Source organism: Camelina sativa, chromosome 9 (genome assembly GCF_030686135.1).
Source record: "Camelina sativa cultivar CO46 ecotype springtype chromosome 9, ASM3068613v1".
Lineage (NCBI taxonomy): Eukaryota > Viridiplantae > Streptophyta > Magnoliopsida > Brassicales > Brassicaceae > Camelina > Camelina sativa.
In genome coordinates this window covers 24,886,934-24,956,413 of record NC_141888.1, presented here as the reverse complement: position 1 = coordinate 24,956,413, position 69,480 = coordinate 24,886,934, and the positions used below count along the sequence as shown (strand labels likewise).

Here is a 69,480-nt window from a genome sequence, read left to right as displayed (position 1 = left end):
AGGCTTCACGGGTTGCAGCTGAGGCTTTACGGGTTGCATCTGAGCAACAAGCAGAGATCTCACGCTTGGTTAGCTTCCTCAAGACTAACCCAAACAATGTCGCCTACCTCGAGTCTCAAACCAATGACCCAAACCTTTTTGATGTTCAAAGTTAGGTTCCTTCACTATCCCTCCTTCCTTTATGATTATGAAAACTTTTGTAATATTTGTGACTTGTACTCTTGTTATGTTTGGATGTTTTCTACAACTACGATGTTGGATATAAAATTAAACTTATGTGTTTGTTTAATTTCATGTTTGTTATGTTTTAGTTATAGTTTTCATAATCAGTTTTGGTATTACAAAATCAAATAATTCGTTTTTACCAGAATTTTTTTAAAAACATGATAATTAAACAGTCGTAAAACAGTCACCGAAACATACACAAAACAGTAACCAAAACAGTCACAAATGAGTAACCATATCAGTCGCTAAAGCGTTGCAAATTCAGTCGCAACTTTAGCGACTGTTTGGCGAGGGAAGAACGACCACAATTATCAGTCGCCAATTAGTAACTCCATGTCGACTGTTTGACGACTGATTATTTTAACGACGCACTATTTAGCGACTACGTATTTCAGTCGCCAATCAGTCGTAACTAAGTAGTTTGCGACTGTTTAGTGACTGTTTTTGTAGTCGGCAAATCCATGTTTTCTTGTAGTGTGAGATTTTGAAGCTGTTTGGTGAGATTTCTTGGTGTTCTTGGGAGATCTGAAGCTAAGGAAGTGTTAGAAGCTTGCTGGGAGTGAGGGATTCGTCATTATTGGTCAGAAACTTCCTGCAAAGAGGTGAGTGTATGACCATGGCTTATCTAAGCCTGAGAATCCTTTGTTTGCTTGATTTGTTGTGTTTTGTGGTGTTGTTCTTGCTTGTGGCGGTTTTGTTATGGTTATAATAGGTTCCTGAAGCTTTTGGGTGAGTTTGGAACGGATTGGAGATGATTGGAAATGGAGATTTGACGATCGGCTTTGAGCAGAGGGGTCGGTGTCGATCGACACCAAGTGGGTGTCGGTCGACACCAACTTGTGTGTGCGATGTTTTCCGGGTTTGTTGTGTTTATTTGCTGTTTGTTAAACATTGGAATCTCAGTTGCTTGTGTGTATAGCCTAGTAGATGGGAGGATTGCCTCACTAAGTATTTATGATAATACTTACGCATCTCAATTGTTGTTTGTGGTGTGCAGGTATGAGACGTGGAATCGTGGCGATGAGGAGGAGGATGATCTAGGGTATCGTTTGTGTGTTGTGGTTTATATTGTTTATGTTGGAACCATGGATAGAGTTATGTTAGGTTGCTGGATAGAATAGTTAGGAATGTTATTGTATGGAGGTTATATATTTGAGATGACTAATGTTATATGTTTCCGATGTGCTTGTTATTGGATGTTAGTTTGTATTGTAGTTGGTTGGTAATGTGTAGGTTGTTGGTTTAATTAGGTAGGATGGGATGCTTAATTATATGTTATTATTATTATAATAAATAAAGGGTCGAGTCGTTTCACCACGCAACCAAACAATTTCCTTCAAAGCATCCGCCATGGAGCGATATTCAGCCTCCGCCGAAGACCGAGAAACTGCCTTTTGTTTCTGAGTTTTCCAAGAGATAGGACAGCCACCAAGAAACATGAAATAGACACTGAGAGAACGACGAGTTAAGGGACATGTTCCCCAATCAGAATCACAATATGCCGTGAGAATCAGCTCCGTATTAGAACGGAGTAAAATGCCATGGCCAACTGACCCTTTGAGATAACGAACCACTTGCAAGGCAGCATCCCAATGAGCTTCTCGTGGAGTCTTCATAAATTGAGACAAGATGTGAATAGGGTAGGTGAGCTCAGGTCGCGTTACCTTCAAGTAAATAAGGCGACCAACAAGACGCCGATAGCGAGCAGGGTCCGGAAGCAACAGACTCGCATCTAGGCTGAGCTGATGATCCTGAACCATAGGAATTTTAGACGGTTTCGTTCCCAAGAGCCCGGCTTTAGCAACAAGATCCTGCACATACTTCCGTTGAGATAAAAATATGCCTTCCGGACAACGAGCAACCTCAAAACCAAGAAAATATTTAAGCTTCTCAAGATCCTTTATGGAAAAACACTGACCTAAGTAATCTTTAAACTCTGTCAAAGAAGGTAAGTTGTTACCACAAACGATGAGATCATCAACATAAACCAGGACACGCAACTCGACAGCACCGCGTGTCTAGGTAAATAAGGAATAATCCGCGTAGGACTCTTTAAAACCATATTCAAGCAACACCATTCTTAGCCTTGCAAAGCAGCACCTAGAAGCCTGTTTTAAACCATATAAAGATTTATGTAAACGACAAACCTTATTGGGATGCTTATGATGAAAACCCATGGGCAACCGCATATAAACTTCTTCTTCAAGATCACTGTGAAGGAACACATTATTGAAGTCCATCTGATGAACCTCCCATCCTTTGGACGAGATAATTTGCATTAAACCACGAACAGTAGACATTTTTGCTACATGAGCAAATGTTTCCTCAAAATCTTTGCCGGCAACCTGTCTATTAATCTTGTACCTCTCAATAGACCCATCAGCGTTATACTTAATCTTGTACACCCATTTATTTCCAAGAGCTGTCTTCCCGGATGGTAAATCAACAATACTCCAAGTCTTAGCTTCTTCTTGTGCATCTACCTCATGAGTCATAGCACCGTTCCATCTATCATCTTTCACAACATCTTTAAAACAAGTCGGTTCTATGCCTGTAGTCACAGCTGCTAGAAATGCACGATGTGTAGGAGAAAATAAATCATCAGCGATGTAATGCGTGAGAGGATATTTCTCGTTACCTGGACCAGTGGACGAGGACTCGAAAGTGATTGGAGCGATGTTAGCGTGATGGGGGTCTTCAGCAACACAAGCACTATAAGTGACATAACCAGTCAATTGAGTATTAGGGAAATTTTGTCGTTTGCCTTTTCCTAATTCACCCTCCTCATCAAAAGAGAGAGTCTCACTAGTAGAACCAACAGCATCAACATCATCCAAAGAAACAGCAGGAACAACCATGTCCTGACCTGGAGAGAGCACGACCGTGTGATCGGGAACGGTAACCACCGTGGTATCTTGTGGGACATAGATTTCGGAAGATACAACGTCATGCGAAAGCGTAGGAGAAACCATACTAGCTTTGTGTAATGGTGGAAAACAATCATCACTAATTTCTTGTGTTCCGGAGCATAAACTGCCTGTTCCGATGTAGGTGAAGACTGGTCGGTATTGAGTAAAAAAGGAAAATCCATCTCGTCGAAAACAACGTCACGAGAGACCAAGAACTCATGAGTCATAAGGTCATACACACGCCACCCTTTCTTACCGAAGGGATAACCAACAAATACACAATGTCGACTTCGCGGCCCGAATTTATCCTTGTCGCGAGCTCGTAAGTGCACATAGCAAGAGGAACCGAACACCCGCATCTGATTGTAATCTGGTTTAGAACCGGTCAAAACTTCATAAGGAGACTGACCCTTATGTAACTTAGAGGGTGTGCGGCTGATAACATAAGCATAAGTGAGAATAGATTCCCCCCAAAACGAGACCGGCGAACCAGCTTGAAATAACAAGGAACGAGCCACATTAAGAATGTGACTGTGCTTACGTTCAACCCGACCATTTTGTTGAGGTGTGCTAACGCAAGAGGTTTGATGAAGGATCCCCTTACTCGCAAAGAACTTCGTCAAATACATAAACTCAATGCCATTATCACTACGCACTGTTTTGACTTGCTTATTGAATTGTCGCTTGGAGTAGGCACAAAATTTTTCCATAACACGTCTAACTTCAAACTTTTCCAACAAGAGATGCGTCCAAACGGATCAAGAAAAATCATCAACAATTGTCAAAAAATAAACAGCACCACAAGAAGATGAAACACGATATGGACCCCAAACATCAACGTGAATTAACTCAAAGCATCCCTTTGAAATATTTGAACTTTCATAAAAAAACATCTCTAGTTTGCTTAGCCCGGAAACAAACGTCACAAGGACTAGAACTAGCAGATTGCAAAACACTAGACAAAATGGGTAAAGAAGAAAGTACAGAAAACGCAGGATGTCCCAACCGCCTATGCCACAAAGTTTGATCAACTGAAGCTGCCGCACGAGTTACATTAGCCTTTGCCACATCCGTTAAATAGTAGACCCCATCACGCTCTTTCCCGGCTCCAATCAGAGTCCTCGTGAAACGGTCTTGTAAAATACAAAGAGTGTCGGTAAACAGTGCAAAACAATTCTTCATTTGTTTAAGAATCTGCGACACCGAGATCAAGGAACAATTATATTTTGGAATGTAAAGAACATCTAGCAAAAATACATTATCTGTAAGATGAAGAATGCCTTTACGCTTTGAAAACGTAATACTACCATCAGCAAACCCAACCGAGAAGGATGGTGTATCAACCAAATCAGTAAGAAGAGAAATATTTCCCGTCATGTGGTGGGAAGCACCGGTATCAATAATAACATCTCCAGGAATCTTACCAGAAAGTTTATCTGGATTGCTTTTCATTTTTTCAAGAGCAACCAAGGAAAGAGCTTTCCATTGTTCAAGAGAAAAATCGGAGATGGAAACGTTGGGACTTGTTGTGTAAGCAGAGACAGCTTGACCACGACCACGACCAACTCCTCTACCACGACCTCGACCAGTACCAGATCCTCGACCACTGTTCCGAGCATTGTGTTCCGTAAACCACTCAGAATATCCTACCAATTGCCAGCAAAACGACTTCTCATGGCCGGTCCGACCACAATGAGAACAGAGCAAGTGACGATCGCAAACAGAGGACTCCACACACTGGTCACCAGTAAGCAAACCAGAACCAACATCACGACGAGCAGCGAACCCAACGGCATCCTGCTGCTGTTCCCGAGTCTTAGCCGCCAAACGTCTATGTTCTTCACGTATAACACGCGAGTAAGCTTGATCCAAGGATGGGGAAGGACCCGCATCAACAATCGAATGTATCACATTCGCAAGCTTGGATTCATCAAGACCCATGACAAATTGATTCACCTTTTCTTCTTCTCTCTCTGTGGCAATATTTGCATAAACACCACAAGAACACACGGGTAGAGGCTTGTAAGTATACAAATCATCCCATAAAGTTACAAGCTTCCAGTAATAATCAATAACAGACTGACCCTCTTGTCGACAAAGAGCAATCTGAGAACGAAGGTGATTCACCCGAACTTTATTCCCAACTGAGAATCGTTTCTGCAAGGTCTCCCAAAGATCTCGAGCACTGGTATGAAACAAAACGGTAGAACACACACGAGGTGAGATCGATGTACGCAACCAACCAATAACCATGGAGTTCACAGAAGTCCATGTTTCCAAGTCGGAGCTATCAGCCCCTGGTCTCTTCAAGGAACCATCAATAAAGCCAGTCTTCTTCTTCGCACGAAGAGCATTGAGCATCTCGGAGGCCCATTCATTGTAGTTGTCTCCGGTTAAAGTAATCGCAGAGATCATAGCACTGGGGTTGTAATAACCCGTATCAAGAAGTACGTATCGGACGAGAAGACGTGCCAAGGACGTGCGAAGCCCTTGGAAGACGGAGAAAAGAAATCCTCAAAGATTGAATGAGTGACTTGCAAGAGAAGTCATCAAGTCCAAGAAATGGTCTAAGGAGGAAATGACCGTGGAGAAACGGACGTCAAATAACCATAGGACCGGAGTGGTCGGAATCACGGATGCAAGATCCGGAGACAGACGCAAAAGACCGAGGTTACGGACGAGAAGAGTCGGAGTTACGGATGAGAAGTCCGGGAACGGACGAGAAAGATTGAAGCCGCGGTCGGAAGGACCGGGGAGTGGCACGGAATCAATCCACATATGTTCAGTTTTGTTTTCGGTCACATGCGGGAGCTTAGGACGCAAGAGAGACGCGGACGGACGAGGAAGTGGAAAGGTCTCTCTGCATGCAAGAGAAATGCCACGTGTCGCGCGATTAAGTGTGCTCCGCCAGAGAGTGAGATACACACGCGAGTGAGTGAGAGTGTGCATTAGTGACATGCAGAATTTTGGACATTTTTCAATTGATTTTTGCCACCTGCCCAGCCAAGAGAACGAGAGAGAGGGCTATATATACCCCATCACTCTCTTATTTTCGACCAAAACTCTCTCTAGACAAATAAACTTTGCCAAAATTTTCTCTCAAATTTTAGGAAGAGAAAATCTCTTGATTTTTGACCAAGGAGGAGGAAGAAGGAGAGATCTAGAGGAAGGTGAAGCTCAAGATCTAGTGGAAGTGCTGTCAGATCGGCGTGGTGGGGGAGGTGTGGTGAAGCTCAATCGGCCAAGATCTACAAGCTAAGGTGAATTGAGGCTATGGTTGTAGATGTGTTGAGTGGTTGATTTTGTTAGGAGCAAGTGGAGATCTTGCTTAAGGAGGTGCTTTAGCTCTCTAGCTCTTGCATCGGCCTTGTGGTGTGGTTGATCTCTCTTGTTGCATGTAGATCTAGATGATTGCATGTAGTCAAGAGGGCTGTGGGGTTTTTTTTTATGCATTCTTGGGTTAGATTTGCATTTTTCAAACTAGTTGCAAGTGTGAAACACCTTGCATGCTAGATTTGAAGGGGTTGATGCATTCTTAGGGAAGAATGGCATTTTTAAAAATTAGCTGCAAGTGTGAAATGCCTTGCATGATTAATTTTTGAGGTTTAAGAATTTTTAAAATTGGAGAAAATAATTTTTAAGACTAGCTGCAAGTGTGAAATGCCTTGCATGTCTAGTTGGAGAATTAAAGAAGGGTTAAGCATAATTAAAATTAATTATTTTAATTTTTGCTTGAGTGGTTGTGGTGGTAATCCCTCGTAGACTGGATGAGAGATTGATTCATGAGTGGAAAATTTTTGGTTGGCCATGCGAGAATTTCCTGGGTGGAAAGAGCCGCATGAGGGCCCCAAAATTTGAGAAAAATATTCCCATGGTCTTGTTGTGAGATCAGACATAGTGAATCATTTTTGGTGAAGTCATGTGTGAATCTCCGAGGAAGAGAGAGCTGCATGCATGTGTTAAATTGGTGAAGTGTTACAAAAAAAATTTAATTGGAAGAATTAATTTATTTAAACCTAAAACTTTGGGGTGGGTGCATGATAGGGTTGCATGCATGTGTAGTATCTTAAGTTGCATGTGCATTTACCTTGAATCTTGAGCTTTGGGTGATTGTGTGTTTGACTGCTTGCTTGTTTACTTGCTTGCATGCTTGTTTCTTTCTTGCTTTGTATGATTGTGTGCTTAATTCTAGTGTGGTAGACATAGAGTTGAGTGCGTGTTCTAGCTAGAGTATGAGTCAGAGTCTCAGGTCGTAGCTAGAAGTCGATCTCTGTTCCCATCGTGTGTTGAGTGGTAAATTGTCCGGTGAGCTAATCCAAAGGGATCTCATGTCGGGACAATTTTTCGGTGTCTAGCTAGCTACTAGCCCGAACCGCATGACGATGCGGCGTGTGTGAGTCCGGTTGGTTACCTGTGTGGTTTCAACGCGGAAGTGTTGGTTCTCCGGTTGGTTACCTGTGTGGTTTCAACGCGGAAGTTTTGGTGAGTCCGGTTGGTTACCTTTGTGGTTTCAACACGGAGTGTGATGGGACAGAGAATCGAGGGGCCCTAGGATGTGTGGTTGGTTCCTAGAAAATGTTTCCTTAGGAAGTGTGTGTTGATCATGGTATGACTCAAGCGTTGATGGGATCCGCTTGATGGTCCTATTGCATGAGAAGTCTAGGGTGATCAAGTGAGTGATGCACCGCTAGCAGTTCCACCTAGCAGTGATTGCGGGTGTGGTGGCGTGAAGGCCAAGTTAGATTGAGAGGTCTAGAAGAGCCAAGTGTCTTGATTGTTGTCTAGATTGATTGTGTGATTGCTTGCTTGGTTGATTGATTGCTTGTTGCTTTTTTGTTACGCTTCCGCTTTGCATGCTTTGTTGGGGTTGTTTGGGGTAGATGGATGAGATGAGCTAGCATGTTAGCGGATAGCATGTAGTTAGATGCCCAACTCACTGAGTAATCCTAGATTACTCACTCCTCTCCTCCATTATTTTTCTTGCAGGGAAAGTAAGTGGGTAGAGTTGGATTAGGAAACCGGATAGGGTGTTTTCGTGCTGTGTTACAAAATCCGTGTTTCTTGAACTTGATGTTTTATTCGATTGGATCCAACTAATTTCTGAATGTTTTCATTAAATGTGAACCTTGCAAGTATATATGTATTAAATCGTGTTATTTTATATACATTCAGACAAGTAGTATGGTATGGTCTAGTCCGGACCAGCACAACGCCGCGCGCGTTCCATAGGGTTGCAAAGCCTGAGGAGCGTGCGTAGCGGATGGGTGACTGCCGGCAGACCGGCTGGGGATCCTAATTCGTTGGTAGAACCTCGGCTAGACTGCGGGCAGTCGACCTACGTGACACCCTCCCGGGCTGCGTCCCGCGGTTTGTCCGGCCGAGTGACGGGGTTGCGGTCCGGAGGGGTTATAGGGGTTGTCCGTAGAAGACGTAGAGTACGAAGACATCGTCGTGTTATCGCCGCCAGTCGAACCGAGGGTTGCGAGAGCTCCAGATGTCGAGAGAGATTGTGTTCCTTGTGTAGCCATAACTTGTGTGGAGAAAAGAAAACAACCAGAAACTCAAAAAAAAATAAGATCAACCGATGAAACAAGAAGACAAAATAGAGAGATCAACCGATCAAACAAAGAATAAACAAAAGAGAAGAGATCAACTGATCGAAAATTGAGACACAAAGGATTTTAAGTTTCAGGATTTTGCTCTGATATCATGTAGAATAAAGAGAATATGTGTGTGTGTCTTATTCATGAACGGCGTACAATGTTTATATACATGACACAATATTGAGTAAACCCTAAACTATACTTGCCGACCAAGATACTCTTGTCGAAGCCCATATACAGCCCAATAGAGGATTTTTTGATATGAGGATGTTTCTTGCGGTAGCTCCCCAAATCTCTGAGCCAAAGCTACATGAGAAGAAAAGATTGTTTCTAGATTCCAGAGTACTATTGCAGAGGGCACATGTACCTGAAGCTCCAGTATTCCATTTGAGTATGCGGTCCCTTGTTGATAGTCTGTCTTGCACAGCAAGTCAAGTACAAAAAGAGAACTTTGGTGTGGCGTACATGAAGAAGACCCCATGATGCCAAGGCACAATCGTTTCTCTTGTGCGTATATGATTCCACGTATCTTTGAGTATTAAAAGTGGCTCTGTAGACATCATTCTTACCATTATATGGTGAAACAAATCATTATATATCGCCAGTTCGCCACCATCGTCTAACAAAGGTAATAGTATAATATTACACTAGGAATGTTGAAAGCTTGCGTCTCGTACTAGTTCAACTCCTCGCATCATCTGTTAGTTGATCCTAAATTTGCATATCGATTGTCAATATATATGATATACTATAATAGAATATTATGAGTATAGCTTTAACAAAATTAAAAAATATATATATATATTATGAGGAGACATAATATAAATTTCATCATTAGAGTTTGATTTAAGAGATTTGGTTTTCTTTTATAATCCCAAAACATGATCACAAATTTGAAATCCAAATGCTGAAAATTTGTCGTCTGCATACGCGTGGGAGGAGGATTAGAAATTGCGCGAAATAGTGCTCATTGCTAATTTTAATGTTTACTTAAGTAGAACTGTAGAACTTATTTTTATTGATTTAAATTAACCATTTGGGACAGAAAAAAATTATATGCATCAACTATTTAGTCAATGTTTCCGTTCTTTATACTTTTTGGAACACTCTTTGTATGAATTATTCCGTAAAGCCAAAATTTAAAGTTTTTATTTAATTCTTGCTGTAAAAAAAAAAAGTTTTCATTTAAATGATGCTTTTGATCAGCTTACAAATATATCAATAATATTCTTCATGTTTCTACTCTCTGATGTTTCTCATTCATATAGCCTCCATCCTGCAATATCCCCATATAATTAAAGGGAAACCATTGTCACTTTATATACACACAACACAAGAAAATACAGTCATATGTGGATAGTTGTTTCAAACAGAAGTGTATTTTTTTCTAGTAAAACAAAACACAAGTATTCAAGTTTGTAGTTGTACTTACTAATTTAGAGATCTTGGTGGAATTGCCACATATGAAATTGAGCACAATTTTGCAAAGAAATAGCCCATAATGATATCTTTATTTTTCAAAATATAATTTCTATATATCATAGAATTTTTTAGTATAAACGTAAAACATAAACTAATATTTTTTGTTTAAGTTAATTTTATGATATATTTTTTTAATAAACATCTCTTACGGAAAAGCATAATAATATGAAATTTAAACAGAAAAATAATAATAACTCAAACTCAATGTAAAAAGTAGTGAAGAGATTATTACTGCAATGATTGAGATGAATGACTTGGTGGTTTGTGGCAGTGCTCGCGTATACATGGGTCGATACATGTACTTGGAGGCACATAAAGGCCACCGCACTTAAGCTCGCACTTGGTCTCACATGAAACTCCTTCTACTTCTCTTCCCATGGTTGCTATTACTACCGCCACCAAAAACATTAATAGAATGCATTTTCTCATCGTCATTTCTCTCAAGTCTTTTTATTTTATATAATAGTTTATGTGTATATATTTGTTCTATACAAATTTGTATGTACGTATATATATACACACAGATGAAATGAGCAAACCTTGATTTGGTATATATGTTCAATTCGGAAACACTATAGCGGGGGTGTATTGTAATAAAGATTTTAGAAGATTTTTTAAGATGATTTTAGTTTTATTCCAAATCATCTTGTTATTCAATTTGTGATTTTAAAATCTTTTGTCATATCCTATGTTATCGAACTTGACATTTATGTAAAATCATTCAAAATAACTCACAATATCTTGTTATTCAATTAATAATTTTTAAAAAACATATCAAATCTACTGTTCTTCAAACTTCACAAATTCTTTTCTAAAATTATACTGAAAACTGATTTTGAGAGATTTTGGATATCTTTTTACTTGAAAAATAGGAATGAACAAATCACACCTCCATATGTGAGATTTTGAAGAATTTGAAAAAAGAATAAAAAAAAATCACCTAAAACATGAATTAAAAAAAATATATCATCCTTCTTCACACTCCCAAAAACTGGGTTTACAAAAGACATATCATCGTTCTTCACTTTTCATTTCCGGAAAAACCAAGTGTTTACTTTAAACAAGTCTCAGCATTCCTATTAGCTTTGAATATCAAATTATTAGGGTCCGAAAAAAGTTATATAATTATTAACAACTTCTTCTTCAATGCAAATATTCTTGTATCAAGTTCTCAATTTTTAAATGTTAATCCATGTTTCACAAAGAGAATTTTTGGACAGAGTCGTTTACAAGCTCATAATAAGATCATATGACCAATTGGAAAAGTAACTATTTTATCAATTTGATTTTCTGCATCTGTAAATATGTATCATCGATTCTGTAAGTTAACTTTTTGTTAAATTGCTTCGAAGGATTATTAATAATCTGAATTCAATTCTTCATCTTGTTGTTTTTATACTTTTGTTTTTTTTTTGTCTCCTCTAGACACATGTGAGTTTACCGTTTTTATTTTGTTGATCTTTTTTGTGTGAGAAAGCTTTAGAATAAACTAGACCATTGTTCTATCTTTGACTTTCTTTGAAATAAGATTTACTTTGAATATGTTTTTATCCCATATAGTATAAGATATGTACATTTTATATTGATAAAACTGTTTTAGAAAGTACCAAAATTATTTTTCGTTTAAACAAAAATTAATCTAGAGCACTGTCTACAAAATACAAATTAATTATTCATAGGTTTTTAAAAAAATTTAAAAGACTTTTAAATAAATGTTGTTACATAATTCATTTGAAACTTAACAAAATTTTATGAGTCCAAACATTTTAGATAACTGAAATTATGAGTTACATCTCTATTAAATTTTCTTGTTTCATTTAACATTTTAAAATAACTTCATTTTCATATAAAACATAAAACCAAAAGAAAAAAAGCTAGCATCGTTTGAATGTACGTACTACATAGAACTTTTTTTTTTTTTTTTTTTTTGGACAAACAACGTACTACATAGAACAAGATCAAAAATTAATCCTTGATAATTTATGGTTAATAAGTAAGGTTTTACCAATATCTTTTTGAAGTTAAATTCCTATGTTGTTTTAACAAATATTTCTTTCTGAAATGTCGATGAGATTACTTTTATAAAATATTTCTTAAATTCTAAAATAAATAAGACAAACATGTTTTTATAGTCATAACGTACGTATTTAGTGCTTACTTATTCTTATAAATAAAGTTGACCTCCTTTAAAAAGAAAGAAATCATATGCAATATTTTATAACGGATTGAAATACCAATTTACGTTTGTTTTCTTTGATCATCTTCCCTTTTTACACATTTTGACTGCTCATAAAAAGTTAACATGATATTCCTCTTTTCTCATTGTGATCTATGCTTGACAAGTTATGAACGACTAGACTTTATTATTATACTAGATTTTAACTCGCGGTATACCGCGTGCATATAATTTTTATTATTATTTATATTTTATATTATATTTATTTGTTAAATATTGTATGTTTTGCAAATAGAGAAATAATTAAATTTCCTGACCGTTTGTGCGGCTAAATGTTTATATTAATTTCTTAACCCGTAATATATTTCATGACCATTTGTTTGTTTATATTTAGTTTTTTTTTGTTTAGTGTTTGAGATTCTATTTTATTTTTAATTATTATAACAAAAAAGAAGAGATCTAAATACATAGTAAGTCATTTATACGCTATGATTATGTCATATTTTCCTAATAATTTAATTATTCTATCAAATCTTAGTAAAATCAACTTGATTTTATATGTCAAATATTCTAATATTAACAGTGTTGACAAATAATAAAATGAGGATTTAATCCGTGTTAGCATAGATTTAATAATAAACGTATCCTATTTATAACTCATCTATATATATAAAGTTACATTTCCTCACTTCTCATGCTGCCACATCAGCAACTCATTCTTTTTATTTGGACATAATCCTAAACACTAATCCACTATGTAGCTTCTAATCCATTCATTCATAACAATTTAAAAGCCCATATTAAACCCAAATGTTTTAAAGAAATGAATATTTTAAAATAGTAAAAATAATACTATTGATTTATTTTAGTAATAATATTATTATTCAAATTTTAACCAAAAATATCATATTCCAAAATTTAGAATGAGTTACTAAGTTTTAGAATATAAGTAAGATTTTAATACATGTGGAGTAAAAAACAATTTATGTAATTGTATTTATAAAATTCTAAACATAAAAATAAAATTGAAGTGAAATATTAGTTTCTAAGAAACAATTTCACTTATAGAAAAATAAAAGATTAATTATTTAACTCAACTTAAAAGTTTTGATCTAAAACAAAGATATTGTAAGAGTCACAATTTTTTTTTGGGAAAAACTATGAAAAAGAATCTTGAAAAATTAATCCATCTAAAAAAACACAAAATCAATGGTCACAATATATAGAGAAAATGATATGTAAGTCGTTATTAAAAAGTGACATGTATAGTATATCTCAGAATGCATATTATCAACCGGAGCTAAAATTCTATAACATAATAAATAAAAATATATATAAAACATGCTTGAGATTTTATCAATTTATGATCAAATGCTTTTAACCAAAAACATTGCCAGAAATAACATATTACTAAAGTACACCATGTTTTTTATAAAAGACGAAGCTGAGGTTGCATCACAAAATTAACATATGAAAATAACATATGAAGGGTTTTAGACATATATGTAACTTGGATTAGTGAACGGATGTCGGGTTTAATCATTTCACCATTTACGCATTCTTGACTTGGTCGGAAATTCTATTATGACAGGCGATGCACTTGGATAACTCCGTTGTAGTGACATAACAGTAAAAGTGTTCATCAAACTTTGTATATTTACATTTAATGTGGGATATCGATATATTTAAATGATTTCTATAATTAGGTCAATGATCGACCTTCGGTGTTAGAAATTTTAAAATGATGTTTTCATTGGATATAAATATGAAATGTACTCTTCGAGGGAGATTCTTTAAATCATTTTTTGTTACTACGTTATATATTATTGATTTACCAGAAAAACATTACTGCAACACTAGACAATATATATATATATATATATATATATATATATATTATATATATTAGTAAAATAAGTATGACTTTTATTTGGATTTATCTTTTAAACTTTAAATGACTAATTATATTTATATTCAATGATTTTTATTCCTAAAAAATTTAAACTAAAATCCCTTGCAAATAAATATAACAAATAAACATTATCTTCAATAATATATATGTTGTATGTTACTTAGTAAATAAGTTTAGTGTTTATATAGATTTATACTCAAAAATTTCAATAAATATATTTGAGCTCAAAAATTTATATTGATAAAAAATATTTTAAATTAAAATCCCGCGCGTGCGCGGGTTCAAATTCTAGTCTACTATATAACCATATTATGTAGCTTTTTTAAAAAATTTTACATATTCGTAATATTTTAAAATTTTATTAAGCTTATAGAAATTAATTATAATATTTAAATAAATGTGAATCGGAGTTCTTCTTACGTTAAGAATCAAACCTCACAGGTTTTAGAAAATAAAATAGGAATCAAATTGTAATTTTCTTTGTTTGCAAAAGATTCAGAGATAGAATATCTTAAATACATAATAGAATGTGTGATTAAATATATCATAGTTTACATATTGAATATGCTCTAATTTTTTAGTTGGAATGTTATGTAAAATATTTAGGAAATAAAATCTGAAATAATGCTATTTTTGGAAATTTTGTAGGGATTCATTTTGTAAATAAGTACAAATAAAAGGGTAGAACCCAAAATGTACTTAAAAATGTATTTATAGATAGATATGCACACAATCTCTCCTTTGTGACCACTTTTTTTTTGTGAAATAATCTTTCAATCTTCTTAGAGAAAATCTTGAAAAATTCACCAAAAATTGGAACAAGTTGAATGAGAAGAGGCTAAAACCAACAAAGCGACTGGATCATAATCTCTTCATCTATCAAAATAAGTTTTGTTGAACCTTAAATCAATTGGAAAGCCAGCTCGGATAAGGGAAACACTCATCAGAACACAATTTTTATACCGATGTGATCTTGGTTCCTTGATGATGCAAGTATTAACTTCACTCCCACTTTCCTCTTCAATTGTCATCTGTACGTGGTAGTTGCAAGAAATGCAAACCCATGGGCACGCACTTAATTAACATACATGCATGCGGTAGTAAAGTAAACCCCAAAGTGTAAGAGTACCTATCTAGAGAGAGCGCACCAACCTGCAACCGATTCACACAAAGTCATATAACTTAGTTAAGCCAAAAAGGCTGCATATATGAACGTAGTCAATATTGCATTATTGGATATATGAGTTCAAGTCCTAAAGACAGTATGCGATGCCAGTGTGTCTACCATCATATCCTCTAGTGATGCGAGGCGAAGTAAAACAGAAACCTCAAGATAATCTGAATGCTTTTCGGATGTAACAACTGAGGCTGTGTCATTCTCGGCGTCGAATAGATTTATTGAGAACTTAACATCAAATGTTGCTTACATGCGTCGATTTGACTGCTAACTTTGAAGATGTAATAATATCATTTATTCCTTATCACAACCACTTACAAAACGCTAGGTGAGTGAGCTTCACTCTATGGATCTTGCACCTCCTCTACAGACCTCATAGCGTCTGTCCACAAACTCAATAGCGTTTGCTTACAATCAACAACAAATACAGGCACAAACATTCATGCGCATTAACAGTCCTATTTATAGCTTGTACCATCTGCTATAATTCCTTACTGCCTCTTCTGTAGCTCTTATTTTCTCTAGCAGCTCATGTTGGCCAGCTCAGCAAAACTAGTGAGCTAGACGTTCTCTACCCTCTCCTTACATTTTCTATCATTGACACATCTACTTGTAAACACTATAACTGTAGGAGCTTCCAATGCATGAAAAATAAACAAAAATGAGACAGAAAAAAATCATCTAATAAGAATTTTGGTGAAATCGATGTCTAATGATAGAAAGAACTGACTTTGTTGCGCTTGTACCCTATTGAGATCATAGAAGAGAAATTACAAACCTAAACAAATTCCTGCCTCCAAAACCATTGGGTGGTAACAAGTTTTGTGCTAAAAACATTGCTTAACCCTAGAAACACTAACATAGCTGTTTACAGCTTCTAAGCAATGTTTTCTCGGTTTTAGCTTGTTTTCTCGGTTTAGACTGTTTTGGTACAAAATGGGTATAAGTGTTTTTTAAACTCTCTAAATCCATCTCAAACTCTTATAATTAGTCAGTTGCATTAGATTAAGACACCTTTTAACCCTAGAAACACTAACAAAGCTGTTTACAGTTTCTAAGCAATGTTTTCTCGGTTTTAGTCTATTATTTTAAACAATCTAAAATATCATTTTTTTTTTTGTTTGGACTAATCATAGTACCTTGAAACCTCAAAGGCTTCTTGCCATTTCACCCAATATAAAAGCCTCTAGCTTTTTCTTCAGTTTTAGAGTATATACGCTAATGGAAGTGATACAAAGTGTGTGCAACTTCCTCTTTTTGCATCTCTAGAAAACAGGGAAACGCTTTCTTTATCTTGTCAATCGTATTTATACCTGAAGATCAAATCAAGTTCCATCTCTTGTTGAAAAGATACTAGAACTAGAAGCCATATCCATCAATCCAGATAAGGAGTACACTTGAGAACAAGAGCATTATGAGAATACATGTTAGAACCGAACATGATATTTCAGAAACATGGCAATGCAATATTGTACCACAAGCTAACGGTCCATTATCCTCAAGGAGGTGTTTGGTATATATAAAGAAAGCAGAGGAATTGCTTCTTATAAAGAAAAGAGTTTATTACATAGAAAAAGATTAAAAATAAGGGAAAGAAATTAGTAAACTAAGCATGTTTAAAAAAGAATTCATGAAAAAATATTGTCCCCTTATGCAGGTTGGTCGATTTGCACTGAGCTTGGGACATAAGAGCATGCGAGAGGGAAACCCACTATGTATGTTGTGATTTCTCCGAGATCCACTTTTCTGAAGTAACCATTTTCTCCAATGATGTAAGCTATAGCTATGTCGCAGGGTCGTGATATATCTTTATCTTCATCAAAAACGACCCCACAAGGATAAAACCGAACACCAATGAGTGGATACATATCGACAGCTAAGAACTTGCTCCAGGACACAGCATCGGGTTCGATCATAGTGGTAATCCAAACCTCCATTTCACATCTATCAGTTCTTTGATATAACACGGCAAGCTGCTCTTCTCTAAGAGAAGATAAATTCACATGATCGTCGAAAATAGAGGGAAAAGGAAGATGCAAACGCGGTCCAAATCTCTCTTTAGTAAAATCAAAACAGAGTAAGAAATTAGGGACATGTTCTCGTAATTTATTATTTGTAGCAAACCAATACGTATTTCCCTTCAAAGTCAAGCCGTTACTCAATATACACCAGTCTGGAGTAACATCAAGAACCTTCCATGAATTGGATTTGAACTCGAAGATTTCGTGCACAGGGCTCTCTCCGGGCGTATGAGTAAATCTCAAGATTTTATAGGCGCGACACGATTTGCTATTGTCGTATCCGAGAGCATGAAAATACCCTCTCCACCAGAGATGAACAGAGTTGGGTTCGACGCAGATCCATCGAGTTTTATGCCCCGTATATGGGTTCCAAACAACCAGCTTAGTGTAGTCGTTTGTGGTGCATAACACCAAACCCTCACAATGACATATTTGAATGAATTGGAGTTGATCTGAATCGTTAAGGCTGATTAGTTTACCTACAGGCTTTACAAATGGATCAGAAGAGTCGGTGTAGATTCCATGAAGATTGACGTTCATTACATAAAGACTAAGATTTATAAACATGATCGCCAGGAACTCCCCTTCCTTTGCTGCTGTTGCTGCTGCTTGAACAAGATACTTTCTTGTAAAACCCTCATCTTTGGATAAAGTGTTCCACCTTTTGCAAGTAGATCGCACTGCTCTCGTAGATGTCAAAGGAACGCGAGAAAAACTCTCTTCCACCAAATCCCTTGGAAGATTCGAAATATTGATCATTTTTTTTTCCAACACCGATCGATGGAGTGCAAACAAGTATCTATTCAATGACTGAATTTAAAAGATTTAAAATGAATAAAAATGAAATAATTTAAAGTTTTTAAAGATATTAAGAAAAATGAAAGATTCTTAAACTTTAAATTATTTGACAAATTCTATTTAAACAACACCATAAATTCTATCCTCTCCCCCTTTTCTATTAGATTGTAATAAAATAACATTATCATCAAAATTAATATTGATAACACTAGCATTTAATAAAATTAATATTGAATAACACTAGCATTTAATAGATTTTTAAAAGAGTACCCAATAAATTAAATAACAGTAGAATTTAAAAGAATCTATGAAATACACAATTAAATAACACATCTTATTATATAAAGTTGGGTTTTGAAAGTTAGCCATTAACAAGATTTCGACATGTATCAAGTTATTAATCTGAGATTTTGACATGTATAAAAGTTAATACTCCCTCCGTTCTAATTTAGTTGTCGTTCTAGGATTTAATTTTTGTTTCATATTAGTTGTCATTTTAAATTTTCAATGCAGATGTTTAATGAATATTTCAATTTTATCCCTGCTGTTTTAAAGTTTCAACCAATGAAAAGTTTATAATATATATTAATGAAGGGCAAAACATAAAATTTAATAGTTTCCTTAATTTGTGTGCAAAAACCTTAAACGACAGTTAAACTAGAACGGAGGGAGTATATAATAGGATAAATTTAAGATAATGACAGAAAAACAAAAAAATGTTTAAATAATATTAATAATGAAAAGATAATTATCAAAAAATTACAAAAATTAATCAGTTTAAAAAAAAAATAATGATAAGAAGATTATATATTTCATAAAATTCAAAATTATAACACTATTTACTTATTTTTAATTTTAAGTTATTAATTCAAAAAATAGAAAATAGATTAAGAAAAATGTACAATTAATTATTAATTCTAAAAAAATGTAAATACTCACTTCTACATAAACATAAATCATCTCACATTTTTTATCTAACAAAATAATTTATTCAAAAACACTGCTTTAAACTTTGTTCTATTGGTAAAAAAGTTTTAATGGAAAAATAAAATTTTCTTATTTTTTTTAACAAATACTTTTTCCCTTTTTCCAGTTTGGGATAGGTAAGAGATTAATATGTTGAGCCAAACGAAAATGTAAGATTAATATATGCGTCTTCTTTTTCTAATACTATATTTTAAATTTTATTGTAGTGTTTTTAGATTGTTTTATTTAATTTATTTTTTCATCTCTGATTTGAGATTCATATATTACTGTGCTTATAATTTTCTATTATTTCTTTAATTATGTCAAATTAATTTTCTTCTAATTTTTCAACCTTGATTGGTTGGTCATAGACTTTTTTTATGCAAACATAGTTGTTACCATTCATTCAATCTCAAAGGAATATAAAGAGTAGAACATCATCAACATAATGGTTAAATTTAATAGGCTAATTAAATACAAGCTTACAACAAACATAGATAGATGGATTGAAAAAACATAAACCGTTTTTGTTCTTTATTCGAAAAGTTTCTTGAATCAATAATTTTAGTGATTAAAGAAACTACGCAAAAGCTAAAATAAATAGACATATAATAGTTGATGTAATGTGTTTATAGAGATATTTTTCCTAGGTAGTGATAAAGAATATATTTGTAACATACAATATATTTTTAACAGTAACAGAAACCAAAAATTTGTAAATGGATATAAATCAGTGTATTATAGCAAAAAAATTTTATATAAATAATGTACAACAAATTTTAATTTATTTTTGTTAAATTTAATCTCATTTACAAAAGTTTAAAACCCGCACATCGAGCGGGTCCTTATCTAGTGATTTATAAAAAAACAAAATTATATATTATTCCAAATTCAATAAAAATTCCAAGTTCAGTAATCTAGTGTGATCTTTGTCATCACTATTATTTAATTTTTCATTGCATACTTTATATATTTTCTAAAAAAAATTGATACAAAAGATTGTACATAGTTTTATCTCTTTGGAAAATAAATTCAACCAAAATTTTACATGAGATACCCAAATTTTTAACCTATGCTTTTTAAAAAGCCAGATTTTAACATTTAGCTATGTATACTTTTTAGAGAATTTGTTAAAAATATCTTTTTTGGTATACCTCTTTTAAAAAATGCCCATTTTTTAAACATTTTTATTTTTGCCATCTTTGACACAATTACACTATGTTAAATTATTTTTGCCCTCTTTTACACTACATTTAGGCAATTTCATTTGGGTTCCCAATTCAGTTACCCAATTTACATTTAGGTTTGTTTAAAATTAATTTGACACCATGAAATGATATTTTTGAAAAGTGACATAGAAAAGGGTTATTTTTGAAAATCCCCCTACTTTTTAAACAATAACTGATACTTTTATAAATGAAATTAAAATTATTTAAATACAGGACATGTCAAATTAATTTTAAACCAAAACTTTTTTAATAAGGTTAGACATAACGTAAGAGTTTTAAGGTCATCTCCAATGCAAAGAGACTCATGGTCTCTCAACATTATTTTATATATTAAATAAGAGGTCGTCGTTTATGGTAAAAAAAAAAAAATCGTCGTTTGACCTTTAGAGCATGTGCAACGCCGTAGTTTTGGGTCGTCCTTGGGCAATTGTTTTTTAAAAATAAATAAAAAATAGCCAAATACTGAAGAATCGCTTCTTCAAACGCGACGTTTTTTCGTCCGTCTACTTATACACGTGGAAGGTGGTGATTGGGAGAAGACTTTCGATATCCTCAGGCTTTGCATTTTGTCTCTGAAACTGATCAAGCTCCTCTTGTGGGAAAACTTCAGATTGCAGAGATGGAGAGATGGGTTAAATCGATTAAATCGATTAAATCGATTAAATCGATTAAATCGATTAAATCGACCGTGTTCTGATTAAATCGATTCTAGGTCGACCAGACGGCGGAGCTAGTCTCGCCAGTCAAAAAGTTCGAATCGGAGGGTGGGTTAAAACCGGAAGAGAGCAAGGGAAAGGGGCATTTGCTTTCCTTGCGGTGAACGATGGATCTTGTCCAGCGAATCTTCAGGTTATGGTTGATTCGTCTCTTTATGATCTCTCTAAGTTGGTAGCGACAGGAACTTGTGTTACTGTGTATTCTTCAAGAGCAGAAAATAAATTTCTTGTTTGTCGCTAAATATTTATGCAAATTCTGGTGTGGAGAATCTTTTTCATGTATGCTCTGCTTGTAGGTTGCCAACTATACAGCAGGAAATGCAAGGGAAACATGTGTATCTGTGCTCGTTGATGTATTTCTGATGAGAAAATGTCAATTGATATTATTTAGACATTATAATTTTATTAGAATACAGTGATGGTTATAACATGCTTGCTCTTGATAATACACAGATCATTTTTGCTATGCGTTCCTAAATGTGATATATCTATCCTTCCTACTCTATTTCGTGCTTTTGCAGATGGCATTTGAACTCTATGGTATGCTGGCTGGGAATGTTAGTCCTATGACTGGGGAAAATGTGAAGCCAGCTTATGGAGGTGAGGAAGATGCATTCTTGAGGAAAGTTGTGACTCCAATTTATGAAGTGATTCAGATGGTATGGCTTCAAATTTCGAGCATTTTCTTTTGCTTTCAGCATTTTCTTTTTTGCTTATTTACGTTATTGTACCATTCACAGGAGGCTCAAAGAAGCAAAAAAGGGAAGTCTAAGCACTCCCAGTGGAGGAACTACGATGATTTAAGTGAATACTTTTGGTAATATATATATATCTAGCTGCTTTCACACAATCGTAAAGATCCTCATAAGTGGTTTTTATGACTAATTAAATATGCTTTTCTACATTGCAGGTCAGTTGATTGTTTTCGGTTAGGTTGGCCAATGCGAGCTGATGCTGATTTCTTTTGCATGCCTGTTGCTGTACTCAATACAGAAATAGACGGGGGTACATAATAACTACTCATCTTCTCTCTTCTTATCTACATTTATTTTTTCGTACGGGAATCTGTTACTCCGATCTAGTTTCAGATGGTGTGGTTTTTAAAACTAGGAACTCTTATCTCTTCCTGCTGACTTTTCTTCTGCCATGCACTCACTTTCACTATTTATAATAGCTGTTGTTTTCTATCTGTCGCCTAGTCTGCTCGCGGGTGTAATGTTTCTTTTCCCTCTGCTACGACGGTTTCTCGAGAGGTCCAACTACAGAATTGTAAGTGCAGGTGTTATATTCCGGACAGAAGCAAGTGGATGTACCTGTCTCTACTGGTGTTGCAAATGGAGACTCGCATGCTGAGAAAAAGAGAAAGCTAGAGACTTTGCAGCTTGCAGTTTCCATTATTACTAATGCAGTAACACATTGTTGAATTTGTATTGATTCTTGATTCGGTTGTGTTAATATATGAAATCAAGATTAATTTATTTGAGGGACCAAAGTTTGTCCTACACCAATGCTCATAACAATCTTAAAAAACTATCAAAATAAGAATAAAATATTTGAAGGACCAAAAATTGTCCTTAACCGATGCACATGGTCTTAGGGGAATTAGGAATTTTTGTTTGTTTCGAGGCAAAAGGAGTGAGAGTTGCGAAATTCAATCAAAGCTCTATCAATATGGCAGCTTCAAATACACCCTATCAATATGGATGGAGTAGCTAGAGAGGTAATTGACAAAATCGACATAACAAACAATGGCGGACCCATTCATACTTAAAAGGGTCAGCTGACCCCCCTAAAATTCTTAATTTTTATTATAGCCTTTTAAGTTTTAGATTTTGTTAATTTACAAAATTTATGTTTTGACCACTTAAAATTTTCAATTTGTGTTTGGATCTTTCAAGTTTTTACATTTTTCTACTGCTTTGTGTGTTTTAACTATATTTTTCTCATTTGTTTCTTAGTCTTTTTGTTTGTTTCACTTATAAATATTGAACATAATTTTGGGTTCTTTTAATAAAACAAAGATGTTTTTAGTTTTTAAAATTATTAAAAAAATTTATCAAAAAAAAAATTATTTATTTATTTAGTTATATTTTGACCCGCCTAATATTTTTTTCCTGGTCCGCCACTGATAACAAATGTATCAACAGTTTTCGAACGATGTCCTTGAAGAAATATATGCATCATGGAGTCTGTCTTCTTGAGAGAAACATTTTTGAGTGCATATGGTTCTTACTCATGATGTATATATCTTCGAGTACTTCGTTCGAAGAGAAGATTGGCACAGAGGAACAAAAAAGGGTCAGAATTGGATTTGTGAGAGGTAAGCGTGATATTACAGATTGAGAATCAGATTGGTCTCTCTCTTTATGTTTTGTAATAAAGATCCCAGGAGGATCTCTCCATCTTTTCATTGAAAGTCTCATCATTGATCTGAAAACGATGGTCCCATCCCATGTGTATTAAATGTTAAATTAGGAGGAAGTAAATGCTTCCTGTTGGTTTCTTCTAAAACATTTAGCAACACAAAAACACACACAATTCTAGAATTTGTCTTGTGTTAGTTGTGTGTTGTATTGACTTAGCTGAAGAAACTTTTTAAGATCAAATTAGAAGTTTGTTAAACAAGTAGTAGTATATAATACAGACAGTCCTGGAATAATAATAAATTCTTCAAGAGTTTGTCTGTTTCTAGCATTAGTCTCTCTTTGTTTTTTTTTTTTCTCTCTCTGTCTTCCAATCACTGTATCTCCCATCGCTCTCATGCATACACTATCCGTTATCTCTCTTCCACAGCCATCATCGACCACAGAAGCAACTACCCATCTTTGTTTTAATCCTCTGCCTCTCTCTCTCTTTCTTTTCTTATTCACCAACTCATTATCTCTACAATGTCTTCTTCTACTTTGTCCAGAATAATCCAAGTGAAGTCTCTATGGCTGTGATTTGCTTTTAAAATTTTATTCTCTGTATTAATGATTGTATCATAAGGAGTTTCAAAGATCTCAGCTGCATTTTTTGTTGGAGTTATGGGTCTGCTTAAAACTGCATGGCTTCTTTTGCTTTTCTGGGTTGTCTCTTCCCCTTTTTGTTTCAGGTTTCATTACTGTTATGGTTCAGAGCTCTCTGTGAAATTCTTGAAAACACCTCCTGCTGCTTCCAGATTTAGCTCTGCCAAATTTTCCTTTCAAGCTTTTGAGGATGGAAACAGAACTTGTTCAAGCTGTAGATTCCGTTGCAAGGTTGGATTTATTAGACTCACCAATTATAAATTTTTATTATTATCAACCAAATTTCTACTATATGTTGGCTGAGAAAAGATTTTTGAGTTTGAAATCAAGAATTGTGTCAACTTATTTGAAGTTTTCCTTTCATGCCTAGTCACATCTGTTTGATGGGAAAAAGATTGTGTTTACTGCAGCTAGATGACCATTTTAGTTTTGATTGCCATCAAAGAAAAGTTTCCTACTCGAAGTTGTTAGATGGAGATCATACACTTGAGGTCTGCGCAAATAGGATGCATGGATTTGGCTGCAATACCTATCACTGGACTGTTGGTAAAAAAAGAAACTATTCTTACACCTCTTTGGTTCTCTTCCTGAATCTTTGTTATGTTCCTTGTATCGAAAACCATTAACAGGACCTTGTATTGCTTGGATTTTTTCGGATTTTAGACTCCTTTTTCTTTACTGTGTATGCAGATACGGTATCCCCTACAGCCTTTGTGACTGCATCAATGCCATTTACAAGTGCACAAAACGTGTCTGTTAATATTACTTTTACCGAGCCATGTGTTGGTGGCAGAGGTTTTAGATGTTCATCTGTGAATGCCTGCGACGTGAGTACGTAGCCTTATTTACATTCATCTCAATATTTGGAGGCATTCACCTTTTTGTTCTCTACTCTTGACACGGTTTTAAATGATGTAACAGCTTCTTGTCTACGGTGCTGGCCAAGTTATACCGTCTTCATTCACTGTTCTTGACCAGTTTCTCAGATATTCACTGCTTGTGGGATTATCTCCTGATGCTCAATACGGAAGGATTGTGTTGGTGATGAATAAGAATGTGTGTTCTGATAAAGCCGGTAACGATTTTCAAAGAGCTTTGGGTTCGCGTTTCTTTGTCCATTTCGGTGAGTGTCTTTACCGTTTTTTTTTCTCTGTTTGGTTTTGTTTGAAAGACCTTTAAGGAAGATTGATTTTGAATTTTCTTGGCATCTAGATAGAAGAGATGTTTTTGTCAACCTACGGGCTCATGTCCCAGAGAAGTTACTTGAGCTAAACAACCAAACTAGGACGGTGCAGGCAACCAATGATAATGACAAACTGAATGTTTACTTGTATTTCTCGGAACCGGTATTGAATTCTTCAGCTGAAATTCTCAGACTACTAAGCACAAGCCAAGGTGATTTGCTTCCTATTGATGGAAAAACCAATGGGAATCGCCGTTTTGCGTTTATGGTTTGTGCTTCTGCTGCTTTCTCTCAAGGTTATTTGGTGCTTCTATTTCGTTTCATGTTAATCCTTTAATGTAACATTCAGACTCTTTTTCTCTCAGGTCACAAATACATCACGGCGTGCTATAGTCACGGTGACCCTTGACTCGAATTCAATAAGAAGCAGACATGGGACACCTGCATCTCCAACTGCACCACTGACTTTTCTTTATGGTGCGTAAGTTATACATTTGTTTTTCTAGCTTCTTGTTTTCATTGTCTCCCTAAAATGAAACATGTATGTGCGTGATCTTAGATACCGAGAGACCTCATGTTTTATTGAACACAACTTCTGGTATGAGGACAAGAAAGCACACAGTCCCTGTCTGGATAAAATTCATGAAGCCTGTGTTTGGGTTTAACTCTTCATTTGTATCAATCTCAGGGGGATATCTTGAGAGGTTAGTTATCTTGTGTTTCTTTTATTTTTCTCATAAAAATTGCAGTTTTGATGCTAAGTGATAATTTCGCTTCTTTTGTGTTCCACAAATTTTCCAGCTTTGAGGAACTGAGCGGAAGCATATACATTGTATATGTTAAAGCCAACACTAGTACAATATCTGTTAAGATTCCTGAAAATGTTACTCAGGATGTCGCGGGAAACAAAAATCTCGCATCTAACATCCTGGAAGTGAAACATTGTAAGTGTTATAACCACTTTATATCTGATATCAAGCGTACTTTGTTCTTTCTGTTATTTGCTTCTGCCAATGATTTTCAAATGTTGTACTTCACTGCAGATTCTGTGCCTATGCTATCTTCTGTGGTTTCGTGGGTATCAACTTATATTTTCGTGGTGACATCTTTCATTGCGGGATTCCTCACTCTTTCAACCACAAGCCTTTATTCTCTCGGTGCATTTCCAAGGCCATCTCCATACCTCATATCAGACCCTACGAGGAACCTTTTCGTATGATTTTTTTACTCATTTATATATAAACGACACATATATATATCGCCTTTACTTCCCTGAAAATTATATAATTAATCCAATGGTATTGTGTGTTTTGTGGCTTTAATGCAGAGAACTGCCTGTCACATTCAGTTATTTGCACTCACGAGATGGCTACCGGTGACATTGCCTGTTGATTACTTCGAATTTGTGAGAGGGATTCAGTGGATAATCCCTTATTTTCCTCTCCCATGGGAAACTAATCACAAAGAACAGATCATGGTGGCATCAAGTCCTTACTTTGTTTCACATTCGTTCATTTCTAAAACTCACAACAACAGGATTAATCTGCAGACATCAAACAACGCTGAGTCAGTGTTCGGTTTGCCACTCACCGCAATGGAGTACAGATTCTTCTTTGAGGTCAAAAGAAACTAATCCTCAATGCTTCCTCTTTGTTATTTTTAGTACGCTTTTGTTCATGTTTTAATACTGTATGAGTCTTTACAGACTCCAAATCTTAAACCGGAAGCAGAACATGTTCTTGGTCTACCACATTCAACAGTGTAAGTCACTAGAATCCTCGTTTGTACTTCCTTCTATAGAGAATTTTGTGAGGATCTCATTTCAGCATTAGTTGCTTAAAATTAATTTAAGAAGAAGCCATTATATATGTTTGATTTTTCTTCTTCTTGTAGGTGGAGAGATTTCTACAGGATCATGTTTTGGATAGCTATTATTGGGGGAAGTTTGGTACTATTGCATATATTCCTCTCTCTGTTACTGAAGTTCAAGAAAGCACACACTGAGAAGAAGAGGAGTTTTGGTGCGTTTGTCTTCCCAAGATTCGAGCTGTTTCTTCTCATTCTCGCTTTACCCTCAATCTGTAAAGCTGCAAGGAGTCTCATACAAGGTATTGTTAATACAGCCTTGAAAGTATATATTTAGTTTGATATTTCTCTTTAAACACATTCGCTAAATTCCCTCTTTCCAGGCTATTTTAAGCATCAAGGAGCTGCAGAAGCCAGTGTCATTGTTGGCATCCTTGTGCTTTGCGTGGTAGCTGTTCTACTTCTAGCACTGTTTGTCTTTCTCTCGGTCGGGATAACGTTTGGAAAGCTGTTACAGTATAAGGAAATTCACCAAGAAGGCGAAACTTTCCACTGGTACCAAGAACTCATCCGAGTGACCCTTGGTCCTGGTAAAAGAGGCCAATGGACATGGAAAACAGAGAACTCTGTCTATCTAACTAGGTTAGGTCCAGTTTTCGAAGATTTAAGAGGTCCACCAAAGTACATGCTCACACAGATCTCAGGAAGCAATCCACTCAAGCAGCGAGATGATCGCATCATCGCATCAGATGACGAAAACGAAGATGCTGAAGCTCCTTGCATACAGAAACTGTTCGGAATCCTTAGAATTTACTACACATTTCTCGAAACTGTGAAGAGGGTTTGTATGGGGATTATTGCTGGTGCTTACTTGGACAACGAAACTGCTAAAACTCCCATAGTGGTCTTGTTGAGCATCACTTCCTTTCAGCTGTTTTTCCTAGTTCTGAAGAAGCCATTCATCAAGAAAAAGGTACAGCTCGTAGAGATTATCTCGATAGCATGTCAAGTAGGTGTATTCGCCTCGTGTCTGATGCTACTGATGAAAGACCTTCCAGAGACGAGCGGAAAGAAACTCGGTATATTCATGGTCATATTGTTCTTGATTGGGTACACTGCGCAGATGTGCAACGAATGGTACTCATTGTACAAACAGACAAAACGGTTAGACCAAATCAACAGATCCTTCTTGAGTGGTCTCAAGATGTTTATCATTGGACTTGCCGCGTTAATCCTACCGCATAAAATGATGAAGAGCAAGATCCCTGCAGCTCAACTAGAAGGAAGAAGCAGTAGCAACGGAGGCGTTGCATTCTCAACCCCAGAAAACAGGTACTTAAATCCTTCAGGAAGCCGAAGCTCGGGTAGTTTGGACAAGCCATGGTTGAGACAGATTAGGGAAATGGCAAAGGCTAGCTTCACAAGAGAAAGGAGCAACAGTAAAGTACCTAGTGATCCTTCGGGTAGCAAAAGCGGTTGGAGCAGTAGTATTTGGGGAACAAAGACAAGTGGAAGCTCTTCTAAAGACTCATCTACAGATTACAAATCCAGACCTAAAGGACTTTACAAAGATTTAGAAGCCATTTTTGCGTCTAAGTAGAAGAAACTCATTCTCTCTTGTACTATTTGCTCTGAATTCAATCTAGGGATTACTTTGTGATATTGAATAAATTAATGGGGTTTAGTATGTATTGATACGAAGTACGAGGGCTGAATTCGTAATTAATAAAGATAACATGTTTACATTATCTTTCACGAAAAATATTATTATATTTACATTATTATTTCTCTTATTATTATTTACAAAAAAAAATAAAAGAAAAATTCAGAGAAAACTGTAGCTGTCGTCGATGTGCTTCATGCTTCGTCTTGTTTGGCTCCGAGAAAATTCAATTCGAAGGAGACGAAGAGAAGCTCCAATTCACATAGACGAAGCTAATCTACAGCTTATATCGTGCACCTAAAATCTCAGTTCCGTAGTTTCTCAAGTGCTTGGGTCGATCAATTTCAATTTCAATTTTCAAATTTCTTTCGATTGGGGATTTTGGCGTGCTTTGGATCTGCAGAAATTGGTGTTAGAATCTGTCTCTGTTTTTATCAATCGGTCGATTTTTATGTAATTTATTGTTTCTATCTATTTGTCGGGTTTGATTCGGTTTTTGAAATGATCAATGGAGAGGAGGAACCATCGAGAGTTGTTGTTGTTGATTCTCTAGATTTTTCTGATCGGTTACTACTGGAGAAGGAAAGTGGTAGAGATGCTTCTCCAGGTTCATCGTTACATTACTCGTCTTGCGGTGAATCAGAGTTTGAGCGGTATTGTAGTGCCAATTCGGCTTTGGGAACTCCCAGTATGTGTAGCTCTACAGGACCGTTTCAGGATTCGTTGGAATCTGATTTTGGATCTTTCAGGGGTGGTTTTTTGTCTGGGGATGCCGCCACTGAGTTTGAGAATTTTAGCTTGGGGCCAAGTCTTTTAAAGCTCTCCTCTTTGGATAACACACGAGGAATCCACTTTTCTGATGAGGGTGGGTCTTGTAATGGTGGAAGTAGGATTGCACCCGGTTTAAACACTGGTACGGTGAACACCGATATGACTCAGGAAACTGGATATAGTGAAGATATGTCTGGTGAGTTGATGGACAGTGAAGCAACAATTGAAAAAGATTCCATGAATCAGTTAGCTGAAATGGAAGACAAGGAGGTTATGTGTAGATCAGATTCACAATTCAATACAAGTGGTATAAATAGAGAAGATGGAGTTTCGATAGATGATGAAGGTTCTGATGGTGATGACTCACTTAGTGATCACTCCGGTAAATATGTTCCAGGGACTTTACAGTATATAAAGGAGCCTAAAGATGAGAACGATAATCCATTTCTCATCAATTCTTCCACTGCCTTTGGTACAAATGATTGGGATGAGTTTGAGCTTGAAGCCACAGAACTTGTTGACACACCTTTTGAGTTCAGCGGGTTTGAGAAGCACGGTAAAGCGTGTACTGGAAATGAAGGGACATCCACAAAATCATTATCTGTAGCTTTTCAAAAGCTTCCTGATGTAGCTCAAGCAGGAAAAGGGGAAGAGCATACAAACGTAACTGCGAGCACTAGACATGCTCCAGATGTAGGTGACTCTTGTGAAAATATTGAAGATATAGTAAGATCTAGAGATTTAACTGTTTCGACCCAAAGGGAGCAAGATGACGTAGGAAAAGACAGCATAACTGCCAGAGGTTTTGGAGACCTGAGTGCCAAAGACAGAACCTTGGTGGTTCCTCAATCACTAGTAACAGATGGGTCTCTTCGTGACAGTTGGCTTAGCAACAATCAAACTGAAGATACACCTGTCGTCATGAATTACCTTCAATCTTGTAGCGCTGACGAGGACTTCCTAGACACTACACCAGTTGAGTTGGGAAACGAAGAATCTTCAGGTGCGGTTGACCTAGATGCCAATGAACTACTTCATGAATCGTCTGAGAATGGAAAACAGTTAGATCCATTTGGAGAGTGCACCTCAGAACCGTTGTTGGCATCTCGGAACTCTGATAAGCCATCATCTAGTGATTCGAGTCCTGCACCAAATGTCTTACAAGTCACTTGCACACAACCTAAGGTCAGCTGCTTCATATAAAAAACATTATTTACGTTAATTTTCTTCTGCTTGTATTGTAATATGTGTCCTCGGGTTATGTCGAAGTCTGTTAGATTTCCATGCACTGTTTCTGGTTAAATAGTGCATTTCAATTTATTATTCTCCTTACCACAGTGCAATCTGTAAACTTCTTGGATTCTACTTTATCTCCTTTTGATTTGATTCTTTTATTTTTGAATGAAGTTATATGGTTTCGAATTTCTCATCTTGCAGAAGGAGAACACAGAACTTAACGACTTTTATGATGATTTTGTTCATGATATGGAAGAAATACTGCTCGACTCTGGTGAATCATCTGGGGCAAGATTTTCTAAGAATGACAAGATGTTCCAACTACAGCTCTCTCTGCCTAACAGGGATGGGGGGCAAACTGCTACAACATCTGGTCTAGATGATTCATCTCCAACAGTTTCCCAGCGATTTAGGATTGATAGGGTTGAAGTTGTTGGGGTAAAGCAAAAGAAAGGTGATGTCTCGCTGAGTGAAAGATTGGTTGGGGTGAAGGAATACACAGTTTATGTGATAAAGGTTTGGAGTGGGAAAGACAAGTGGATAATTGAAAGAAGGTATCGTGATTTTTATAGTCTCTACCGTCGGTTGACATCTTTATTTGCTGATCAAGGCTGGACGCTTCCTACACCTTGGGCCTCCGTGGAGAAAGAATCGAGAAAAATATTTGGAACTTCCCCCAACGCTGTTGCTGAAAGGACTGTCCTTATTCAAGATTGTTTAAATTCAGTTCTCCAGTCCCGGTTTTTCCCAACACTTCCAAATGCGTTACTTAGGTTTTTGTCCCCTCAAGATGCATGTGCTAATTCTTCTGGGTCGGATTCTATAGTATCTCCAACCATCTCTGCTGGCATCACTGCTACCGCAACCAGTTCTTTTTCGTATGGAAATACCATCTCGTTCATTGTTGATGTTCGACCTCACAAATCAGTGAAACAGTTGCTAGAAGCGCAGCATTATATTTGCGCTGGATGCCACAGATACTTTGATGATGGAACCACTCTTGTGCGGGACTTTGTGAAAGCTCTTGGATGGGGTAAGCCTCGGCTTTGCGAATATACTGGTCAATTGTTTTGTTCTTCCTGCCATACAAATGACATGGCAGTTCTGCCAGCAACAGTGTTACATCATTGGGATTTTAATCGTTATCCAGTTTCTCAATTGGCAAAATCATATCTGGACTCCATACATGAGCAGGTAAATTTAGGTCTAGTTATATTTGGTGTGATTTATTGTCATTTTTGGATACTGAGTGCTGAGGTAGAACAGATTCCTTTGCAATACCTTTACTGCGCCTGGATATGGTTGTCTGACAAATCTTGTTCTGCAGCCTATGCTTTGTGTCAGTGCGGTCAATCCTTTTCTGTCTTCAAAGGTCCCTGCACTCAACCATATTATGAGCGTCCGGAAAAGAATAACCATTATGCTTCCATATGTACGCTGCCCATTCCGCAAGACACTCAACAAAGGACTCAGTTCTCGGAGATACCTTCTTGAGAGCACTGATTTTTTTTCTTTGAGAGATCTAGTTGATCTTTCTAAAGGGCCATTTGCAGGTGAATTTCTTTTTTTTGAACCAAGATTTAATGTTCATGTTTGTCTGCGCTCATGCTGAGACATGCATATTTTCCCTCATGCTTTGCACATGCTGACACATCTTCTCAACTGAATTACAAGTCAATCCCACGCTGCTACTTGTTTAATATTAAACTTTTGATCTATTTTCTGGCGTTTTTAACATTACCCTTAAAAATGGCAGCACTTCCTGCAATCGTGGAGACCGTTAGGAAGAAAATCCTGGAGCATATTACAGAACAGTGCCTTGTTTGTTGCGATGTGGGGGTTCCCTGTAACGCCCGGCAAGCTTGTGACGACACATCCTCTTTAATATTTCCATTCCAGGTGAGCATTTACATTTTACACTTGCAATGAATATATAACGCATCTTCATTGTCTCAGTTTTGGGTGCTCGATCACCAATTCATAGCCTTGCTGGCATTAGACTTTCTTTCCTCTACATGTTCATTGTCTCTATTGCGCTATCTCTCAGATGTTGTTTTAATCCAACATATATTGAATGCAATGATTAGGAGAAAGATGAGGTTAACAAATGCCGGTCGTGCGGTTCAGTTTTCCACAAGAGATGCCTAGCAAGACTCTCAACCTGCCATTGCGGAGCACAATTAAAGCCGAACAAGAGCCCTGGGGAGCTGCAAGTATCGGAGAAGAAATCAGATTCTACGTCTCTCTTGCCTCTACGATTCCTCTCAGGTTTATTTGGAAAGTCAAAACAAGACAAAGAAACCACTATTCTAATGGGTTCACTTCCAACCAACGATCTATAGATATGATTCTTTATATATGTTTGTAAAACTTGCCTGTTGTAATGTAAAAGCCTCTGTTTAATTGCAAGAGATTGAACTTGTTTTGTAAACAAAACTTCTTTTACCTTCTCTCGTCAACTCACTGTAGAGAACATAGAGTAAAAGAAGTAATACATTATAAGCATGTTGCTTTACATACCAAGATCCTGGTTCAATAGCAGGTCTTCTGGTGATGTTACAGTTTCGAACAAGGATTTGGACCGGTTAGCCATGTGCCTGCATTGCAATGTCTCTATACTTATTTGTACATATCAATGCATCTTGGCCATGTTCCGTACATCAGATTATTTTAACTGGTTAACTCTCTAATATGATCCGATCTGATCATCATTGGCCCAAGTCAGTAGCATAGTTGATTGTTTTAAATTCTTTACTTGTAAGTTTTATAAGCTACTTACATGGATTCAATATAAAAAAATGCTTCAACTTTTAAATGATTTTTCTTTATATGCAAGAAAGAAGAAATGTTTGATTTGGTTACACATGATGGTACCAAGTTTTCTATGTGACAACAAAAGTCCAACGTTGAGAAGCTTAGCATCAAAAGGAAACAATTAATTAATTAATTAATGGAAGTAGCTCTCTCTCTTCTCTCTCTCTTCTCTTACGAGGCGTCCAGCGAACAAACACAACCACTTTTTCTTCTTGTTTTTTCCGGGCCGCCGGCGTTTGCCGGTGGTTCCTGTTCAGTTTTTTCATTATTTTTCTTCTTATTTACTGATAACTAGTATGAGATTACATCAGATTTGTCGATTAAATTTCTTCTTCAGGATGGCAGCGATGTTTGTGATCGTTTTCCCAACTGAGACAAACAGTTACCAATTTTTTTCAAAACCGTTGCCAGATCCGAAATCAGAAGCACCTTTCCCAGAGATGGTTACATCGATTGATTTGATTATAGGTCTATGTGCTCTACGATGGCTAATTGCAGTTTGTTTTCTCTTTCTCATGGTGATGGTTGTGTTGGTGACTGTACCAGCGAATTGGGTTGATCAGATTCAGAGTCAATCAAGACTGAGTTTGTTTCCAACGACATCAACAATTAATCAAACGCAATCAACTTCGATTAGAGTCCTTTACTTTGGTGATCTGAAACGAAATCGTTTCTGGCTTATTTCTCCAATAGTGGAGCCGATTATTGCTTGGCGAGTAAATGTGAATTCTTTTACTGGATTTATTCAAGTCAAGCCCGTGATCTCCGTGAAGAGTTTGTCAACTCTCCATGATGACCAATATTTTCAATATTCTTGTGAAGAAGGAATAAAGCATAAGATTCAAAGACTATATTGGTGTTTTGGTCGGCGAATATGAGATCCCGGAAAGGCAAGTCTACGTAGGAACAACAGTAAGGTGATGTGTGAAACTAATCGGCAGCAAAGTGTATGGCATCCCAGAAAACATGATCAAGATCCACTTCAAGCAACATATCAGTGTTTATGTTTAATCAAAGTGATGCAAAAAGCATCTGGGAGTTTCATCTATAAGGTGTTAGCCCTTAACGAGTATATGAAGAGGGGACTTTACAGATTTCATCTGTTGCCTGTAAGGCTTTCGTTTGTAAAGCAGGGTTACTTCCACTTCTTCATCGAAATTGTGTTCAATTTCCTTTATTTGCTTCAATAGTTGTATTTGGATGGATGTATAATGTATCATGTAACAATTTTATGATATAATAAAATTAATTTGCCGTTAAAAAAGAAATTAATTAATTAATTAAACGCTTAATGTTCAAAAAAAAAAAAAAAGGAAAAGGAGTTCAGGTGATTTTTAGGGTTAAAAAAGGAAAAAAAAAAAAAGGAGAGTTGAGGGTAAAGTCTCTATATATACTACAGTATACATTGTTTCTCAACACAACAGTCGCAACAGCCAAAAACACGAGAAAACCCTAAACTCAGTTTGTAAATTGATCGTCTCTCTCTGGTTCGTAATTTGATCTCTCGAAACGAAAACATCGATCAATAATAACAATGGGGGGCTTGAAGAGGAAAATAGATACAGAGAAGAAGATAGAGGGGAAACAACCACGCGCTGTTACATTCTCGAAACGTCGTAAGGGCCTTTTCAGCAAAGCGTCGGAGCTTTGTCTTCTCTCCGACGCTCAGATTGCAATCTTAGCGACTCCGGTTTCTGCTAATTCACACAACTCTTTCTACACGTTTGGACACTCGTCTGTGGATAGCGTTGTCGCTGCTTTCCTCTCTGATCAGACTCCGACTCGGGATGACGTCGATGATGAAAATTTAGGGTTTTGGTGGGAAGACGAGAGTCTCGCCAATTCGGAGAATCCGGAGGAACTGGCTGACGCGATTGACTCAATGAAGAGGATGTTACAAGATCTCAAGGAGTTGCAAAGAGATCATCAACACGTCGTCGTGGAGAAGGAGAACAACAACAACAATGCTTCTTTTACTTTACGTGGAAACGACGACGTGGGTGGATGCAGCAACCAAGGGATATTATCAACTGATTCTGAGGTTCATGAGACTCAATCTCAAGCTATGCCGATGATTGATTACGTGGGTGAAGGATGCAGCAACCAAGGGCTCGACTTTGATCAAATATTTGATTCTGCGGTTCCTGAGACTCAATCTCAAGCTTTGCCCATGATTGATTCTGACAACTTTGATCAAATATTACCAATTGATTCTGAGGTTGATGAGACTAAATCTCAAGCTATGCCGATGATCGATTTGGACGACGACTACAGTCTTTTCTTCTCTTCTGATTTCTTCAATGAAATTGACATTGATGCACTCTATGCATAATTCTCACACGTAGGTGTTACATCTACAAGCTTTTCATTCCTAAAATGCACTTCTCACTACTGATTTGTATTCTCTGTATTTCTCTGATCTGTATTTCTCTCTGCACTGCACTGTAATCTCTATCTGTTCTTTATGATATTTGTTTTAGGGGTTAATCTAAAATGTATTTAGGATATGATGAACTTGTTGGTTTATACGTACTGAATAATATACAGATGAGAGATCGTAACATCCAAGAGTACTTTTTAGCTTCTTTCTTTTCACTCTTGTTTTCCCATATTTCTTTGTCAAACTGTATGAATAAACGCACCATAAGGATGCTACTTTCTCCTGAAGCCGCCATTCTTAAAATATCAACAAAACAGAGTAGAAGAACCATTAATGTAACTTACTCCCTCCCAGGTTAAAAAGTAGAACAGCTAATTAACTAATTATATCTTCACCACAACTAATTCGACATAGACTTATATTTAATAATAGCTTGAATTAATTTGACAATAATATAACAACGATGTAAAATGTAAAGAAATTAATGTCTACTCTCCCTGTTGACAACAAAAGTCAATGCCGGATGCTGTAAGAATGTCAAGTCGGGGGAGAAAGAGAATATTTACCACCATACCTACATCATCACAGACACAGACAATACCTTAAGTTAGGTCGATATGAATACAAGTAGGAGGAGTTTTACTGCACTGCAGCTGTACACAATACTAGTCACCAATTCAAAAGTGTCAAAGCAGGCATCAAGTAACATAGGCAAGAGGTGATTTATATGCTGTATCTAAATGCAAACTCTCCCACGTTCCATGGCTAAGTTAAACATTCAAGACTGATCAAGAGTGTCAGCGATGAAACAAACTCAACTTCTTTCCAAAAAAATCTCAACTTATCGTCTTTCACTTGAACATAACAACCAGAATCTGAAGACTTTTAGAATCTTGTAATACTATTGGAATTTGGAACTAATAGCCTCTTTAATTAGAACTATGTACAGAGAGTAGAGACATTTTTTCTGTTACTGTAAACAATATATCTTACGGATATGCATGAAGTCAGGTCAGTGACATATATTTGGTCTGAAAATTTATGGAATTGTAATGTTGCAGTAAAACGGCTTCTAAAGTCTATCACACTTATGTAAAAAAAAGCTTACTCCTTCACCAAATTTTTGGAACTCTATCTGATCCCCTCCCTGGGCCAAAAAGGAAAACCGTATACATAGATGATTTAAAATAACAGATGGTCAAGTTTGGCTATGACAAAAATACAAGTCACACAAGTTGTGTGACACAACATTTCAAGACCGTCTTTATCCAGTAACAAGAAAGTGATCCCAACACCACAACCTCCAAAGTCCAAAACAAGAGAGCTTTTTGGGATTTCTTTCCAGTTCAAGCCTGTGCACGAATGCACATTGTCAATTATTTCTTATCATAGTCTGGGTTGCGCTATCTCTCAGATGTTTTAATCCAACACAAAATAGTGTTAAGTAGTATATTTAGTTTACTTACATGGTAAATGTTAAAACATATTTAGATAACTATGTTGTTTAGACATCGTTAACCATTTGCACGGTAACAGATATACAATGATCGTTTTACAGTTTTTAAGCGATAGCGGTATGCTTAAAGGTATTAAATCCAAATATCAGATTTTAATTTTGTTTTAGTTTGGACTATTGCACGTATATAACCTACACGTAACTATTTTAGAAAGGCAAAGACATCTCGCAATTACACACATTTGCTTTTTGGGACGATTACAAAGTGAAAAAATTGTAAAAAACCAATTTAATTTATAGTTTGATAAAAATACATGTTTTAACGGGTTTAACTAAAACTTTTTTATATTTTAAAATTTTTAAGAGTAAAAATATAAATATTACTTAAATATTTTATAGACTTTAAATATATATTATAATATTTTAAATTTTCGACGGAGTTCAAATATATATAATAATTTAAACATTCTATAAAAATTTAAATATTTATAACATCTTAATTTTTTTTTAAAAACGTAAATATATTATAATATGTTTACTTTTTAAAATATTAAATATTCTCAAATATGAAATGAATGCAATGATTAGGAGCAAGATTAGGTTAACAAATGCCGGTCATGCGGCTCAGTTTTCCACAAGAGATGCTTAGCAAGACTCTCAAGTCAACCTGCCATTACGGAGCACAATTAAAGCCGAACAAGAGCCCTCGAGAGCTGCAAGTATCGGAGAAGAAATCAGATTCTATGTCTGTCTTGCCTCTACGATTCCTCTCAGATTTTTTTGGAAAATCAAAACAAGACAAAGAAACCACTATTCTAATGGGTTCACTTCCAACCAACGATCTATAGATATGATTCTTTATGTATGTTTGTAAAACTTGTCTTTTGTAATGCAAAGTCTCAGTTTAATTGCAAGAAAATGAACTTGTTTGTAAACAAAACTTCTTTTACCTTCTCTCGTCTATGAGCCAACTCACTGTAGAGAACATAGAGTAAAAGAAGTAATATATTATAAGCATGTTTACATCTTGTACTGTACTACAAGCATGCTCTCTCCCCTAATAAGTTAGACAAAATTTGGTAGCGAGAATTTTCACCTTTACATAAAGATTTCTCTATTCAGACAAAAAATTGGAACATGTAGAAGGGGGGTTTACATCCAAGCTCCCCAGCCAGGGAACATATGTGACAAACGATCTGTGTCAATTGCATCTTGTATTAGTTGCTGTGCCTACAGAGCAATAAGTGTTGAGCAAATACAATCAGTAAACAAGTTAGCGTGTGCTGTTTTAACCTTTGATTTATATATCAAAAACATTACCTGGCCATGTATGCTTCTCATCTCACCGCCATCATAGCCATCAAGTTTTTGCTTGACACGCATCAAGGCACGCGTAGCATCCTTGTTCCCCTCGAATTCCTCTTGTAACCCTTCCAAGTTCAGGCCATTATAATTCTCAGTTTCCTGGATCAAAAACCTTTGTGTGAGAAATAACAACATCTTTACAATAGATATCCTAATACTGACTTGTAATCTCGTCTGGAACATGACAATGAAGTTAAACACAAACTTCAAATTATTTGCGTCAAAAAGTCTCAAAGAAAAAGCATCAGAATGGCATCTATTTAAACAACAGGCAAATTTGCATTCTGGCCTTCTCTACATTCAAGAATCCGTAATTAAGTCCACACTATAACCCTTTTGCAGAGGCTGCAACCACATGCATTGCATTGTACATTTACAGTTTAAATTACAAGGGTACGAGGTACCTTCTGTCTTTGCAAAGCCTTTAAGGGGGACAAGGCCCATTTGTACAGAGGATCATGTATAAACACCTGCAAAACAAGCAATATTGATTAAGTATTCAAAAAAAAGCTTTTAAATTTTGAAAAAAAGTCAAAAGTTAAAATTTAAGATCTTATTACTTCGACAATTGTAAGCAGCGCCTCTTTATTTGTTCGCATCACAGACAGGGTTTCTTCGCAACATCTCCTGAAAACGCCTTCCACTCCTGTGATGCCCATTCCATCAATTATGTCTCTTGTCAGTCTGAACGGAACCTGCCAAATCAGAACAAAAATGAACAATGAGAATCGTACATAGACTTATATATACTCACAGGAAGACCAATTAAATATGTAAAGAGAGGAGGTGGAAGAGAACTCACCCTTTCAGGAGTCTTGAGCATTAATCCTTGTTCAAAGGCAACTCCAAGATCTATGTGGACAACTTCTGCTGTGGCTTGATCGATTAAAATATTCATGGCATGACGGTCTCCAAGACCAACGATGTACCCAACCTGATAACAAATTAAATTACAAAATTTCAGGAGGAGATGGATGAATCAGAGGGAAAACTAAAGAACAGCTTGCTAAATGTACTCCACTTTCTCTGATGGCTTATTTTACGCCATTTAGTAGGATACAAATGATCTATACCGTTTCATATTCTAAAAGTGAATAAAGATCATAATAGTGGATATACTTGCCATTGAACTAGCTGCAACACTACGTGTATACGCAAGCCTCTTCACAAACCAGTCAGCAGGCTGCAGGAACTTTTCCAGGAAAAAGTAATGCATGACAGGCCTGCAAAAGGGGATGGATATGTCAGCCACCAACTAGTACTTACGGAGTAAGTTAAATTAACGTTTCACAAAGACTGAAACCTGAAGTTTGTGCAGACATCCACAAAGGCTTTGCGTTTGTCCTTCGCCTACAAGCCACCAGTCACCACAGATTAATTAAGATTACCAGATGTCAGTGATGGCCAACTAAGAAGATCTGAGAAATGAAATGAGCTTACACTCGACATATGTTCTCGGCATTTAGCATATTTCCAGTTTCCAACGCCATAACGACCATGAGCGCCTTCACTCCTTGAGCTGTGATTTGATATGCAAAGAGAAGTTTTGAACTGTAACAACTAGGAAAAGAGATTGTTGTACCATGTTACTGTAAATATTAGTCTACTAGACCGACCTTCCTATAAGATAATCTCCAAGTGGAATTGTGCCATCGACCCACTCAAGAACACCAGCGCTAGGAGTAAAAGGAATAACCTGAGAATATGTATATACATATATATGCATTGTAAGGAGATTTCAACTTACTGAATGGATCAAATTTTCTCTAGAAAAGTAGATTGATACAGAGACATACCTTGTATGTGCGCACAGCTAATCTTCTCTTCCATGTGTCCCGGTTATTGTGTAGAAAGGTATTTACGAGGCCAAAAAACTGTTCCATAACCTGAAACAAATGGTAGACGCTTTGCATAACTAAACTATTGTATATGTAATCATGGCTAGGTCAGCATATTTTCAGTTTTCTGCCAGTACAACACACAGTAGCACACACGGTGTATCATATTACAGACATTGCCAGTAAAACTTCTGAAACTCTTACAGCATCTTGTCTGAGGTCATCATTGCCAGATTTCGCAAGTTGCTTATATTTTTGGCCATCAGATCCAAAGCATTCAACTACTTTTGGAGCATTTATACCATTCATCACTCTGCATATCATCCAAAAGACATGGTTTCAAATAAAGCACTCTTTAAACCTAGAAATGCAAAAAGTGAAAGGATTGACTGAGCAGGGACTTACGTAACAGAATCTGATAAACCTCTGAAAAATGGGAATGTCCCTTCATTGTATTGGCAACTACGATCAACAGGAATTGTAGCAGTCACTACAGGTACCTAAACTCAAACAAAAGCGAAATAAATACAAGTTTGACACATACCTCAGAAGCACATAGAAAAAGCGAACTTGAATATCTGAACCAGAAGGAAAATGTAAAAAAAAAAAAAAAAAAAAAAAAAAAAAAAAAAAAAATCTTGGAGCTCATCTGACGAATTAACTCTTCCAAACTAAATAAACAACAAAACGACTATATCACCATAATTCGTTCAGGGAGTTGCAACAGACACAAAAAAATAAACATGGGAGCAGACAAATGAAATATTAGGATCAGAAGAAAACATAGGACAAAATTTGCTAAACAATTTTCAAAATATATAGTTGCCATTTAATTCTTCACTGAATAGGAGTGCCTATCAATATGACCCATCATTGTGTCCTACGAGCTAATAGTTATTGCCAAAGCTAGATAAGAATGCAAATGAATAAACTGAAAAATGGTACTTACAAGTTCCAATTGTTTAACACTACGAATTTCTCTTGGCAGTGTTACCCTTCTATTGGTATCCTGCAAAGGAAAGAGTTCCGCCAATGTTTCAAAAAACGTTCAGCAAACAGTATAACAAAACACTTCCTCTAAACTCAATGATCAGACCTCTCTCCTTGTTTCAAGCTCTGCAAGCTTGATGTAGATATCTACGAGCTGTTTCATCTGAAAAAATAATCAGGAATTGCCGTTAAGTAATTAGGCAAAATTGGCGATGATGAATAAGATTAGGTGAAAATAAGGTTTACTTGTATAATCATAGTCCCATGATTATGTGATACATCCTGCAAGAGATGCTCTGCTGCAAGCTTTTTATCCGTATCAACCACGAAAGAATTTCTACTACGTTGGTTATCTTTAATACGGTCACCGTTTGCCAATGCCAGTAGCTAGAACCAAAATCAAAAGAATTATACGAGACATATACATTCAGCATTTACAAACGTAACTTCGAAAAAGATAGACAAAGCCACTTGTAATGATGTAATTTCGATGGCATGCTACACAGCACAACAGACTTCAATGTTTTCATCTTTTTTCAACAGATGCGAGATGTCGTAGGACATTCAAGAATTTTAACTTCTCACAAACCAAATAGAAAAGAAGAAACATAAAGAGTACATAAGATGGATAACATGTTCTTCAGAACCTGAAAGATTGTATGGTATGGATGATCAATGGCCATTTTTCTGATAAGTGACACCAGAGCAGACTGCAATTAAGAAATCGTAGAGATTAACATCACTGTCTCAAGTTTTCTATGATAGCCAAGTAAAAATGCATTCTACCTGAAAGCTGTTAGATCCTGATTCATCTCTGGAACTGCCCAACCTTGAAGCAATTTGATAAACAAGTGGTACAAATTTGTAAGACTGAACCTGCAAGAATGTTTACGGAGATGAAGAAACTTTGGATAATTAAACAAGAAACTTAGATAGAAAATCAAAGTAGCAGATAAAATCTGATCCCATTAGTCAAGTACCTCTCTAATGGTGCTCAACATGTTATCAATAACATTTTTCTGGGAAGCAAGATTGAACCACATGGATACTAGTCGAAACACCTGTAAAAAGAAAAAATAGTTCCAACAGTGATGCTGTAATTTAATGCTATAATGGAATATACCACGGTTCAGCTAAATCTCTCAAATATGTTTCTAAAAAGGCCAGAGAAAACGTTCAATATCTTTCAGAGATAATGTGAGAAAAATAGGACATGAATCCCAAATAAGAAAGCGTATAAAGGTCACTCTACCATGAACCTGAATTATTTAGATTAACATACCACTCGAACATCATACTTGTCACCAATTTCTAGACAACGTTTATACCCCTCCAATGCAAGTTTCAGAAAGTTATCCCTGTCAACCTACACAATGAAAGAGAAAGGGAAGACCACGAATCAGTTAATATCATTTATCTAGCAAAAACCATGACTATGTTTCTACAGCAGACAGATTATCGGGCTGAATAAAGAACACCTGTAGTTTTTCTGCTTCTTCTTTATCCATTGTTAGTTGCTTCTGTAGATCTTGGATCTTCAGTGAATAATCAGATTGCTCCGCCTAGTACAGTTAAAAGCCCAAATATGAAATCACATGAAAGACATGCATAGACCGTCAGTTACATTGTGCTTTAATACGATATCTGTTTCGGGATAACATAAATGGAAGTCAACTACTACTTGCCTTCTTTGAACTCTTGAAGCGTTTAATAAGCACCTCCAACTCCTTTGTCTGAAAAATTAAGCACACTAGTTAGTTGCCCCCCAGTTTCACCCAGGACAGAAGAAGAACTAACTTTGGAGTTGAAGCTGTTTAGAACTATTATTTATTACACCAAAGAAAAGGATTATTCAACTATTTGTGCTCATTTCGAAGGATAACAAAAATAGGCATAGCCTATAAAAAAAAAGTATTACAGAAGTAAAATGCTTATAAAGTAAATTTGAGCAACCAAAGTGGAGGGGACCTTGTGTTTTCGTAGTCGCAATGCAGCTTGCCATTCACTGGAGGAGAGTCTTTCCTCATAACTCTTAAATAGAGCATCTGCATAATGAGCCAGATGAAACCAAGTTTGGCTCTGTCTATCTACCAGCCTTTTGCAGATCTTGGAACTCTGTCCTTCAGCAAGCGAAACTGCAGGCCTCAGATACTTCTCTAAAATTGTTCTAGAACTATTTTCAAGAGAAAGAAAAAATAAAAGAACCGAGTTGAGATTCTATAGAAGTTTATAACGAGCATAAATGGAAACTGCTTTCAACGAAAATAAGAAGCAACAACTTATTTACTTGCTCGATCTGGTTTCTGCCAGCCACTTTCCAATCACGCGATATATATCTGAAGCTTCTTCTTTTAATTGATAATTATGTAAAATGTAGCTTGCAAGACTAATGGAAACTTCATGCCGGCCTTGGGCATGTAATAGCTTCGCCTCTTCAAGCTGAAAAGCAGAAAAAGTTACTGGAAAGCATCTCTCTAGTTGTGAGCCAGATATATTTCCATGTTCTAACTAAGACGCAAAGTAACTAATAGATGTCAAAAATAAGTAATGTATGCCATCGTTCGATATGTGTCCTAGGTCACAACTGTTTTTTGACAAAAGTAGGTGTCGGTAAATTAGGAGTGCTTAGAACTTTAGTGGTAACTTTGGTCTCACCTTCATTAAATGTGATAAGGAAAACACCTCCCCAAAAATATGTACAATTAAGGAAGAAAAAGGAGGCTATTCAAATTCCACAAAAAATGCAAGATTAATCATAAAAAGTACCTTTCCAAGCCAATCTGGAACGGGTTGTTGTCCATCACTTCTTGCACAAAGAAACTTGAACTCATGAAGAGACGCAGCTGCATGAGAATACCTTGTTCCCTGAAAGAAACAAGATAACGTGGTGTTGCTCCACTGCATTTTACTATAAGTGAAACTGTATCTCTTTACATTAGAGATACCTTGCGAAGTAATGAAGCAGACTGCAAAAGATGTTGCATGGTACATTCCTCACATCCCAAGATTTGGAGGAGAACTCGCCTAAATGCGATAAATGGCTCCAACAAATTCATGTGCAACTGAGTTTGCGTAATAATAGAGCTCCAATCCTTATTCAGCCAAGACAACTGTATTTCATAATTAAACATTGGCCTCAGGCAACAAATTATTTCACTTAGCTTCTTGGTATTTGCGCATATACATCCCAAACTAATCTAATTGTAAATAAAATAACATAAATTCTTCAAGCTTTAAATCATTCACTAGAAGCTAGTGAACAACCACTTGAAAAAGAAGTTACAAGGGAAAATACCTGATCCATTGTTGGAGTCACGGGGTCTGTGCATGCTATTTGTTTGACTGGATAGCCATGCACACTTTGATGTGAAGATGTCGTCCAGCGAAGATCCCAAACTAGTCCTAGATGATGAAGAATCTGGACATAATAAAACATTAAAAAATTAGGAAAAGTCAAAACCATTGTTTTCCAAAGAGACAACAGATCTTTAGAATCAGCACATTTATAGTAATTAGGCACCCAAAGGACAATTATGATGGAAAAAGTGTTGTACTTTAATGTCCGTTTAAAATTTCATACCTGAAGTTTCACTACTGTAGAGTATATAAATTCAGTGCTTTCTTCGCTTGCACGGGAAATGGACAACACAAGCTCCTAAAAAAGAGAAAAATCAAATATTATTACCACATCGAAGCTTAGAACTTTCCAATCCGATGGTGATAACTGAAATCATGTGTTACCTTCTTCGTATCCTTCAGTTTTCCATAAAACCCTTCGTAATCCCCTTCTTGCAATGCTCTCAAACAACTGAGAAATAACATATTAAAACATGGAGAAGGAAACACGCCTAATGGTCGGAGCTAGTGTCGCATGCGTAATATTGAGGACTTTTCAAAGCTAAATAGGACTTCATCATAACTGACCATTTATACTAGGACATGACCCACATAATAAAGCCAGAGACCAGCAATTTCTGGAGACTTCAACTACTCTATTCTAAAACTCCTCTGTAACATATCATTCTTTTTGAATAAAAGTAAGAAGACCAGCGGCAAATTCAATGTTGATAAGATGTCACATAAATTTGGTGCAGTCGAGAGGTACAAACAGGGAAATATATATAATGGCTAAGAATAGCATCATTGGCACATATGACTAAAGATGTGTTACCAGTGTAGATTTTCATGATAATTATTGTTCTTGACATGTTGCAGAGGTTGGCAGTGCGTTTTCGGATAAAGTAAAGAAAAATCCCATTTGCCAGCACGCCATGCAGCCTCATACTGCAAGCAAGAATTTGAGTTATCACCTAAGAACCACAACTTACATACAACAACTGAGTCTTGCTCGATTAGTTAATTGCAATGCTACTCCTTCAAGATGTCCGATTCATCATATCTTTTCTTTATCACATGAAATATTAATAGTATTAACCAACAGCCTTCTTTAGACATGACTTCCATTTATTGGAAAAAAGGAGAAAAGTTAACCAAATCAGGATGCATACCTGCAATTCGATGAACTCTGGATCATACTGAAAGCAACCTTCTCGGGAAGTCAAGCCCCGGCAATACAGATCCAGGACATGCATACAGCCTGTCTGCTGCAACGACCTTATGAGTCCTTTGAATGGTTGTCTCTGGACCTCCCCTTCACCAAAAACAGAATGCCGTGCACTAGTTGTTGGCTGAGATTGTTCCACCTCTAGATTTTCAGAAAAGCTACCTGGCACGACTGTTTTCTGTGAACGTGCTTGCAAGTCATAATACTCGAGTGCCCTTGTCCAGTTTCCCTCATGCTCAAATGTGATTATTTGAGCAGACAACTTTCAGATTACATCCATGTAACAGAAACAGAGAGTATTAGTCATATATATATGAAACAAGCAAAAGATTTTAAAAAATCGCTGTATGAATTTAGCAGCGGAATCGTGTCAGTTTTCTCACAGCATTCACAACAAAGGGGTTAATGTTATCCATAGAGAAAAGTACTGACTAGCCAACGATTTCCAATAGGCAAGAGTTCCAAATGTGTGTATGAGATATCCAATCTGTAGGACAGAATTTTAGTATCAGAAACAAACCTTATTTGAATGTATAACCCCATACAAGCTGTCAGGCTCGTTTATTCTTGTTATTGCAGACACAAGTATCTCAACATGATCCGGCAACTGTTAACCACAAAGAAAAGGAACTATTATAAATAAATACAAACAAAACCACTTTCCCCTTTTTTACATGGAGACCAGAATTTGCAATTTTGAAAATGCAGCCAATGAAAATTTCATATATGACAATAAGCAGAAAACACATTGCATATTAGTTATTTGGTTATAAAAATGGATAAGAGCTAGAGAACAATATTATCTAGTTCATTGATCCCCAATTGATAACACGCAGTTCTTATAAGTACCATATCATGATAAGAAAAATCAGGATCTCCGAGAGTTAGATTGCCAAATCTCTCCTCACACCAATACTCAACATACATGGAGGCGGTCAAGTATGCACCGCATACCTGGAAAAACGAGAAGAGTTATATACTGGAAATAGCTTTGACGTCTCGATCTTAAATTGGTTAATGATCTAAAAGGACAGTGATGACTCACTACTGCTGATCTGGCAACAACAAGATAATCAATGGAAAGCCAATAAACCTGATCAACAAAGGCACTCTTTATGATGAAGATATTAAAAGAAACAAGAGGAATAACTGATTAGCCAACTAGAGCCACATGTAATGATACAAAAACTCTTAAACAACAAATGTATTGAAACTTTAACACTAAATGGCTTCATCATAGAAGTAGCACACAACTGACAGGGACAAATACGTTTTGCATGGTTTTAATATCATATAAAGTTACTAAACATCAAAGTTAATTTTGAAAGTAATCAATTCTTCTTATGTGACATAAACACAAAAATTATAACAATGCATATCATAATCAACAAAACTAAAGGTGTGACGCTTATCACATGTTCCTGTAAAACAGTTGGAAATCTTAGCAGGAAGCTAAAAGCACTTTGGGAAGGAGATTTCTGGTAAACACCAGACACATAAAATATTTTATGGATCAGAAATGTTCATAGTCGTAACAATACATATGGTAATTGAAGCTAATAAACCTTTTCCCAATTTGTAGTTATGGACGCTGCCATTCCATAAGCATTCTGCAAGGGCATCTCAAAAGTTAGATTTGAAAACATATACCATAAGAATATTTTATACAAATAAAAATAAAAAATCAAATCAAATCAAATGATACAGATTTCACTATAAAGAGGATAGAAATAGCAGATTGTCCTTATACACTACCTATGATTAGCATAACTTTCCCTGTTATTGATATTGAAGCTTATTTCTTATGCAAGATAAAAATTATTGCAAACAGATCAGTGCTCAAAGCAATACCCCTAACCTTTTCTTTCTTAGTTTGTCCAGAAAAAATCGATCTTTCGAGGACATAACACATCCGCAGTTCATTCAGGGTATTTAACATAATTTGCTTCGACTTTGTTAGCTTGTTTGAATCAATGAAGATATACTCTTTCACCTGCCAATGGGGATTACAAGCTTTAGCAAAAGTGACTACAAATTTTCTGTTTCTGCAACATACACAACTCTTAAGGAAAATCATGAAGCAGCCACCAGGTAGAACCTTACGGTATACAACTAGAATTAGCAAATGACAAGTATAATGCTCAGCTCATCAACAAAAACAAAGTTCTAAAATAGATTTAAATTCGGTTGTACAAAAAGTCGAGGAGTCAAGGTGGGAAACAGTAAAGTAAGCAAATATGTACAATAGACAAAACCAAAAAAGGGAACGCAATGGAAGTGAATTTGACTTAACAAACAGAGATATCCAGAGAAGAAGCAATGCAAGCAATTTGAAAACTAAGCACTACTGGTAGGTCCAGAAAATACAAGATTTACCTGTGACGAAATTAATTTGTGTAAATTGATATCCGTCCCAATCCTTCCTGCAAGACTAACAATAACACTAGGGAATAGAAGCTCCGAGATTTCAGCTTTCAGCATTGCTATGTTCTGGCATAACCTGTCAAACAAAGCAGCAACAATGATTCACTCAGTGCAAGATTTTACTTCAATCCTTTAATGGTAACTCTGGTAAATAGGAACCAACGAGATACCTTATCGGGGCATCCTCACATAAAGCGATCATACAGTACACGAGCTGACAAATCCATCTATCAAAGTTTTTATTATCTGTGGACCACACTTCGGACTTCTCCAGAGAAAAGTTCTCAGCTAGGAGGCCAAAATGAACCATTCTTGAGTAATTTAACAAAAGAGGAATGAAACATGAATGAATTATGTTTAAACAGACAAATCCATGTCATGCGCAGAATGTAATAGCCAAAAGGAATTTAAGGCTAAGAAAAATATTAACTACCTTTGAACTGCTTTTCGCCATCCAATAAGATCTTTTCCACAATGTCAAGGTTCACGCTCCTGCCATGCACCTACCCAAAAAAACAAAAACATATCTGAACAGGCAGAGCAGTTTTCATCTTGGGATACCCTAACAAGATTGGGAAATCCACTATACATCATTCATTTTTTTAAGTAGTCACTGGATATATATATATATGATTTTTGAATCAATTTTCACAACTTTCTGAAAGAACCATATCTTATATACCCATCAGCAGAATATTGCTGAAAACAATGCCTGCCTATCAACCAATGAAAAGTAGCATAAGACCAGAAAGCTCACCTCAATGGAAGATCTCTCACATGAATCGAAAGATGATAATGCTTGCTGCCCCCTTTCGGTTGAAAGAATTCCCTAAAATAAGAAGAAAGGGACATCTATAATCTATATAGCTAATTTTTTTTAAAAAAAGTAAAGCAAAATTTGCAAACAATTAGCCTTTCAGAGAGGAGACAATGAAGCACAGCCCCTACAATGCATGGAAAGCTGAGAAGGGGATTACATATGTTTTTACCCAAATATAAATGCAAATAAGACAGAAAAAATCATAACTTTCATGAGTGTGATTGTAGATTAGTAAATTATTAACAGATCAGACATTTGACGAGGAATAAAGATGAGAAACAATGTGTTAAACATGAAACAACAGAACAAACTTTAAAGTCAATTGCAGAACTGAGAAAAAAAAAATGCCAAATTAGATAATAGCAAACATTACGAAATTTAGAGGGTCTATCAAATTAGTACAGCTAAATCGAAAGATAAGCCCAACCAAACAATTGACAGAAAATAAAAAAGTAAGGCCAAATCTGTGTAGGTAAAAAAGTTAGAAAACTGACCCGAAGAGTTTGAGATGTTACATCAATAATCTTTACAGAGTCGTCTAAAAGATACTTCTTCAAAACTTTCAGCAGTGTGATAAGAGTTTCATCGGATATGCCGTTCTCAGTAAAAGATCTGAATTTTGATCCAGTATTCTGGCAAACAAATTGACGATCATGCATGGAGCCCAGCTCCCCAGGAAGACGGAAAACAACAGTGTGCGGGTTCCTAATACCAACCTTCAGTAAAAAAAATGGAAAATAAGACTATATCTTCAAATTCGCCTAGCAAAAGATAGTGACTTGAAAAGAGAATCACAAATACCCTGGAAAGAAAATCAGACACCAAAAGTCTCATATTATCTGCTTCATCAGAGGCGGATACACGGACAAGAGTCCAAACAGCATTTACAATTTCATCATCAGACTGCCAAAATGTTTCTGCAGTTTCTACATTTGTCTCTTCTTGAGAAACTCCAGAGGCTATGAGCTTGTTATGCAGTGCTTGGAGGCTGCATGTGAACGATAAGTTGATATAAAATTGCAGCAATGTGATAGGAGTAGAGGATCAAAGAGTAGTAGACTCTCAACCTTGTTGGTATTAAGGTAGAGCCATATCGACAAAACTGAATTCCTTTGAAATTAAAACAGACACAGAAATATAACCTTTCCCTACTTTCACCCATGAGTACAACCAAGGGGCCCACGGACAATGAAACAAATAGTGCATACATCTAAAAGACCCACCCACATAAGAAAATTTAAAATAACCAAAAACGAACCATACGTCATCTTAATTCTACAGTTAATATCCTAAGCACATCATGGCACATAGGGAAACCTTACTGCATATCTCAAGATGATTTAACTCAGGAAAGATATTATTGATACCTCTTGGAAAGGAATCTCGGTGGCAGATAACAAGATCTTCTAGCACACTGTTGGATAGTAGAACAGCAAAGAAACAAAAAGTTGGATATTGATAAAATTCTAACAAAAATGTAATCATTATAAACTGCAGAGTGCTTGACCTTCAATAGATGACTCCTCGGAGAATATGCTTCGCATATTTTGATGTGTGATTTACTAATGACTTGGAAAATTTTCATATCAGGGAATGCTTCCAAATCCTGAAATCAATAAACAAATCAGAAGAGGTGAGTTTCTCGATTATTCCAGGCACTGTTAGGACAAAAAGGAAGGCAACTTTATAGGTAGGACGCCTACCCTGATATCTTCATCAAGAGCCGAATCTGAATTAACAACTAGCTTGTGTAGCAACTTTACGAGCTGAGACGACTTAGAACCAGAAACCTTGGTATCTGCTTCAGCATCGATGCAACATGTAACCAGCTTCGAGACCAAAAACTAAAAAAACCCGCAGACCGAGAAATGTATTTTAAAAAGAGTAATTAAATCCCTTGGTATTTCAAAAGTGTACCCAAATAATAACACCAAGTAACACATACCTGGAGTTGGTCACCTAGTACACTAACAATTTCTTTGGCCGGATTGCTTTTGAACGAATCCAGCAAACAGGAGGCTATGCTACAACACTGGTCTTGTAATGAGGGATATCCAATAAATTGTCCAACGAGATTTAATATGTAACTGAAAGGGATAACAATCAAAGACCAACATAAGGTTTGAAAGCTCGAAAATAGAGATTCACTCTTCAGTGCCACTGAAATTTTAATTAACAGATGACAATCGAGTTTAGTAGCAGAACAATGTAGCAGTTCTATACATCATAGAATGTAGCCGTGGCTCCTTAAGTATCAACTAAAGATTTAAATTGGAAATTACTCTCACCAAAAGAAAAACTATACAAAGTTACTGATTATACTTATAAGTACAAACGAGTTCAAGACAATAGCAGAACCGAATCAAGCACAAACTACACCTTTTAACATCTACAACAACTTAGTTTCTACGCAAGAAAAGAACCCAAATGGTCAAGCTCATAGCTACCAATTCAACATATAGTTTCTACTCAAGAAAAGTCTTTTTGTGTTGAAGAATTTGAGTACTAACGATCAAACAAGATCAAATAGATAAATCGAGAATTCTGCTCACTTTATGGAACTTGGAACTGAAGCTCTATGACCAAGAAGAATTGTAAGCTCCTCAAGTGCGGCCAAATGATGACGCGTATGCCGATGATGGCATGCAGCTGACATTCTATAGTGCATTTCTTTTATGAACTGCGAAACAACAACAAAATTATTTTGACTGAAGTATCAAATTGATAAGAACAGTTTGATCTTGTTAAAAAGCATCGGCAAATTAAAATTTCACCATGAACACTCTATCCGGGCGAAAAATGTTTATCCTGTCAGTTATGGCCGCATTCTTAGGATAATCAGCACTGCATAAACCAAGTAAGACCTTATAAAAGGAAAACCTAAAACAACAAGTCTACATGGAGTGAGCAAGAAATTTACATTTCCATAAAACCATCCACAACTGTTTGAACTGCAAGTGAAATCGTGTCACGAGAAAAAGCAGGAACTGAAGGTTCTGGTGAAGAGGAAGTGCATGATAAAATAAAACTAACAATAGACACCTGAAAACAGAACAGGGTGTTCATTAGGGATTAAAATACGTTATAAATGAAAAGAATTATCTATTCTACTTTTGAAACCAAGGATCTCTCACAAAATGAAATTAAAGCATCCAAACTATTAATCTTGCAGTTGCCTATGCTTTGATCTTGGATCGGGATTCGGGAAGGCTTGATATATTGTGACTAGCTGATCAGACCTTAATAACGGTAGCATGGGAATTTTCCACCACAAACACCAAAGACAGATCTGGAATCACGAGTCAAAGGTTATAGATGCCATACCATATTCTGCTTAATTAGCTTGTCCCTCTCATTCTCGCTGATCTCACCAACATACAATATTGAATTCTGAAGCATCATTGCACCTTTATCACATTCTGACGTTTTACTACAGTGCAATCCCATACATATTGCAAATATTGGCACAAAATTTTCCTTGACTAACACAGCCACCGGTTGGCCAGCAATCTACAAATTGTAGACACTGTCAGTAAAATATAGATTGGGAAAGTTTAAATGCCACCGTAGAATGAAGATCATACAAAAACAGAAGACAAAGCAACCAAAAGTTTATACATATTACAAATTTCACTAAAAGTCCTTTAAGCATCTCCATAAACTGAAATTGGAGTTGTATAACGTTCAGTTATGTCCATAAAAGATGTAAGGAAGCACCCTTACCTTAGATACCCAATCAAGGTTAGTATGATCTTCATGCATCAGAAGAGCTGGAAGTAGCCAGTGGGAACAAAAGTGGATGAAATATTTTGGTTCAGTGTTTGGAATGAACAGCTGACTTGTCTGCAAAAAAGCAACCACCAGATGATACGAAATGCTAAAATGTACTCATTCTACTCTTCAAACTGCCGCAATTGTAGGACATATTGCTAGATATCTAAAATCTCATGTCGATATTTCATTCATCCACTAGTAATTTACTTTGATTTTGTAGTCAAACTAGGCGCTATCTCCAATATTGTAGACCCATGTGCAATAGAAACGAACGAAATTGAATCTACTTTACTGTACCGCAAGTTTGAAATATAAATGCTATTTTGGTTTATAAAAATATAGCAGAACTGAAAGTCCAACAAAAAAAGTTAACATAAATAGTGAAAAGGTAATATACTACAGAAAATAAATAATTTATGAAACAGAGAATATCAACTTGTGGCATACCTCAACAAGACCAGCTAAACTGACACCACATGCAATCCAGAAAAAGAGGATCGGGCCCAAGAGTTCCTCCAGGTACTGCATATAAACCATATTACAAAGAGATGTAGATGATGTCAGCATGCAACATTTACAACGTTCAGAGGTGATTAATGTCAGATAACTCTGCTGCAAAAAAAATAGAAGAAGAACATTTATCATGCAGGTGTGGAAGAGATAAAGAAATGAGAATTAATAACAACACCTTGAACCTAGATGGGTAATGGAGTTGTGCTGATAGGTTGTCAAGTGCAGCAATGATTAATTCCCTAGAAGGAAAATGGCCAGATAAGTAGAAGAAGGTTTCAAGTATAAATAAAATACAGTATCAGTTACAAGAAAGAAATACCTCTGACAAGGTTCTATAGCTGAAACAGCGCATATCATAAAAACAGCCTACGTTTAACCCATTATAGAATACGATGTTAATACACAGCTAACTGATTGTATGCTCAAAATAATTCTAAAATGAAAAGAAAAAAAAAGCATTACTTGCAACTCTATGTTCTCACTGTGATAAGCAAGGTGCATAAGAGTAATGATGACAGTCTCCATTTTCGGGCGAGGCTGGGGACCAGCAGCCAAAACATCCCTTGCAGTGACTAGTTTTTCCTTTGAGGAGGTTACCAGTATAATTCCGAAGCTGGAGCTGGAAAAGGAAATGGGAAAAATATTAACATCTAATGAGATACTTTAAACTGACATCGATATCTGAAAACAGTGATAAAAATAAACTATTAACAACTAATTAGAAGCTACAGTCGAACATTAAAAAACGGATACCGAGACCATGAAGCAAGTTAATATTTCAAAGTATAAGCGCTGTGAAGCATCAGACCTTACAGAATGCTGTTGTTCAGAACAATGTATCAGAGAACTTTGAGAAGATTTTCAAGAAAGATAACTAAATTTACTTGTTTCTGCCCACAACAAAGACAGAAATCAGCCTGTTTTTCATTTTTTTCTCTTTATGTTATGCAACAAGAATCTGTAGAAACGAGTATCTAACAGTTTGTCTTACAAGGAAAACACCCTACTAATAAAAAGCCATAGGATAATAATAAGGTTAAATAAACAAACACCAAACTTACCAAATATCTTGGAACAGTGCCTCATGGCCATCCCACGTCTGGAATAAAATGCCAATTTGTCTTGCCAGGACAAACCTCACTCGATAATCAGAGTCTTTTAGCATTAATAGAAGTCGCTCAATCATTGTCTGTGTCAAAAAAGAACTCAATTAACTGTAGAACTAAATAAAATCACTAATTCCACAAGGAACCAAGTAGAACATTTGCAAAAATAGAAACGATTAGCATTAATGGTAAAACAGGGTAACTGCCCATTTACTCATATTTAATCCTAAGATAAAAAAAACATGATTATAGTACACACACTGTAAGGTTTCTTCTTTACTTGAACATTATCGCTACAAGTAATGAGTGAAAGGAAGATTTTAAACTTCTATCTGCAAACAATAGGAATGTCTTATCTGAAGGGAATGTTATTTTTCAACTTCAATGGTATTCGACATGAAAACTAAGTTATGAAACGTTAAGGTAGAAACATTATCGCTTCATGAAAACAGCTCAAAGAGAAGCAGGAGGGGTGATTATCAATATTGCAGTCATCTCTTTAAGTCTGAAGAAAGAGTAATTAATATGAAAGTAAGCACCTGACCAGTCTGAGGATTAAGCAAAACAAGATCACATATACAGTTGATCAGCTTGACACGCCCAAACCATCCCAAGAGACCAAATTCAGAAACTTTATTCACCATTGCGCCAAGTTGGGCAAAGACCTGCACGTTACTTTAGCAATGAATAGAGCAGATCATGGAAGAAAATCGAATAATCAACTTAAAGAGGGAAAATAGTACCTGAGAACTTTCTCCATCTTTTGAAGACAAATCACAGTTTTTTCTGAGTCCAGAAGAATCCATCCCCGAGGATGATAAAGTGCGAAGTAAAACATGCAGAGCAGTGACTATGTTAAGACAGTTACGCTTGATCTTTACTTGTGTGCTAAGCATGCCATCCAAGAAATTAACCTTTAAGTAAAATAATGAAACAAAACTCTATAAATAAAAAGAAAGGTTGGTCGAGATGTAGATATAAAACCCTCTATTCCTTTCTCTAAATATTTCACAGCAAATTTTCAACAATTTGAATTCTATACCAATTCATTAACATTCGGCATAGACGTCAAGCATGAAAGCTGGCATAGATGATACAGTATATTTTCCAGCACCTACACATGTAAGCAGTTTGTGGCTGTAAGCTCACTAAAAAAAAATTGAGATACTGATATGGGGAAGAAAAAATGCTGAAATACCTTAGGATCACATTCCTTCTCCAAGAGATTATATAGAACTTCCCATGTCGGAAACTGAAGTACTGGAGAAAAACATGAGATAAGTGATATCATGCCCAACTTCCAGTTCCCCGTGGAAACAGACAGCCCGGGTACAGCTTTCCCACCGGCAGTTATAATATCCATATCTTTAGTGTCTTCAGCTAGATCTAATTCCATATCCACTATCCTGCCAACTTCTGGGGAATCAAGTGGTAACGACTTTGTAGGTATAGTGTTGGATTCTGTATTCCATGCGTGCTCAGTGTATTCTCCATAGACTTTAGCAAAAGCCCGCAAAAGGCTCTCTAAGGAGTGAATTACAGCATCATAACTAGCGCCAAGAAGATTATGGTCTCTTCTGTTGCTGAAGACGGGAGACTTAGTAAGGGACCTCAACGAAACTATTATAGAAGCTTTCTCATTAAAATCTGAGCCAAACCCCAAGGGACCGAGACTTTGAAGATCATTAAGGCTCTTTAATATTGTTTCAACAGCATGATCCAGGCCTTCTAACAAATACTGGCATGCTTTTAAAAAGAACGAACTGCTTCCATTACTCTTCCTGAGAAATGAGAGCAAATTCGAAGAGATACAATTTAAGCTAGTACATCCAGGGTGCAGAAAAAATCACAACCACAATCACTTTTGTGTCTTAGACACCTAATCTGAAGAGTGAAGTTTTTTTTCCAAAATTACACAAACTTGCCTCTGACAGCTACATGATGACACTACAAACAGAACAAAGACGCATCTACAAGTGGTGCTTACCATCTATCAAGAAAACTATGAAACTCTTCATATAAACTATATTATATATACACATATTAAAGGAGTGAACATTTTCAATAGAGAAAATTTGATATGTAAAGAAAAATATCAGTTTTCACAAGTTTTAAGAACACACCAAGAACAGGATGAGTTGCCAAACCTTGTGATATAAGAACCATGCATAAAATGGCACAACAGAGCACATCCCATAAAGATGTCAGACAGTGGTCCTTTCGCATTGCCCTCCGGGATAATGCTAAGAAAATAGATATCCATGTCATGAAGCAATGGATCTCTTAATACCAGAGGTAGTTGTACAACGTCAGAAACTTGGCAGCTAGAGATCTGAAGATACAAAGAAATAAAACAACTGTCGCGGAAATGAGTCAGGAAAAGGCGAAAAAGAGAGTAAGGATTCTTCACCTTGCTAGAATTTGAGCAAACTCTTGCTAGAGCCTCCACGGAGCATTCAAAGAGTCCAAATCTTCTTTCTAGCTCAACATCATCTATCTGCAAAAGAAACAAAAACAGTGCCTTTCAATATTAGTCTTGACACTTGATACTTTTCTGAGATTAATTTATTCAATCCTCTAATAACAACCATAACAGGCACCTTCGCCACATCATTCACCTGTTCGTAGACATCCCATTCAGATGGTGTTGGAAGATGTTCCTTAGGTACTGGAAGTGAAGTATTGAAACCAGCACATAAGGAAAAAGCAGCTGCTGGTAGAAGCTGAACCATTCTCTCATTTAGTGTCAAACGACCCTATACATGTTATAAGCCATAAGCAGGATTTCCAATATGACTGTGTGGTACACATCATTCGCGACTTATAAATCTACAAATCTTACTACTCTCAGTAAGAACCTGATGAGATTTTGAACTCTCTCTTACGATTTCAGTTTCACATATTAGGTGGAAATAGAATGCGGCAGCTCTTTAAAACTAGTGGGCAGAATATAACATAAAAGGGTGAAATTTCACTGCCTTTCCCAATAATTAAGAGCTTAACTACGACGATTAAAACTGTGCCAAGATCAATCTACGTTATGATGCAAAAACAACTCAGGCTATTGGTTTTGTTTGGTCATATCCTAGACAACACCTCGTCCACGGACAGTAAGAGGTGTCACATATAGTCAGACATCTGTGACACAAATTCTTGTGTTCTTCTGAAAAAAAAATGAAAAAAACTACCTTCCAGCTTAGGGGGGCACAAACTGCTCTAAGAAGATTGCGTCGAAGATGTAAATCATCTTGCAAGTTTCCCTGCACAGTTATAGAACAAGACCATCTTAATGTAACAACTTTTCAAGACTTGTAAGTTTGGTAATATGTCAACCCAGAATGTAGATACCAAAACCATACAATTACTGTCAGAACCTGTTTACCTGGCAACCCATACGTGAAAAGTAACATGCAATGAAGTACAAGGCCGGCCTGAGTAAAAATAATAATTCTTTAGACAACAGTAGAGCCATTCAGCATGTATTAATAAAAGCCAACCAATAGTCAAGCACAAATAATCTCGTAGCATTAAACATTTATAAAGAATAAGATGCATAAACTTATTTTGATGCTTTTCTTCAGGAATTGACGATCTAGCCTATTTGCACTCACGAAATAGCTGAACAACATGCTTATAAAGTTTTGAGGATGAAAGGCTTACTCAGAAGGTATGTGCCTGAATAACTGATGATCCCACACTTCTTGAGGCAGAATCCCAACGTTTATGTGCTGCTGATTGAAGAGACAAGAACATTATGAGGATACAAGTCTTTAGAAAATTTTATAAAATTCATTTACAAACTCACACTTGAAATAATTGATCCAAGGAGCACCAAGACGGCATCAACCTGCATTAAAATAGCACCAATTATGCGTAAGAACATTTGCGATAACTAATCAGCTAAACACAGCGAGTAATCGGAAACTGTATAACTAATCAACTTCTGACCAATTTCCGAAACTATTACAGAGTTGAATTAAGAAACGGGAAATGGCTAAAAAGGAAACCACTAACATTTGATCTAACACAAATCCCTGAAGAAAGCTTTTTTCATCGTTCGAAGAAATGTTAAAACTCTAAGTAGAAGTTGTTGTCAGGGTACCTATATACAAGTTCAAGTTTCATTGCTGGAAACTTATTTGCTATCAAGTGTTCAGGGTGTTTTTTATCTGTTCTCTAGTTTCATCTAGAAGAATACTGTGCGAAACAGAAAAGGATATAAGTAGATAAGTGCAACGTACAATTACACTTGTGCTACTGAATGTTGCTAGCCCATGGATTAAAGAACTCCAGATCAATTGCCAACCACGATCTAGCTGCAAATAATGTGGTTTAGAAACACTAAAACCTAAATACAAAGCAAATTAGATTCATAACAAGATATATTATATGAAATCAGGAATTCCAATACAAAGCTGTAATGTATAGGGCCTAAAATCCATTTCAGATATAACTAAAAGTAATAAAGATTTCTAGAACTCATATAAAAAAATGTAGGATTCCAAAACATCATAACGATTTTTATCAAAAATGGTCACATTATTTATGTAACATCAGTTGGTTCTTAAATGAACATAAAAAGCAAAACCCTATCTGTTGATAGTCTATTAATGGGCAGCTCATTCTACACCAAAACTGGTTGCCAATATGCAAACACAGAAACATTATAATATAATTTCAGCATTTCTTATTTTAGTAACAATACCAAATCAGCTCTAAATCTCAGCAATGCATTTTTTTCTGTTCAAAGCTTGTCTAATAACCTACAATATTATCAGACTCACACACACAAAGGCAGTAAAGGCATGTAAAATACCTCACTTGAAGAAACAGGGGACTTTGATATGTCCGTAGTAGTATCTGAAAGTAACAAACCAGAAGAGAGCCCTTGCAAACCCCTTCAAATAAATTAAAGTTTCACAATAAACAAACTGAGATATAGGATCGGCGAATTTAACAACTTGAACGCTATATTAAACAAAGGTCCCTAAGTGCCTCATACTAATTTGCATAGTTTTTGTATTAAATACCTCGACAGCATTTTACATTTATAAAAATATGAAGGAACTTGCTGCAAATTCAAAATAGTGAACACCTGAACTCCATCATAAACGTACCTCAAAGTCCATAGTAGACCATCATAAGAACGTCTCATACTGGCATCCTCCAGAAGTCTGTCACATACAATATTAAGTAAATAAAAGCAGTCCACTGTTACAGACATACAGATACTAGTAGTATGACAATGAAATATCCAGGAGTAGCACCATATCTACAATTTACAGCTATTAGAATGCTATGAAAATGGATATATCAAATTATCAATCAAGTTATTCATCAGGAAATTAAAATCATAATCTGCTAAAGGTACTACCATCATAGCAGGCAACAATTGCCAAGTAATGTTGAATCATATTATTGTTCAGAAGTTGGTAATATGAGAAACATAAGAACAAATAGTAAACGCCACTCAGTCGATAAACACGTAATTTAAAAAAGTACTATTTCAGGTGTGGTCAAACCAGGCTTATATATATGGTCGTCCCAACTGCTTCTTACGTTTGGTTATCCACTAAGATATGTGCCCAGGGAAGTATGTTCGAGGATAAAATGGCAATGGGCATTGTTAAAGAGCATTATACCAGAAAGTACAAAATCAATACTTCTTTTATCAAAAACATTCCTAAGCTCTTACCTACTGCTCTCCAAGAGGCACAGAAGCAAGATCCATGTAATATTAAGTCTTACTTCCCAAATTACCTCTGAAAGTTCGTGCAGATGGCTTCAAACCAGTAAATAAGGAGATCCTTGTTGATGCGAGTACAATAAGTCCGAACGAGACAACCAAAAGCAGCACACCTGGGTAAAGCTTATGTACATCAGTCTATGTATACATGCAAATAAAGTTTCTAGGAAAAACAAGTATCAAAGAAATTATATAATTAGTGCAAGGACAGTATCTAGACCAAAAGGGATACCCTTGAAACTTAACTTCCAGTATCACACTAACAAACAAATGGCGTACACTCATGAAATACATTCTCATGATATGGCTACACATGTATCTAGAAAAAAAAACTCGCAAAGAAGAAATCAGCAGACTGGATATCATCTAGCAAATGCTCTCATCAGAAACACAGAAACTAACCATAGCCATTTTCCTTCAGTTAGTGCCTCGACAAGACGCAACGCAACAGGTTGCCTCCGAGCTCGTTTCTCTGACAATGATGGTCTAGACGTTTTGACACATGCCTGCCAAAGTTCTAAATGTCACTAACACATTCACTCTACACACACAAACGGACACAAACCCAAATTCAAGGATACACAAGGATGTAAGCAAAAAACACATTTGTATGATGGGATTCAATCAACAGTATTGATATAAAAGTATTCTCAAAGTATATAGATCCAAATTCACTGCAGAGCAAAAATGCTTCAGAAATCATAGATTGAATCAATTCAAAAAAGGGGGAAGGGTAAGATGAAGCAAAATGAAGACACTGTTGAAAGTAAATAAAAAATGGTAGGTTGAATTGGAACTCTATTGTAAGTCATGTAAAGCTACTCAAAGAACAAAGTAATTTGCATATAAAACAGGTACCTGGTAGAACACATGTGCAGCAAGCTCAACCAAGCTACTCTGATAGGTGCTCAATGCCCCCAACTTATCATCCTTGGTTGAATCACCCCTAAAAAATAATTTAATTAGACATGCATAACTTCACGAGATGTGTAGAACCTAAAGAAGTGATCCTTCGGAAGTAAAAACTCAAAAAAGATGTACCATGATGCAGAACTTGATGAACTACCTAGATCCAATTCACGGGTAACCACGTCCAAAAGTTGTTCCACCAGAGAACTAGATTGACTAGCACCCCTTGTCAAATTTAGCTGTAGCCTTCCATAAGAAACAAGTATCTCCTACAAGGCAGAACAAGAAGAAAATAAAACATAACTTAGACCATGAAACTGTACTATGAAGAAAAAAATCAGATGATTAACAAAGGGTTACAACAAAGCCAAAAAAAAAAAAAAAAACACCTTTAGGTTTTTATCATGGGTTGTTAGCCAGCAACGGAATACAAATTGTTCAACCGCATTATGAATTTCCAGTGACAAAGAGCCTAAATTAGGACCATCCTTCAGCAAGAAGGTATTTACACATTCAATAAGCTTGCGTGAAAGCTTTCCCTCATCTCTGGAAGAGTTAAAATAAATTAGTATAACTTTTATTACTGCTTGTAAAGGAGGGTGCAGATCTGAATGAGAGACTGACTAACAATTAAATCAGACCTTACAGAAGAGAAGATATGAATGAAGCCGTTCACAATTTCTTCTCGAAGGTCATCAGGAAAATCTCCAGAGGGGTTTTCTAGAAGTGACTGAAGCGTAAGAATATGGCGAAAAGCTTCCTCCTTCTGGCTATGTTGACCACTGCTTTTCTCGCAAAACCCTGCTTCAGCCCTTTCCATGTATAGCAGCACCAAACCTTGCAAAAACATTATCTTTAAAAGAAACCCAACACCAGAATACCACCATACGCTCCAGATCCATGACAAGACCAGACAATTAACATATATCGATTTGAAGAGAACTCACTGGAATATGTACGCTTCCTCATTTGGAAACGATAATCCCTAATTTCCAAAAGATGGCGGAGTATGGTACCATACTCGGACTGAAAGCTTGGTGTATTGCTCAAGATATCATGCACATGTGCAAAGAGGGCTTTGGCCATAGATAGCAAAGGACAATGTACACCTGAGACCATTAAAACAGAATAGTTACATAAATATGAGGATGTATTCTTGATTAGAGAAAATCCACTGTCAAAGTGTAAGCATTAAGATACATTTCTGCGAGACAACAACAAACATGTAGAACAGACCGGCACATGGAATATTAATAAGAAGAACATCAAACTTATTACGGTTCCATAGTTAATACTATTGTCTACCAATTTTCATGTTCTTCCAGTTTATTCTTAGATCGTCTTCTATTAATAAAACATAGCACTTTTCCGGTTCCGTTAATTGACTGATAAAACTGAATGCCCTTTTTAAGCTGACTTGAGCACATAGTAACTACAGGGAACATTAAATCAGATTACAACGTTTCTGACCAAGAGACTTGATATTCTGCAATTCGAATCACATCATGAAGCATCTTTGCAAGCATAAATTAATTCCAGAAAAAAAAGCAAAAGCAAAAGCATGGTACTAAAAATCTCATTCACCAAAAAATTAATCTATCTCTCACCAGGAAACCTAGTTTCTTCTGTTCTCTGAATAACAACTCGAAGGGTCTTTGCAAAAGTTGGTTTAGGGAGACGTCTCTTGCTACCTGACACCTCCATTGAGACACATTGAAGGAGAAGTTTAACCAAAAAGGGCCATGTTTCAGCTGCAATGAGAGAAGTAAAGTTCCGGATTAGCATCAAAGCTTGATGCACTGCATAGTAGCATCAATGTCGCTGAAGAAAAATAATCACTACCTACCATTTGGAATCTCGTCCAACTTAAGTTTAGCTGTGTTTTGTGAAAGAAATCTACAAAAGGTAATTGACCTTTCCCCTTCAAGCCATGTATTCAGTAACTTGACACCATCCTGTATATACAGATTATATATAAAATTCATCAACATGAGAAACCTTGAAATTTAATTGTCCTTTTCTCAGATTTTACACACAACGAAATAAGTATCACAACGTTTTAAAACCAAACCGACACGAGAGATTATCATAGAAACGGAGCCGTATTACAAGTATAAGGAAACGCTAAAGCATCGTTGTGAAAACCCACAACGAAATCAAGAGAACAAGCCACATAGATACACCAAAACCCTCAATTTCTCCGCCCTTTTCCCCCTAAAACCCAAAAACGATTAAAAGAAGAAGGGTAACTGAAAAGGTTTACTTCGCGAGTCTTGGCTTTATCCGACGAAAGCTTGGAGACGATCTCATGAACATCTCTGGAAGTAACCATGGCGAAATCGACCTAGCGCATAATCCGAGAATCACCGGTGAAATTGATTTTGAATTGACTGAGGAAAAGGGTTCAGTTCAGGGTTTACTGTGAAATAGACGGGACTCACCGACTATAGCAATTTATATATAGGCCCTTATATTATTCTAACTTTTCACAGATTAATACCCTAATTCGAACTGTTAGATGATTATTCAGCCAGACCTAATTTACATATAAGTCCCTGCTTTTTATAATTTAAAATTTAAAACGCATACGCCTAAGAGCTTGACTGGTTCTCCCGCTAGCTCCCGCAAACGCTGCGTTTGCGTTTGCGGGCGGTTGCTAGCGTTTGGGGCCAATCACACAAATCGCTCCCAATCGCTCCCAATCGCTCCTAATCGCTCCCAACCGTTGAATTCCAAAAGCTGGTTCCCGCAAGCGTTTGCGGTTGCGGGCGTTTGCGTTTCAAAATTTTTTTTTTTTTTTGAGAAAAAATTTGAAACAAATTAATGATAATGAAATATACTTTATATATATTTTTTACCTAACTATTTTATTTATTAAGGATGAGAGAAAATGAAGTACGGATACGATTGAAAATATTAAAAAAATAAATAATTGGAAGAAAATAATATTTCAATTAACAATAACCCGGAAAACTTGATGTAAATTTAATGGCACATCGCACATAAGTTCAAAAAAATCTAAATAAATATAACATTTCATAAGAAATTTAAGAAAATAAGATTATTTGTGAAAAATAAAAACAAATCACGAGTGACTCTTCTCAACTCTCGTTTGATCATTACTACCGATGCAAATACTGCCCCACAAAACTTATTGAGTGTGTGAAATTTAAGAAAGAAGATCTACGATCTAAAACATATGTTTTAGTCATTTATCAAATTACTTGATTAAAGTTTTGGTAAAAATCCAAATGCATAAAGTAATAAGTATTTCATTATGAAATTTATTTCTTTTTTAATAATTATTTTAGTATTTTTAATGAATTTTAATTATAAATCAAGTTTAATAAAGTTTTTGATATTTTAAAACATTTATATAATTATATATCACATTTATTATGTTCCAACCGCTATTGCACCCGCTGGTCAACCAGTCGTAAACCTCCCGCAAACGCACCAATTTTAAACCGCTAAACCAGTCGTTCAAAACGCTTAATAACGCTTAAAACCGCAATCGCCCGCTTCCGCAATCTCCCGCAACCGCAACCGCAACCGCAGCGTTTGAACCAGTCAGACCCTAAGAGCTTGACTGGTTCTCCCGCTAGCTCCCGCAAACGCTGCGTTTGCGTTTGCGGGCGGTTGCTAGCGTTTGGGACCAATCACACAAATCGCTCCCAATCGCTCCCAGTCGCTCCTAATCACTCCCAACAGCTGAATTCCAAAAGCTGGTTCCCGCAAGCGTTTGCGGTTGCGGGCGTTTGCGTTTCAAAATTTCTTTTTTTTTTTTGAGAAAAAACTTGAAACAGATCAATGGTAATAAAATATATTTTTTATATATTTTTTACCTAACTATTTTATTCATTAAGGATGAGAGAAAATGAAGTACGGATACGATTGAAAATATTAAAAAAATAAACAATTGGAAGAAAATAATATTTCAATTAACAATAATCCAGAAAACTTGATGTAAATTTAATGGCACATCACACATAAGTTCAAAAAAATCTAAATAAATATGACGTTTTATCAGAATTTTAAGAAAATAAGATTATTTGCGAAAAATAAAAACAAATCACGAGTGACTTTTCTCAACTCTCGTTTGATCATTACTACCGATGCAAATACTGCCCCACAGAACTTATTGAGTGTGTGAGATTTAAGAAAAAAGATCTACGATCTAAAACATATGTTTAGTCATTTATCAAATTACTTGATTAAAGTTTTGGTAAAAAGCCAAATGCATAAAGTAATAAGTATTTCATTATGAAATTTATTTATTTTTTTAATAATTATTTTAGTATTTTTAATGAATTTAAATTATAAATCAAGTTTAATAAAGTTTTTGATATTTTAAAACATTTATATAATTATATATCACATTTATTATGTTCCAACAGCTATTGCACCCGTTGGTCAACCAGTCGTAAACCTCCCGCAAACGCACCAATTTTAAACCGCTAAACCAGTCGTTCAAAACGCTTAATAACGCTTGAAATCGCAATCGCCCGCTTCCGCAATCTCCCGCAACCGCAACCGCAACCGCAGCGTTTGAACCAGTCAGGCCCTAAATCGAACCGTTAATTTATGCTATGGACTCACCAGCTCAGCCACAATTTGACTATTATTACGTAAAGCCCCTATATTTTACAACTTACACGTATTTGCCCCAATCGAACATTATAGTCTCTTCTCTTGATCATACTCCAATTGAACCAAATTATGACTATGTAGGAGTGAGACTAATCACGGACCACATTTGCTCAATCCAACCGTTATCCTCGGTAATTGTAATAACCTTCCAATGAAACCCTTAGATTTCCCCGTAGTTTTGGTTCTATCTTCCCTACCATTCATGAACAATGCCATTTTGAACAAAAGACCCAAAAATGTTCGAAAAAAGCCAATAGCCTGTTAGGACTAAGCTGGATTTTAAAATATAGGCTCGGATTTTTTGTTTGACCAGATTAATATTGTGCAGGCTTTTTGGAGATTTTATAGAATATAGCTGAGCCGAACATGCATATTATTAATTTGCATTCTCTTCCACATTTGTATAAGAAGAAAAAAGAATGTGAAATATTTGGTCATTGAATAAGGGAATTTTTTTAAATGATCGGATCACACATTTAAATAAACAATTATAAGACAATTATCATCTCAAGTGCTGAAAAGTTGAAAGAAGTAGCTGACTCAAGTGTGTTATTAAATTAGACCATAGGATCTTCTTTTCCAATTTATAAAAAACTTTAGGGGGCTGTTTGTAATTTTTCCAATCATTTTAATGTTGTGTGGGTTTTGTTTTATAGATCAATAGAGAAACGACGGCGATATTGGGGTTTTAGGTCAATCGAGAAAATAGAGAACGGTGGCGATCAGAGTTTTTGGTCAATCGAGAAACGAGAGTTGCAGATAACATGATGTTGATAGATGATTTCATGTCGAACTCTACTCTCCAGGAGGTCCTCCGCCGAGAGTGCCTTCAATCTTGCCACTACAAGAAAACATAGCGAAATCCTACAAAATTTTCTGTTAAACACTTCGAAGGAAGGGTTTGAATTCTTTTTGTCTAGCCCTTACAGTATTCACTAAAGATTTAACCACGTCTCAAATATTCTGTTTTCCATATTATATAACTCGTTTTATTAGTGTTACGATTAAGTATCATTTTGGTACTAGCGATTTAGGAAGATTTAGCACGTCTCAAATATTCTATTTTTCAAAGTATGTAACTCGTTTCATTAGCATTGCTTTTAATCCAAAATCGAACCGTTGATTTATGCTATGGCCTCACCAGCTCAGCCACAATTTAACTATTATTACATAAAGCCCCTATATTTTCCAACTTACACGTATTCGCCCCAATCGAACAGTTATAGTCTCTTCTCGTGAGTCGTGATCATACTCCAATTGAAGCAAATTATGACTATAGGAGTGAGACTAATCAACTGACCAGTTTACCATTTCACTCATTTTCCCAATCCAACCGTTATCCTCGGTTTTTTGTAATAACCTTCCAATGAAACCCTTAGATTTCCCCCGTAGTTTTGTTCGATTTTCCCTACTATTCATGAACAATGCCTTCCCCTTTATATATATGTGTTCACCCCAAAGCTTCTTTCTTGTTTTATCTCGTTGATTTGTGTTTTGTAGATCAAAAAATGCAGATGGGCCACTCGAGCTAATGATTATGGAGAGAGATTAAGTTATAAGTAAGTCATTATTTCCAAGAGAAATCTTGATTGAGGGACTTAACATAGATTAGGGAGAGAGATTACATTTTAAGTCACTGTGTCTGTGTGATTGAGGTGGCCTCTGAGTGTTGCTTTCGGCTTTTGTACTTATATGTTAATACAGTGAATTAGGTAGAAACATAGTAGGGAACCTTTCAAGCTTTTCAATGTCTCTCTACTTGTACATACACAATGACTTATAACGGAAATACGTCAGATCTTGATGGAAATAATCAAGTAGGCAAGAACTACACAGAAGGTTGGAGATCACATAATCTAGAGAGCTTCAAGCTATCAAGGAAAAAGTTATTAGAATATTGCCAACATCTTCTATTATCTAATCTTAGTCTAGAACTACCGTCAAACTAAAAGACTGGAAACACAAGAACCCAGTGCATAAGGTGGGATACAAAAGTTACAACACATGGTACACAATAGAAAGCCTGAGAAGATCACACTGATGATAAATGTTAGGGATCATTCAGGAAGAAGAAGAGCTCGGCATAGAACTAACCTTTTCCAAAAGCCCAGTGATCTCGCTTTTCAGTTTCGCCTTCGTCTCTCTTGATAAACTATCCCCAGATTTCTCCAGCATTGCTGTCATCATCAAGAGATTCTGCCTCATTGATTCCACACTCGTAGGTATGTTGTTCGGTATCGGTATGGGACTAACATGTGAGATTACAGGCATCCGCGGGGCTATGTTCCTTTGAACGGTTATCAATTTCTGCTGTAACCTGAAACTCACTAAGGTTTCACCAAATGGGTTAGCTTTCTCTAAGCTTTTAACTGCTTCAATCGCATCGGAACTACTCACAAAGGCGACCTGTGCACCACTAAATTCTTCTGAAACGTGTGTTTCGGAAGAATCCAAAGGACCAAACGCAGAGAATCTCGAGGTTAGATCGTCCCTTGAAGGCATTGACACTCGGGAGGAAAATTTCAAGAAGAGAATTGTGATTCCTCTGGTTATACCATTAGATAACTCCTCTTTCTTCCGACGTCTTCTGCGCTGAGTAGGCTGAACTTGAGGCAAAACCGAAGCTGGCTCTGTAACCATTCCATTTAAGTCAGGTATACCAGTAGTGGAATGTGCAACTATTGGAAGCTCTTGTTGTGCATTCTTCCGCTTCCTTCCTCTCTTCTTCTTAGTGAAAAGGTCTTCACTCGTGAAGTGTCTGAATGAAGGTGGCTGGCTAGAAACAAACTGAGTTCCTGAGACTCCGTTGGTTGAACACGGAGATGTCACCTGAAAGTTGAGTATCGTAGATCTCGGTGTATTCTGCTCTTGTGGGCAGACATTAGGCGGCATTAACATCTCAGCTCTTTGAAAATGCTCATACTCTACAATACCTAAAGAATTGCCTCCGCTGTTTAGGTCCGGTACAAGTGTAGCAGCAGTGCGGCTGAGTGTATCTCCCATCATAGTAGGCCTCCCGTCTGGAAATCGAACCAATGGTGTTTCTTGGAAATCTTTCGAAAAAGGCTTATTAGCAACAGAACTAGAAAAATCGGAGTGACCAATGATCTGATTGATCTTTGTCTTCCCTGAATTCTTTGACTTGGAGGCCTCGTGCACGTTATCTGGAATTGAAACACAATTAAGAGACTCGATCTTTGACTTCTCTGATATCTGCGACTCAAAGGTCTTCTTCTCAGTATCAGCAACT

At 36.2% G+C, this 69,480-nt stretch overlaps 6 protein-coding genes and 3 pseudogenes across 20 annotated transcripts in view; 5 read left to right on the top strand and 4 right to left on the bottom strand.

The window, feature by feature from the left end:
• LOC147938699 (uncharacterized) overlaps positions 1 to 155 on the top strand; it is a 2,124-nt pseudogene extending 1,969 nt beyond the window's left edge.
• Positions 156 to 9,864: 9,709 nt separating this feature from the next.
• On the bottom strand, positions 9,865 to 10,672 carry LOC104711299 (uncharacterized). Its single transcript, XM_019230309.2, has 2 exons — positions 10,452 to 10,672; positions 9,865 to 10,013 (listed from the first exon to the last, which is right to left on the bottom strand). Exons 1-2 carry the CDS (start codon positions 10,652 to 10,654, stop codon positions 9,998 to 10,000), a joined length of 219 nt encoding a protein of 72 aa, XP_019085854.1. The 5' UTR covers positions 10,655 to 10,672; the 3' UTR covers positions 9,865 to 9,997.
• Positions 10,673 to 16,946: 6,274 nt separating this feature from the next.
• On the bottom strand, positions 16,947 to 18,354 carry LOC104715394 (putative F-box protein At3g17620 pseudogene; annotated as a pseudogene). The gene has a single exon (XR_015567241.1). The product of XR_015567241.1 is annotated as a putative F-box protein At3g17620 pseudogene (transcript).
• Positions 18,355 to 21,027: 2,673 nt separating this feature from the next.
• LOC104711298 (callose synthase 3-like) lies at positions 21,028 to 22,716 on the top strand. Of its 2 annotated transcripts, none has more exons than XM_087467493.1 (5): positions 21,028 to 21,347; positions 21,511 to 21,873; positions 21,955 to 22,031; positions 22,125 to 22,219; positions 22,414 to 22,716. In XM_087467493.1, exons 2-5 carry the CDS (start codon positions 21,736 to 21,738, stop codon positions 22,428 to 22,430), a joined length of 327 nt encoding a protein of 108 aa, XP_087323619.1. In that variant the 5' UTR covers positions 21,028 to 21,347; positions 21,511 to 21,735; the 3' UTR covers positions 22,431 to 22,716. The 2 variants fall into 2 exon arrangements, with proteins under 2 accessions (XP_087323619.1, XP_087323618.1); XM_087467492.1 differs by having other exon boundaries at positions 21,073 to 21,347; positions 21,736 to 21,873.
• Positions 22,717 to 23,373: 657 nt separating this feature from the next.
• On the top strand, positions 23,374 to 28,959 carry LOC147938698 (uncharacterized). 5 transcript variants are annotated; one of them, XM_087464052.1, is made up of 14 exons: positions 23,731 to 24,453; positions 24,633 to 24,768; positions 24,913 to 25,053; positions 25,144 to 25,345; positions 25,435 to 25,673; positions 25,771 to 25,882; positions 25,965 to 26,109; positions 26,207 to 26,349; positions 26,449 to 26,618; positions 26,733 to 26,882; positions 26,955 to 27,023; positions 27,111 to 27,166; positions 27,299 to 27,513; positions 27,595 to 28,959. In XM_087464052.1, the coding sequence occupies exons 4-14, from the start codon at positions 25,267 to 25,269 to the stop codon at positions 28,809 to 28,811; spliced, it is 2,595 nt and encodes an 864-aa protein (XP_087320178.1). In that variant the 5' UTR covers positions 23,731 to 24,453; positions 24,633 to 24,768; positions 24,913 to 25,053; positions 25,144 to 25,266; the 3' UTR covers positions 28,812 to 28,959. The 5 variants fall into 5 exon arrangements, 4 of the variants coding, with proteins under 4 accessions (XP_087320175.1, XP_087320178.1, XP_087320177.1 ...); XR_015565366.1 differs by having other exon boundaries at positions 23,812 to 24,453; positions 24,913 to 25,049; positions 26,942 to 27,023; XM_087464050.1 differs by having other exon boundaries at positions 24,004 to 24,453; positions 24,913 to 25,049.
• A 21-nt stretch (positions 28,960 to 28,980) lies between these two features.
• Positions 28,981 to 33,404, top strand: LOC104711296 (uncharacterized). The gene is made up of 5 exons (XM_087464053.1): positions 28,981 to 30,830; positions 31,083 to 32,075; positions 32,209 to 32,434; positions 32,638 to 32,780; positions 32,969 to 33,404. Exons 1-5 carry the CDS (start codon positions 29,376 to 29,378, stop codon positions 33,221 to 33,223), a joined length of 3,072 nt encoding a protein of 1,023 aa, XP_087320179.1. The 5' UTR covers positions 28,981 to 29,375; the 3' UTR covers positions 33,224 to 33,404.
• A 1,738-nt stretch (positions 33,405 to 35,142) lies between these two features.
• On the top strand, positions 35,143 to 36,132 carry LOC147938697 (uncharacterized). The gene has a single exon (XM_087463779.1). It carries the CDS (start codon positions 35,230 to 35,232, stop codon positions 36,025 to 36,027), a length of 798 nt encoding a protein of 265 aa, XP_087319905.1. The 5' UTR covers positions 35,143 to 35,229; the 3' UTR covers positions 36,028 to 36,132.
• Positions 36,133 to 38,413: 2,281 nt separating this feature from the next.
• LOC104715391 (serine/threonine-protein kinase ATM) lies at positions 38,414 to 64,019 on the bottom strand. 7 transcript variants are annotated; one of them, XM_087464785.1, is made up of 79 exons: positions 63,844 to 64,019; positions 63,427 to 63,535; positions 63,188 to 63,331; positions 62,528 to 62,689; positions 62,222 to 62,417; positions 61,970 to 62,126; positions 61,713 to 61,849; positions 61,530 to 61,617; positions 61,074 to 61,177; positions 60,686 to 60,784; positions 60,043 to 60,099; positions 59,742 to 59,823; positions 59,167 to 59,241; positions 58,731 to 58,772; positions 58,586 to 58,653; positions 58,308 to 58,356; positions 58,114 to 58,185; positions 57,544 to 57,681; positions 57,336 to 57,422; positions 57,073 to 57,257; positions 56,124 to 56,706; positions 55,968 to 56,039; positions 55,669 to 55,839; positions 55,465 to 55,590; positions 54,881 to 55,008; positions 54,282 to 54,438; positions 54,139 to 54,185; positions 53,995 to 54,058; positions 53,754 to 53,828; positions 53,256 to 53,375; positions 52,857 to 53,042; positions 52,453 to 52,574; positions 52,307 to 52,376; positions 52,085 to 52,212; positions 51,478 to 51,619; positions 51,236 to 51,376; positions 51,040 to 51,138; positions 50,900 to 50,946; positions 50,334 to 50,520; positions 50,027 to 50,248; positions 49,470 to 49,541; positions 49,146 to 49,215; positions 48,883 to 49,000; positions 48,665 to 48,788; positions 48,147 to 48,281; positions 47,854 to 47,898; positions 47,334 to 47,381; positions 47,138 to 47,242; positions 46,809 to 46,895; positions 46,233 to 46,550; positions 45,896 to 46,008; positions 45,466 to 45,532; positions 45,305 to 45,379; positions 45,020 to 45,142; positions 44,670 to 44,834; positions 44,491 to 44,589; positions 44,012 to 44,163; positions 43,693 to 43,897; positions 43,410 to 43,457; positions 43,203 to 43,286; positions 43,007 to 43,090; positions 42,705 to 42,785; positions 42,511 to 42,600; positions 42,372 to 42,434; positions 41,971 to 42,111; positions 41,831 to 41,887; positions 41,684 to 41,743; positions 41,140 to 41,234; positions 40,939 to 41,047; positions 40,693 to 40,782; positions 40,513 to 40,592; positions 40,337 to 40,415; positions 40,200 to 40,246; positions 40,020 to 40,119; positions 39,699 to 39,830; positions 39,457 to 39,591; positions 39,301 to 39,366; positions 38,852 to 38,995; positions 38,414 to 38,761 (listed from the first exon to the last, which is right to left on the bottom strand). In XM_087464785.1, the coding sequence occupies exons 1-79, from the start codon at positions 63,910 to 63,912 to the stop codon at positions 38,684 to 38,686; spliced, it is 8,991 nt and encodes a 2,996-aa protein (XP_087320911.1). In that variant the 5' UTR covers positions 63,913 to 64,019; the 3' UTR covers positions 38,414 to 38,683. The 7 variants fall into 7 exon arrangements, with proteins under 7 accessions (XP_087320911.1, XP_087320908.1, XP_087320910.1 ...); XM_087464782.1 differs by having other exon boundaries at positions 57,526 to 57,681; positions 58,586 to 58,656; positions 63,844 to 64,018; XM_087464784.1 differs by having other exon boundaries at positions 58,586 to 58,656; positions 63,844 to 64,018.
• A 3,991-nt stretch (positions 64,020 to 68,010) lies between these two features.
• The window catches only part of LOC109126169 (serine/threonine-protein kinase ATM pseudogene), a 3,926-nt pseudogene continuing 2,456 nt past the window's right edge, over positions 68,011 to 69,480 (bottom strand). For both annotated transcript variants that reach the window (XR_015565999.1, XR_015566000.1), the window contains one exon: positions 68,011 to 69,480. This exon is cut by the window's right edge and continues 1,294 nt beyond it. The product of XR_015565999.1 is annotated as a serine/threonine-protein kinase ATM pseudogene, transcript variant X1 (transcript).

Bases quoted from the DNA above. Each gene is read 5' to 3' on its own strand.
- LOC104711299 (XM_019230309.2), bottom strand. From the start codon at position 10,654: ATGACGATGAGAAAATGCATTCTATTAATGTTTTTGGTGGCGGTAGTA.
- LOC104711298 (XM_087467493.1), top strand. From the start codon at position 21,736: ATGGCATTTGAACTCTATGGTATGCTGGCTGGGAATGTTAGTCCTATG. The intron at 21,874-21,954 runs GTATGGCTTCAA...TACCATTCACAG, and splicing joins TTTATGAAGTGATTCAGATG to GAGGCTCAAAGAAGCAAAAA. The intron at 22,032-22,124 runs GTAATATATATA...TCTACATTGCAG, and splicing joins GATTTAAGTGAATACTTTTG to GTCAGTTGATTGTTTTCGGT.
- LOC147938698 (XM_087464049.1), top strand. From the start codon at position 24,241: ATGGGTCTGCTTAAAACTGCATGGCTTCTTTTGCTTTTCTGGGTTGTC. The intron at 25,346-25,434 runs GTGAGTGTCTTT...CTTGGCATCTAG, and splicing joins GCGTTTCTTTGTCCATTTCG to ATAGAAGAGATGTTTTTGTC. The intron at 25,883-25,964 runs GTGCGTAAGTTA...GCGTGATCTTAG, and splicing joins ACCACTGACTTTTCTTTATG to ATACCGAGAGACCTCATGTT.
- LOC104711296 (XM_087464053.1), top strand. From the start codon at position 29,376: ATGATCAATGGAGAGGAGGAACCATCGAGAGTTGTTGTTGTTGATTCT. The intron at 32,076-32,208 runs GTAAATTTAGGT...CTTGTTCTGCAG, and splicing joins TGGACTCCATACATGAGCAG to CCTATGCTTTGTGTCAGTGC. The intron at 32,781-32,968 runs GTGAGCATTTAC...TGCAATGATTAG, and splicing joins CTTTAATATTTCCATTCCAG to GAGAAAGATGAGGTTAACAA.
- LOC147938697 (XM_087463779.1), top strand. From the start codon at position 35,230: ATGGGGGGCTTGAAGAGGAAAATAGATACAGAGAAGAAGATAGAGGGG.
- LOC104715391 (XM_087464780.1), bottom strand. From the start codon at position 63,912: ATGGTTACTTCCAGAGATGTTCATGAGATCGTCTCCAAGCTTTCGTCG. The intron at 41,048-41,139 runs GTAAGTCCCTGC...GATGATATGCAG, and splicing joins GGTTTATCAGATTCTGTTAC to AGTGATGAATGGTATAAATG. The intron at 38,996-39,300 runs GTACCTCGTACC...TTTTTGATCCAG, and splicing joins AGGCTTTGCAAAGACAGAAG to GAAACTGAGAATTATAATGG.